At 40.7% G+C, this 62,678-nt stretch overlaps 5 protein-coding genes, 1 long non-coding RNA gene and 3 pseudogenes across 7 annotated transcripts; 5 read left to right on the top strand and 4 right to left on the bottom strand.

Annotated features, from left to right (window-relative positions):
- Positions 1-8,841: 8,841 nt before the first annotated feature.
- LOC145966913 (uncharacterized) lies at positions 8,842-9,190 on the bottom strand. Its single transcript, XR_014437234.1, has 2 exons — positions 9,034-9,190; positions 8,842-8,971 (listed from the first exon to the last, which is right to left on the bottom strand). It is a non-coding gene; the product is annotated as an uncharacterized LOC145966913 (long non-coding RNA).
- Positions 9,191-18,312: 9,122 nt separating this feature from the next.
- On the top strand, positions 18,313-19,931 carry LOC145967164 (zinc finger BED domain-containing protein 4-like). The gene has a single exon (XM_083091822.1). It carries the CDS (start codon positions 18,313-18,315, stop codon positions 19,516-19,518), a length of 1,206 nt encoding a protein of 401 aa, XP_082947948.1. The 3' UTR covers positions 19,519-19,931.
- Positions 19,932-23,433: 3,502 nt separating this feature from the next.
- Positions 23,434-25,139, top strand: LOC145967163 (uncharacterized; annotated as a pseudogene).
- A 6,947-nt stretch (positions 25,140-32,086) lies between these two features.
- Positions 32,087-38,008, top strand: LOC145966650 (uncharacterized; annotated as a pseudogene). Its single transcript, XR_014437108.1, has 7 exons — positions 32,087-32,288; positions 33,153-33,382; positions 33,455-33,532; positions 33,710-33,757; positions 33,876-34,106; positions 37,594-37,752; positions 37,824-38,008. The product of XR_014437108.1 is annotated as an uncharacterized LOC145966650 (transcript).
- LOC145966278 (uncharacterized) lies at positions 34,824-36,547 on the bottom strand (annotated as a pseudogene).
- A 2,998-nt stretch (positions 38,009-41,006) lies between the features above and the next one.
- Positions 41,007-41,939, bottom strand: LOC145967162 (uncharacterized). Its single transcript, XM_083091821.1, has one exon. It carries the CDS (start codon positions 41,937-41,939, stop codon positions 41,007-41,009), a length of 933 nt encoding a protein of 310 aa, XP_082947947.1.
- A 1,463-nt stretch (positions 41,940-43,402) lies between these two features.
- On the bottom strand, positions 43,403-45,956 carry LOC145967161 (uncharacterized). Its single transcript, XM_083091820.1, has 2 exons — positions 45,786-45,956; positions 43,403-44,074 (listed from the first exon to the last, which is right to left on the bottom strand). Exons 1-2 carry the CDS (start codon positions 45,954-45,956, stop codon positions 43,403-43,405), a joined length of 843 nt encoding a protein of 280 aa, XP_082947946.1.
- A 3,215-nt stretch (positions 45,957-49,171) lies between these two features.
- LOC145967160 (uncharacterized) lies at positions 49,172-49,528 on the top strand. Its single transcript, XM_083091819.1, has one exon. The coding sequence runs from the start codon at positions 49,172-49,174 to the stop codon at positions 49,526-49,528; it is 357 nt and encodes a 118-aa protein (XP_082947945.1).
- A 5,433-nt stretch (positions 49,529-54,961) lies between these two features.
- Positions 54,962-55,684, top strand: LOC145967159 (uncharacterized). Its single transcript, XM_083091818.1, has one exon. It carries the CDS (start codon positions 54,962-54,964, stop codon positions 55,682-55,684), a length of 723 nt encoding a protein of 240 aa, XP_082947944.1.
- The last annotated feature ends 6,994 nt before the right edge of the window (positions 55,685-62,678 follow it).

The following is a 62,678-nucleotide window of genomic DNA, read 5'->3' as shown; positions in this document are numbered from 1 at the left end:
CGCCCGTCGCTTTCGTTGCCTGCTTGGTAAGAAGGAGACAGATGTTACGTCCCCGCATAAATTTCAACCAAATTACCGACTAAATCTCGCGCTCTAGATAGAACAAAACTCTAATTACCGACTTCAGATAACACCGGCTCCGCCTAAAACGAATCTACCTTACCAACACCGGATAGAACTAACCCACGATAAAAACGAGTTATCTCCCTATCTGACTCCCGGCCACACCAATAGATGGCAACCGTCATCTCCCACCCCTAAGGAACACCCCCATCATCCCAACCTCCCCACTCTTCAACCCCGAATCAAGGGACCTCAGTGCAGTCCCAAAACTCGGCACTTCGATTCCGAGTCCCGAGCGAGCCACTTCTCTTCTAGAAGTGCTCCCTGGACACGCAATAATTCCATTTCTAAACGCGATCCTATTTCCAGTTGAGATTCTATTTCTAAACGCGATTCTATCTCCAGTTGTAACTCCATATCCGAATACAATTCTATTCCGACTGCGAATTCACTCCAAAACTTACGACGACTACCATTTCATACTGCCAGCGTCCGCGCCGATAGCTCTCGAACAATCTATATTATAACCTAACATTGTAAATAAACCAAATATACTTGAATATACTCTTAGTTATTATACACAGTGTTGAAATTTAGTACGCCTAATCCTGTACGCATCTCCTCCAACGAATCGGCACGAATTCCTTAGCCATATTATAAACCTGGTTTCGATCATCCGCGAGCAGTGTTAATACGGTGCCTATCACGCGGCACGGTTATCACGGGCTCTTAACTCCGCCGTTTAGTGCTAACACTCTGCACACTCGGCACTCTCACCCCCTAAAAGATCGGTACTCCGGTGCTAATAAGCTGCACGTTGTTCTCGATCATTCCTACCATCTCCCATGATCGAACCCAGCCGGCTTGCTAATTCCGTTTTTCTGTAGATGCCTAAAGCAAGGAGAGGCGGACATCAATTTTACGCGCGCAGTTTATATTATAAATTCAAATACGCTCCCGTGACCGAAACTGATAGCGAGTTCCTGGGGACTGAGCGTATATACCTCGATACTGAGTACGAAGCATTCTTCAACCCGCAAGTCCAACTAAAAGGGATCAAGCCTATAAGAAAGGATATCCGTATTAAATCAATCGAATATTCGCAGTGGCCGCGTAATCTGACAACCCTAGAAAATAAGCCGTCACTACCGCCCCTGAACTACGCGCCCGGGGATCCCCGGAAGACGCGCTACCTTCAGATCCGCGCTGGAGTCTTACACAAGGAATACGGGGCCAGTACACCCGAACACTGGGGCACCGCGGACCAGCCGATAATATTGGATTAATTCCCCACGCGCTAAATCCAGCAAGAACCCAGGACACAACGCAACGCGATTTTGAAACCGAAAGAACCACGCAAGTTTCACTTTTATTGCCCCAGACGAGGCAAGGATTCACCCTTGGGCCCCCTGACAGGGCAACCCTTTGCCTGAGTTTTATTGCCCTGACCCTTTTAGGAATTTTCACTTTTCCAACTCGTAAGAAACCCCGAAGTAATATATAGCAAGAAATATTATATATGTAAATGCTACAAGCGATTAAAAACTCTGAGGGTAAATAAATAAATAAATTATCAAATTATTGTAAATTCAGCCATTACCTTTTTTTTTTATTCCCCTAACTCAAATACACTACGCCCACATGAATCGCGAACACACGCACGGCGAAGTATTCGACCGACTCACGAATATTCGTTACACATACATTTCGGGGTTCGCCCATAGGATCCATCTAACTCCCTATTGCGTATATTGCTTCGCCAACTCGAATAATATTAACAAGGACCCATACGCGTATTTCAATGTCCATTTAGCCATAGATAGCGATACCTACGACGGGGTACGATGCACTGTATGCTCTCGAAATCTCGCAAATTTCTTCCCTTTTGACTGCAACCAATGTATCGCTGCATATGTTAGATTCGCCAGGGAGTTAAGGCAGCAAGGCATAAATTATTATTCACTTCCTGACCCGATTAAGGTTTTCGTGACCGGCACCATACCCGCTAGCTTTACTGTACGGGACTTCCCGTGACCACAAGAGCCACGGCACCCCTCGCCGGTAACCTTGTCGATAACTCCCCAGTGGCCGGTAACGTCGTTTCCGCCGTTAATGCCTTCGGGGTCTCTTGGTTCGCTTTCCCTTGGGAAAATCTGTCGCTCGGGTAGCCTAGTCGCAGGCACTCCCCAGGGCTTCTGCCCCTGAAATAAGCGACCCGTCCGGCGCAAGGTCCGAGTACTCGTAGGAGTCGCGACCCCGCCGAGACGTAACATAGAAAACTGTATTCTGTCTTCTTCTTCTATCCGAAGCTCGCCGAAGCGCCGACCCGACAAAAACAGTTCGTGAAATCCACATTATTACCACGTAGATTGATATCGTTGAATCCACGTGGATATTCGAGTGGATAATCCGCTCAAAAACGGTACTAGAATCTACGTGGAATCTATGTGAAAATTTCATGAACTTTCGAGACATATTACTTTTTTCATTTTTGATAAGTGAATATCTTGGACATTTATAAAAGTATATAAATACACTCGGCCATAAGAATAATTTTATTTTTATTTATATTTTATTTTTAATATACGCAATAAATAGGCTATCTCCCATTTATCCGTTTAATTTCAAATAATCTGTTCCATATTCTGAATCCCAACAAGCGATCCAGATTATTAAACAAATTATTTTAAATTAAATCAGTTTATTAAATTAAACTGACTAAAGGACCGTCTACAATGACAATAATATCGGTGGAGTGGACGGTGGAGTAAGGCGTAAGACTAGGAGTAATGCGAAATGGAAAAGAACCATTCGCTTACGCCTTACTTCACCGTCCACTCCACCAATATTACTTCCATCGTAGACGGTCCTTAAAAGAAAAAATAAACTTCGGACCGTGTTAGTATCAGTTCTTTATATACACTTTATGACGAAAAGTTGAATACGAGTTAGCTAATTTGATGCAGCGCCGCATAGCGGCAAAGCGAGGAAGCATATTCTATATACATATGTACTATTACATATTTAGAAACATACAAATATAATCTTTTTTTTAGCAAACCTTTTTATCTTTCTGAAAGATTTAAGAAATATTGCAAATACAATATTATATAAAATATAAATATAAATACATATAAATATTATAATATTATAATATAAATATTATAAATATTATAAAAAACATGATGCAGGTATATTTCTGAAATATTTCAGATACAAAATTACAATTGAAAAATTTTAATAAAATATCTTTTAACATTACAATATTACCGAGTCGTTGAATGATTAATCATAATTTCAATAGAAATATCCACATGAAATCTACATTGATATTTCGAGAATAAAGTACCTCGATGTAATAATGAAAAAAGAATGTTGTATCCACGTAGATAATTCGTGGATAAATCTGCATCCACGTAAGCCACGTAAAATACGTGGATTCGACGAGGATGTGACGTAACTGTTTTTGTCGGGGAGCTCACACGTACGCTTACGCTCACATCTCCGTTATCCTCTCCACTACGCGTGGCATGTTGCTTGCAGAGACAATCTTGCATCCCTGATAGCGGTGTCGGGCGTTCTCCATTTCTGGTGTACTGACCGTATCGGGTGACGGGTGTTCCCGTTGTAATGCCGAGCGTTCCCGGTTCCAATGTCCAGTCCGCTTGATTCACCGGGTGACAGCCGTTGTCGTGTTGGGTGTTCTCAGTTTCGATGTCCGTGACCAGCTTGTATGTACCACTCGTCAACAAAATTATCGCATAGATAATTCCATGTCAAATTTTCGCATAACTTCAAATAAGTATAACTCCGTCAAAAATAATCATATATGAAAAAATTTGTTTTCATTTTCAAGCTTAAAGCCTCTATTTTAAAAATCATTCGTCAGATTTAAAATTTATCCTCCCCCCCTCGTCATCTCCTTAAAAGTAAGGACGTGTTTCGTTTAAAAAAAATTGCATAATTTGATGCATTCCACGGGATGGAATAAATTTTTTTCGCAAATTTCATGATAATCGCAAAATATAGACTTTTATGTGTGAATTTAAAAAAAATGAAGTTTGTACGATTTTTTTCCCAGAGTTACGACACATCAAAGTTACCATTACCTGATGCGCATCACGAGGAGGTTGCTGGTCGGATTTGCGCACCGTGTGTGTGTGTGTGTGTGTGTGTGTGTGTGTATGTGTGTGTGTATTGGAGAATGGGAATGTGGAAATGATCACAGTGCTAAATCAAATATAGAATGAAATTCCTCAGACAATAATTAGAGCCTGCAACAATATGCATGAGCAGACGCAGAGAAATTATCCGAAGACGAGGCGGCAATACACATTTTTAAATGTGAACATTTCCACATTCCTGTCAGTAGTTAGTATAGGGCCGGTTCTAACCCAGTCCTGTCAGGGGGGGTGAGACGCAAGGAGATCTCAGCGGCGCGCCGCTACGCGGGGGAATGACGTCACGCGGGACGGAGGCGATTTCAGTGGCGCGGGGGACGTTTATGTTCAACGCACGTGTTGGATGTTTTATCGCAGGTATAAACAATATTGTATACATAAGCCGATGTTCAGTTGATAAACAATATAAACAGCGGTATTCCTTTGGAGAGGATTGGATCTTGAGGCTGACTAACGCGTCGGGACATGTTTTTGCAAGCAAAATAGCTCTGTGCTCTCGCGGTACACCCCCTCTCCCCCAATATAAGTAATTCTAGATTTTTTTCAAATTATGTGTCGCGCAAATTTAAATAAAATAAACAAATGGTGCCCCAGAATCATCTTCCATATTTTTTGGAAGAAATGCAGGAAGAATTGCAACGTATCAGCGCCGATGTTTGGCTGCTTTGTGCCCTTGCTTCCCCCGTTCATATAAGCGAAGATGATACGCGCGAATTCTTTCTGAGATGTAAATGTCGATGTGTAAGAAATAATATCGGACTGACACGTAATAGATAGTCACACAAAACTCGAAGAAGAAATACCACGAGATATTATTAACTGAATATAATTTAATAAACTCGTCAGCGCTCTCCTCGCTAACAATACAATACTCAGATTGAAATCGATCGTTGCTCTTCGCTGTCGGAATTATAATAATCTCAAATCGAAGGGCCACACCAGTGCATCGCTTGCGTGACGACATGTGTTTACTTCGTGATCCCTTCCGCTAGTCGATGTAAATAAATAGGTCGTCCGCACGTTAGCGAGCACGTAGCTCTTAAGCTCTTCGGTACTCGACATCGAGGCGCCGAGAATAATTTTTTACAAATGTTCGGCTGCTTTGTGCCCTTGCCCTGTTCATATAAGCGAAGATGATACGCGCGAATTCTTTCTAAGATGTAAATAAATTATTGATACACCATACTTAGGTATTAAACACAAAGATAAGAAAGGATTAAACGAAATATATAAGGGGGACTGAAACGCATCAAATCATAGTACGTGATTTGAACGCGCATCGATACGTCAGTTGTTAATTATATTGTGGACAATGATAAGTATTATAATATGTACAATTATAATTATAATTATATTGTGGACAATGATAAATATTATAATTCTTCATATTTTGATAATTATAAACTTGATATCGTCAATGCTCTGGAGGGTAAAAAAATTCACGAATGTGCAACGAATATCACCGGCATTTTCTCGCGATCGCAAACTCGGTTTACGCGTAAACACGTTCTCACACAGCACGAATGACTATTTGTCGACTGGTAGTCGACATTTTTTAGTCAACTTGAAGTCGTCTTTTTAAATCGACGTTTAGTCAACTATTTCTAGTATGGTTTATTGTCGACTTTAACTATCGACTATAAGTCGACTTAAGGTCGATTATTTTCAGAAAATTAAAAGTCGCCTTTCGGCAAAGCGAAAAGGCTTAAATTAGACATTTTCAACTAAATTAGGCATTTTCAAAGACTTTGTTGATTTAATTTCATTATTCTTTAATTGTATTATATGTAACAATATTATATAATTAAAGTATAATAAAACCTACACAGAAAAATGTATCCAATAGATATCTAATAAATGTCTAAATGTCTATATAAGGTCCATATCCTCTATAGATAGAACTAGTAAATGGAGTGATGAGTGTGTAGGCGCGCGATGAAGGCTCTTCCCCTCCCCAATCACCGCTTCGCCGCGCGCCGCCATTATGTTATAGTGAGACCGCCTTCACCGCCACGCACTTCTAGCCACGCGCATTGGCCGATCTTCTTTAATTAATTTTTCGTTAATTATTGCGAATATCGTAAAATAGTATAGAACCTTCCTTCTTAATTTGAGCCAATCTACCTTCACACTTCGGGACTGCGAAAAATTTCCTGACACCCTGTATATATCATCCACATATCTACATTTACATACAAAAAATACGGACCACTAAATTTTAGCACAATTTTTCACCATCTTTCAATAACAATAAATCAGCGAAAAATCATCGTATTAAAATGAAATAAAACTCAAATTAAAGCTTGAACATTTTTTTTAAAAAGCAAAAATAAAATATTTTACAAAAAATATTTTAAAATGACGGACGTTGAAGATAGACTTTGAGAAATGAGAAACAAATTTTTTTTAACTGGTACAAGAATTTTACAAAAATTTTTGTTTCCTGGTACAAAAATGTATGGGTTTTTAAAAAAGCTCATTTATTTCCTAATAAATTCATATTTTAATCAATTTTCTACGATTTTTTTGATAAAGTTATATCATTTTGAGGAAAGATTTAAATCTGACCGTCTATCTCTAAGTGAAGCATCTTGGATAGAGTTATACTTTAATTTCTTTTTTGAAAAAGTTTTCCATGATAGTTTGTTTTTGAATTACAGATTTTACAAGGAAAGTTTCATTTTATAACATTTTCTTCAAAACGGTATAACTTTATGAAAAGAGGTCATAGAAAAATATGGAAATTAAAATATGGATTTGTTAAGAAATAAATAAGCTTAAAAACATTTTTGCACCAGGGAGCCGATTTTCCTGAGCAATGCAGCAGTTTAAAAAAAATTTTGTTTTCTATATCTCAAAGTCTATCTTCAGCATTCGTCATTTTGTAAAACATTTTTTGTAACTCAAATTTGGTTTTTTTAGTTTTTAAGAGGACTGTTTAATTTGAGCTTTATTTCATATCAATACGGTGATTTTTTGCTGATTTGTTGCCATTAAAAGATGTTAAAATATTTTGCTAAAATTTAGTAGCTCGTTTTTTTTGCGTGTGAGTGTATATTCACCAAGTAGCTATCAAAGATATCCACTGGATAAATAGAAATATTCATATACTTCCACGAGCTTCACACCTCGCCGCTAGGTGGCGACAAGGAAAACACCTAACCCGAAAGTGGGATTCATCTCTAAGACAATAATATAAGGCCGCGACACAAGTCCCATGAATCACGGCTTATCGGTCAAAGAGCGCTATTATAGTCGCATCTCTTCTAGCTTTTGCAAGGAGCTCCATGTAATTAACCGCAGACGGTTATTTTTTTTAAAATTCATATATGCATCTATATACAGAACATTAAATCGATCAAGTTTTTGAGAAATGATATTAAAATAAAAATTTAGCAGTTAATGGACATGACATTAAATTGATTAAAAATTGATTGAAAATTAATTTATAATCGCCATAAAGTTGACTTATTAGCTGACTGACAGTTGACTATAGTCGAGTCATTTGTCGGCTGTTAGTCGACTTTAAGTTGACATTCAGTCTGACTTTAAAGTCGACTTTAGACTTTTTCTGCCGACTGACAGTCAACTAACATTCGACTTGGTGCTGTTTGGGTTATCAGACAAGGCGTCTGTGTCTACATTGAACCTCCTTATGACTGGCCTTACCCCGTAAGAGGGAAAATATACAGACGGATGTTCGATGAGTGCAAGAAAGAAGAAGAAGAATTTGGATATAATAAAAAGGACTGTTACGACTATGACGACTATACGACGAGAATTATGCGGAAGATCCAGTGTTTCGGCAAAGCTCTATGCATTAGTATTTATATAAATATTGGAAAGTGCGTAGAATTGGTGATGATGAACAATTTGCGTTCTTCGCAGTATAGGCATTGGAAAGATCCTAGACACGTAACGATGTTCTGAAAAAATTGTGACGATGATAATATGAAAGTTTGGCGATGTATTCATCGAAGTGTCTATGACCGATGCTTTCAACGTTATAACTGTATGATTATGCACTATCACGTTCAAGACAACGAACGGTATTGTTTATGTGTGTAAAAGTCACGTGCAAGTGCTCCGTAGAAAACTGTGACGTAGTGTTTTAAAAGTGTGAAAAAGACAGCAAAAAAATGGAAAACATCGAGCAGACTGAACGCGACCTGGTGAAGCGGTCCCACCAAATTGCCACCTTGGGCAAGTATTTTGCATGGCTGTAGTGTTGCGAGGAATTTATCAAATAGCTCGAAGAACGCAGTCGTGTCAAGCGTTCGCGACTCTCGATCGGAAATAGACAATTTCTGGTGGCTAAAATCGCGTGACTCGAAGGTGCAAAGACTCGATTGCAGAGACGGTTTATACTAGAGATGGGCGATGTTAAAAAAATAAATCGATTATATAATAATCGATTATGAAAATAATCGATATCAAGAAATCGATTATTAAGAAAAATAATCGTGTATAATCGATTTTTTCAACTGATTATTCAAAACATGGCATGTAAAGGATTTTTATTGTTTTCAATTGATTAATCTGTTTACTTTAGGCATATTCACACTTATCGTAATGTAATAATTGTAATAATTCACACTTTATGTAATGTATTTTATTATTTAAAAAAATTCATCATTTTATTTGGCTAACTGAAGTATTTATACCGATGACGTGTTATTTTTTTTCCTCGGCTTATCCATAGTCGTGAAAGGGGACAGTACTGGTATCTGTAATATAAATCAAAACATGTTTAATAAACAAACACAAATTTAAACAAACACAAAGTTACCTTTCGAGTTTCGAATGCTACACGTTGATATTTATGATAATTACAATCATTTATGATAAAATTTCACGTGCTCAGGACCACTTCAAACCAAACTCTGATTAACTTTAACTTAATCGTTGATTAAAGAAATTGGGTCTGTTCTTTTTAGCTGCACTGCTGTACTAGTACAATAAGTTGGAAAGAGACAAACATACTTTCTTTCACTCTAATGGCGTTTTCGAATAGTCGGGTCAAACCCGACTATTCGAAAACGCCATAACTAATTGCACTAGTGCAGCTGTGCAGCTAAAAAGAACAGGCCCATTGCCAACATGGCAAAATAATTCAATATTCAATGTGACCAATGTATTTCTGGTGATATATTAGGTTACGTAGCACGACGCCAGCCAGACGTTGCCGCGGCCGATGGGCAAAAAATAAAAATCGATTAATCGATTAATCGATGTCCAAAACAATCGGATAAAAATAATCGATTCTAACGAAAAAATAATCGATTACTGTTACAATCGATTATAATCGCCCATCTCTAGTTTATACCCAGTGGTGGTGATTACAGTGGCGACAATAACGCGGAAAGACTCGTTTGGCGAGAGATCGATACCGCCTTCGATAATCGTATTCTGACCGGTGCTGTGATTAACACAAACCATATTGAACCTCATCAATTTCTCTAGGATGTCAAAGACATCGTGCTCGAGTAAATGCAAGACGTTATAAAAAGACATAACTGTGTAAAAGTGAATACTGTGTTTAATGGTGAATTTGTGTCGAGTAATAAGAGTACAAATAAAAGTATCAATACGAGAAACTGTGAACTCTTTCGCACATCCGATTTACACGAGTAGTACGAGCGTCGCATTATCGAGCTCACTCTAGCATCGCTAGAAGAATTTCAAGAACGTGATAGTGGCTGGGCATTGTCGCGAATACTCGATTTAACTGTAAATATTAATAAGTATAATCCAATGTGCGCGAGATGTTATATTAAATTGCCGCGAGAAATTATGATGAAAAGAGCGGTGGTTAATGTGCAATCTAAAGATAATGCATGTTTTGCGTGAGCTATAGTCGCTGCTTCATACCCTGCCGAAAGACACATAGAACGAGAATCCTCCTATCTGCATTACACGATAGTGCTGAATCTCCAGGACATTGAGTTTCCAGTGACTATAAATCAAATTAAAAAGTTATTAAAAGTTTGAACTTGCAAACAATCTCAATCAACGTGTACATCGAGAAAGAGAACAGCATTGTCCCGATCTTATATCTTTCGGAGCAAAAGAAAGACAACCACGTCAACTTGCTGTACGTGCAAGACAGCAACAGCGTTAGACATTTTGCATGGATCAAGAATCTATCGCGACTTGTCAGTTCACAGTTGAGTAAAAAGGATCACAAGAAATGTATCTGCGATCGGCATGTAAATATATTTAATATAAAATAATTATATCAAATAATTTATATAAAATAAAAAATCTTATAAAATTGTAATTTACAGATGCTTGCACTATTTCGGCTCAGAAGACAAGTTGCATTTTAAATTTTGAAAAAACACGATTGCAGTTATACAGGGTTTAGCAAAAGTGTGGAAACCCCTTAATATTTCGAAAAATACGCATTTAAAAAAAAAATGTTTCATACAAAAGTTATAGGGTTTTATGTGGCGCATTACACAGCAACATTATTATGACCTCGAATAGCGTTGTCAAGGTTATGTGAAGGTCACCTCCAACTTTTTAAATGGGACACCCTATATGCTTTTGCATATTCTTGTAGCTTATCTCGAGAGCTTTCCAAAACACTATAATTAAGTTAGTTTTCATTAAGTACTTTCCGAGTTATAAGGCTTGAAATCATTTCTTAATTTTACATAAACCGTAAAATATCTTGTAAAATATTCATTTTTCGATTATCTTACCTTAATACTTTTATGTACAAAATAATGAGAGGAATCAATTCGTGTAAAGAAAACACACAGTTGTTTTTAAGAAAAAATATGTAATTGTTAATTGCAAATTACATATTTTTTCTTAAAAACAACTGTGTTTTCTTTACACTAATTGATTCCTCTCATTATTTTGTACATAAAAGTATTAAGGTAAGATAATCGAAAAATGAATATTTTACAAGATATTTTATGGTTTATGTAAAATTAAGAAATGATTTGAAGCCTCATAACTCGGAAAGTACTTAATGGAAACTCACTTAATTATAGTGTTTTGGAAAGCTCTCGAGATAAGCTACAAGAATATGCTAAAGCATATAGGGTGTCCCATTTAAAAAGTGGGAGGTGACCTTCACATAACCTTGACAACGCTATTCGAGGTCATAATAATGTTGCTGTGTAATGCGCCACATAAAACCCTATAACTTTTGTATGTGAAACATTTTTTTTTAAAATGCGTATTTTTCGAAATATTAAGGGGTTTCCACATTTTTGCTAAACCCTGTATATTGTAGACTGCGGGGAGATGAACGACTGCGCTATTCAGTTACCGAGCGATAAGGACAAGCGGCTATCGTTCAGCAACTATAACAGGAAAGAGCGGCTTCCATTTGTGGTGTATGCCGACTTGGAATGTGTTTTGGCCAAGATGGAGGAAGAAAAGAACGCGTACCAGCATCATCGGCACAATATACGTAAGAACAGTAGGTACACTCCCCTGAAAAGTTGGTAAATAAATATGGCTACTAACACAACCAAGAACATGGCGGTTGTCGTCTGGCGGTATTGATATGAGTAAGGTTAGGTTAGATCGTTACGCATTGTGTTTACAATTGCAAAATATTTAACAAAATATTTTTGAAAAAAATGAGCAGAAGTGGTTATCGATGTACATTTAAAGATTATAATAGTGTTAGTAGTGGAAAAATGGGTTTAAAGGAAACTTTCTTCCAATTTCCGAAGGATCCAGAAAAGTATGTATTTATTATATATTATAAATTACGATTAAATACTGTTTGTGTATTATCATATTGTAATTAGATACAAATGTTACAATATTTTATAGATGCAAATTATGGATAACAGCATGTAATAGAGAAGAAATACATTCTAAGGATCCTGTTACCTTATATAATGGTTATCGAATATGCAAGAAGTATTTTACTGACGCAATGTTTTTAAATTTTGAAAAAACACGATTACAGCCACATGCTATTTCACTTTATACTGGTATGTATATTAGAGTGGAGCGCATTTGCAAGAAAAAAAAATTTTTTCAAATTTTACAACGCTCGTAGGCGGAAAAGATGCGAATATGTTTAAAAATAATATTTGAAAAAATTGGACTCGATCGGAGCTCATTTTCTGCCTCCAACTTTTGTTTGAAAATTTGATTAGAAGCAAAATCATAACAATTTTAAAAAAGATGCAATTAAAAATTTCTTGAAATTTATAATTCCATTTTTGTCAATAATTTAAATTATTATAACATTTTAACATATTAAACTAATTAAAATATATAAGAGCAAATCATTTTGTACATGTGTGTGTACAATGCGCGTGAGTGCTTCGACATTGGCGGCGAGACAAGGCCGTAACAAACAGGCGACGGACATCTGCGATTTTCTTTTAGTAATATTCGTTTGTTTTCTGGTCGGCTACGAATCAAAGCCTTCCTACCGAGCTGGCAACGAAAGATGGGCGACACGCGACGGCCGTTGCTTTCGTTGGTAGGAAGAAGACAGAAGACTGTATTCTGTCCTCTTCTACTGTCCGAAGCTGGCCGAAGCATCGAGCTTACACGTATGCTTACGCTCACATCCTCGTTACCCCATCCACGACGTGTTACATGTTGCTTGCGGCGGAGATCTGGCAGCTTTGCTACGAATCACGCGCCTGGAAACATGTCAGTCGATCGACGACAGCGAATTTGAGCAAATATATACGTTTTATCCTACTCATATCCTAGATACATTCATTTTTCATTGCATACTTTTGTTATTTTTTATTGTAAATTTGCTTTGAAAAATGCCAAATACCCGTAATATTTTAAAGTGTCCTATTTTTGGACAGTCATCAGATTCCATTAAAAATCGACTACCAACTTACGTTGATGTGACAAAATGCTACGAATTTATTCGGGAAAGTTCCAAAATTTCGGCAAAAGAACCGACTTTTCAATCTATTTCCAAAATATTAGCAAATAAAATTAGGGTTATTTGGGAACAAGCATCTTTACCAATTACTTTTCAAAGAACTCTTGCAAAAATCAAGAAATTCCATTATCAAATGCAAAAACTAAAGAAATTCTCAGCAAAGCCAAATTTTTTATATTTTTCGAAAATTGAAGCTTTTAAAAAAGAATATAAGAACAAACTTTTTGATATATGCTGCTGTAAATGCATTAATTTTTCTAAGTGTAATTGCGTAAATAAAGTCCCAATATTAGAAAGATCTTTTTTACTAGACCAAAGAGGTCTGCGAAAAATGGTAATTGGAACAATTGATAAAGCCACTACAAAAAAATTACAAAAGACTCACAAAAGAAAAATTGCTGAGCAGGAACGTGTTTCTAGAGCTCGAACTGCAGCATCTGAATCGAATACAGTTGATATCGATTTTTAGATGCAGAATCAGAATCAAATTCTGTAAATGATGACGAATCCAATACAGTATCATCTTCTTTTACACTGAATAACAATAAAAAATCAAAGGCATCTAAACAAAATAGAATTGGTTTTCCTAATGTAGCAAGAGCTTGTGACAGAATGGGAATTTCTGATCGAGCAGCAGCAATAATTCTAAGTTCCACTTTTACAAGATTTAGAAATTGTATCTCCGAACCATTCTTCGTTGGTGGTCGATCGAAGCAAAATTCGTAGAGCAGGTAAAGTTGCTCGAACTGAAATTCAAATTTCACAGTCATCTCAACATCTGGAATTGCTTGGAATTTATTTTGATGGTCGAAAAGATCAAACTATTTCTCAAGTAAAAATTGGAGAAAAGTTTGTAAGAAAAACTGTATTGGAAGAACATATTGTGCTTCTTTCGGAACCAGGTTCAAAATACATCGGTCACTTTACAGCAACATCAAGTACAGCCCTTGCAATTAAAACTGATTTATTTGAATTTCTTGTAAAAAAAGAATTTGATATCAGAAACCTAAATGTTATCGGCTGTGATGGAACTGTTGTGAATACGGGCCCCAATGGCGGAGTTATACGATTACTAGAATTGGAACTGAAAAGACCTTTACAATGGTTTATATGCATGTTACACTGTAATGAGTTACCATTACGCCATTTATTTTTAAAACTAGATGGGAGAACAGTTGGCCCAAAGGCATTTTCAGGACGAATAGGAAGACAACTTCAAATTTGTGAAACGCTTCCGGTGGTTTTATTTGAACCAATTTTATCAGAATTACCGCTTGGATGGACTTCGTTGATTTTAGCACAGACCAAAAATATTTATATGAAATTGTTACCGCGATTTCCAATAATAATTTATCTGCCGACCTAGCAAATAGAAATCCAGGAAAACTTAATCATTCCAGATGGTTAACACTAGCTAATCGAATTCTATGATTATATGTCTCAAGTGTGAATCCTAATAAAAATCTACGAACTTTGGCACAGTTTGTTGTCAAAGTGTATGCTCCAGTTTGGTTTGAGATTAAAAACAAACCAACTTGTAGACATGATACTTTGCATTTGTGGAATATGATTTATAAGTCAAGAATCTTCGATTCTACAATTAAAAACATAATTGATCCTGTTATTCAGAGAAATGGCTACTTCGCACACCCAGAAAATATATTGCTTGCAATGATTGCAGATGAGAGGCAACATATAAGAGAACTTGCTATGGAACGAGTGCTGAAATTTAAAGTTAATTCAACCCCTGCTCTTAACAAAATTCGTATATTTAAAGTACCAACAATAAATTTTGACGCTAAAGACTACACTGAATTGAATGACTGGCAACTTCCGAACTTAACTGCCCCTCCGCTTTTAAAAAATCTTTCTTGCGAAAACTTGAAAAATATGATTGGAAACGTTCCAGAGATAGTCAATATATTGAATTTTCTCTGCCACTCACAAGCAGTTCAACGGTGCGTTAAATTCGTTACCGAAGCTGCGTCTTCTGTATGTATGGAAACAATGCTAGAGATGGTTTTATATGAACTAGGATTATTACTAGAGCTACTCTTCCTAAATTTGATACAGTCAGATTTTCAACGCAGTTTGAATTAAAAATTTAAAGAAGTACAAAAATATATTTGCTTAAAAATAAAAGGTTTGTTTAAAATTTTTAAAAATAGAAAAATTTTTTAATGATAAATACGAGAAAAAATATTAAATAATATATTTAAAGGAATACAAAATAAGAAAAATAAGAAAAATTAAAAAAATTAAAAAATTTTAAATAAAAAAAAATAAAAAACGAAAGAATTAAAAAAATTAAAAAACTTAAAAAATAAAAAAAAATAAAAAAATTAAAAATTAAAAAAAAATGGACTTCGATTTACAGCTACCTCCTCGTGGTGAAGTCTGGGTAATCACAAAAATTTTGTTTAACTAAAAGCTGTAAAAGATATAAATGCCACATGCAGTTTCGCAAATGGATATTTTTCTTTAAGATCTAATAAAAGTTGGAGGCAGAAGATAAACTCCGATCAAGATGAAACTTTCCAAATATTGTTTTTACATCAAATCGCATCTTTTTCACCCTCGAGCATATAAGAATTCAAAAATTTTTTTGAACGCTCCACCCTAATGTATATGTATATGTAGATATTTATTTATTTGTTATTCTAAATTTTTTTAGTATAAATTTTACATATTAACATGAATTTTATATAATAACAGAATTATATTAACATGAATATTTTATAGTATGTTATTGTATAATTTTTATTATAATAACAATTATTTGAATTATTATAGATGTACCTAATGATACAATACATATGGAAGCATCAACAAGTACAAATACGAATAATATTATTTCCTTGGGAGAGCAATTACTAGATAAAGAAAAAGATAATTTTTCAGGTATGTTAATATATCAAAACATTTTATATTTTACTAAAAAATAAGTTTTGCTACTTATAAAATGTTAACTGCAAAATACATTAAATTATATCAATGTTTAGAAGAAAAAAGGAATGCTAACGTACAAACACCGTTGACATTGTAACAACGTCACCTAGGAAATGTCAACTTCGAACGAAATTAAGACAGGCTAAACGAAAAATAAGAAAATTAGAATTCATGTTGAAGAAAAAAGATAATGCGGAAATAAATATGGATTTATTAGATATAACAGTAGATAAATTTTTTCCACCAGCAACAGCCAATTTTATAAAAGCACAAGCACGTCTGTTTCAAGTCAACGTTAAAGGCAGAAGGTACAGTTCTCTTTTCAAACAAAATTGTTTATTTTTATATTTGTAACGATGCACCTCCGTGGCACGTTACTTTTTCCCGGCCGAATATCAGCCGGAAGCTGCCGCCCGGAAAACAACCGCCGGGTAGGGGCAGGGGCGCGCCGCGTCGCGCCGATTAACCGATAATTCAAACCGATCAACGGCCGAAGCCGTCGGCAAGCCGCGCCGACGACAGCCGAGGCCGCCCGAAGAGCTCTGGGTGAGAACCTCCGCGCCCGGCTCCGCCGCGCCCCACCGAGTGGATCCGTACCGCACCGTTTTTCCGCCGCTCGGTGGGGGCATCCCGTTTTTACGCCGGCGCGGGATTAATTACCCGAGGTACAAAAAAGCCCTCAGCGTTATCACGGCACCCAGATTCCGATTCCACTTGCGATAGCGAGTACGATCCGAACCTACCGATCCTAGAAAACGCCTCGAGCCTCGAACAGAAGGTGAAGCGAACTCCTCCTCAGCCGAGCACTCTCAGTTTTGGGCCTACGGCTAGATCCAGATTTCATTGATTTCCGCCTAAGAGAATATTGGAGCGAACTCCGATATTGTCGAGAGATCTCGACCACGGCAAAAGATCCCGCCGCCGCATCGCCGTTGCAATAAGTTACCGGGGTAGAGAGGAGAGCTACCTCCAACGAGCTGCTCTCGTCGGCACGGCGTACTTTCCATCTACGCGATTTAATTAAATAAGAAACGAACAGCGTTAAAGAGTGCGTTCGATATATCGAAAACGACGCTAAGACCGCGCGTCAAAACACGGCACAAAAACACTGGCACGCGACGCGTAACGTCACGCGGTCATTGACCGCGTGCTTATAATAGCCCGGTGAAACAGCTGACAGGGTTTTTGCATCGCGTAAAGCCCTTTAATACATTCCGATTTCCGCGGCGATTAAACTAACGGCGCGAGCATTAACAAGTGTAACGATTATTTATATCGAACATTTATACCACACACTCACACCGTACACCGTACATTTATACTGCACATTCGCACCGTATATTTATACCGCACAATCACACCGTACACCGTACATTTATACTGCACATTCGCACCGTACATTTATACCACACAATCACACCGTACACCGTACATTTATACCACACAATCACACCGTACACCGTACATTTATACTGCACATTCACACCGTACCTTCATACCGCACAATCACACCGTACACCGTACATTTATACCATACACAGTAGTGATGTAACGAATGTGCGATTTTGGATATTCGCGAATGCGAATGCGGATGCGAATATTTGTTGCCGACATTCGCGAATGCGGATGCGAATGCGAATATTGACTTGCACGAACCTGTCGGTGACGGTTAGCCCTCGCGTAAGATTCGCGTGACGCGCGGGCGATGTGATTTTGTTTACCGGTGTCATTTCGCGTTCATTCTTATTTAGTTTATTTAGAATGCCCGTGAGTGGCACAGGTTTTTAGTTTTACGAGTAGTGTGTGTATTTGTGTACACTGTGTACTATTATTTATTTACATAATACGTATTACGTATAGTGCCTAAAGTGCTAATAGTTAAGTTCTTATAATTGTTTACCCGCGTTAACGAGCGTTCGTTTAATACTGGACCCTGTGACCTATATATATGTAAGTATTAAGTATATATTATATGTTATAATAATATATTTATAATTATAATTTTATATTTATTTCAAAGTAATTTATATATATATATATATATATATATATATATATATAAATAATATATATTTCATGTATTTATTTAACTTTCAGGATATATCATCGAAAATGAGCAAATGTAATTCGAGTCCAATTTGGACTTATTTTTTACTCTCTGATACTGATCACGCAAAATGTAAAATTTGCAACAAATTAATCTCGCGCAAAGGACGTACAACTAGCGCAATGCGAAACCATATAAAATCAATACACAAAGAAGAGTTTAGGAATCTAGAAAACATCGAAAATCAAAAACGAGAAGAACTTACTACTTTGTCTAATCTATCACCCCATCAGACGTCGGAAAAGAATAAACTTAAACAAAGTTCTATTGTCGAGTGCATAGAAAGGACCAAAAAATGGGATAACAAAAATTCGAAATCTCTTCAAATTGATCAATTGGTCAGCGAAATGATCGCATTGGAAGATTTACCTTTCAATTTCGTCGAAAGTTTAGGTTTTGGCAGATTGATACAGCATCTTTGTCCTCCGTATAACCTCAAGACACGTCAATATTTTACAACATTTTTGTGTGATAAAATATATTCGAGAGTAGAAGAGAAGGTGAAAGAACTACTAACACAATTCGAGAAGATGTCATTTACAACAGACATATGGACGGATTCTTCTTCTGGTGTGTCCTTATTAAGTTTGACCTGTCACGGAATTACACGCGATTATGAAAGAAAATTGATAATTTTAAAAGCAGAGATATTCAATGATGGTCGCCACACGGGCGAAAATATAGCCGCAAAAATTGAGAAAATGTTATCTTTCTGGGGTATACCTATGGAGAAAGTTCTTTGCATAATTAGAGATTCGGGTTCGAATATGAAAAAGAGTATGTCTTTATTACATGTAAAAGATATAGATTGCACAGCCCACCAAATACAACTTATAGTTAAAGATGGAATAAACGCACAAGAGATGATAGTCGACTTAATAAAAAAATGTAAAAAGATAGCGATGCATTTTCATCATTCAAACACCGCTCAGGATGAATTAAAAGCATTGGAAGAAAAACTTGACCAGCCAAAGCTGCATGTATTACAGGATTGTCCTACAAGATGGAATAGCACATTCTATATGATAGAGAGAATTTTGCAAATTAAAGATTCATTATGTCTTTACGCATCTTCTAACCATAAGATCCCTCAGCTTACATCTCATGATTGGGTTGTTCTAGAAAAACTGATTAATTTATTAAAACCATTCGAGGAGATAACAAGGGAGCTCAGTAGTGCTAATGTTTCGATTTCGTCTGTGATTCCATTAATATCTTCTTTGAAAAAAATAATTGATAGTCTACATTCACAACAGCAACTTTATTGGATCCGCGATATAAATCAAAATTTTTTGGAAATCACACTTACGTTAAAGAACATGTTATAAAAAATATTCTTGACATGTTCAAAGAAAGAGAGTTTTACATGAATTCAGTTCAGGAGCCTATCATTAAACGTAAGAAAGTAAGTAACGAAGAACCCCAACCATCTACAAGTACGGAAAATGTAAGAAAATGCACATCTTTAAAAGAGTCAATGGCTTTACTAATGGATTCAAGCGATAGCGAAGACGAACAAATTACCAACGAAAGCAATCATTCTGAAGAAGTTTTCTTAAAAAAAAATATCGCGGATTACTTATCAGAAAAACGCATAGACAGTGATGTAGATCCATTATTGTGGTGGAAGACTAATAAAAAAAAATATGAAATTTTATCCGATATAGCAAGACAATTATTATGTATTCCACCCACTAGCGTACCTAATGAGCGATTTTTTAGTGGAGCCAGTCTACTTTACACGCCCCACCGTAATAGATTGGATGGAGAAAAAGCGTCAAAACTTCTTTTTTTAAAATTTAATATGCCTTTACTTGAATTTAATTATTAATTTTTTTGTTACAGTTTATTAGAATGTCAGTAAAAGTCAATTCCAAAAATTAGCCTATATAAACGTGCTTGTGACTTGAGTATCAGTATAAAAATTATTATTTTTGTGTGTTAATTTTATTACAAAGTTATCTTTTAGTTATTTATCAAGAGCTAAATATTTAAACAGTTATTCATAAACGACTTACTAGTTTTCTGCTGACTTAAATATTAGTAGAAAAATATAAGTATCTCATTTATTTCATTATTTTAATCAGAGAGTAGGAGAAATAAGATAATTTTGTTTTTGTTTATTTTATTACGGAGTTTCATGAAAATTGTTTAAAAACTTTGTTTATTTGTTATTCAGAGATAAATATGCAATACTGTGAGTATAAAAAACAATATTGAATAATTTAAACTCAAGAAGACTGCTGAATTGTTTAGTTCCTATCTTAGCCAAATAAGATCTAGTCAATTTGTGTAGTTGTAAGTAAAATACTTATGTTTTTGGTTTTCGGTCAACAAAATTATTAATACATTGTAAAATTTACAATGTAAATCTTTAAGGCTGGTCAACTTAATAAAGAAAAATTATTGTCTAGTTTTTTTTACAACATTTTATATATCTCTTCCTTTAAAGAAACCAACTTTTACTAAAGTAATATTCGAAAAACATTCGCATATTTTCTGCGAATACGAATGCGAATGCGAATACTTTGAAATCAGCGAATATTCGCGAATGCGAATGCGAATGCGAATATTCGTTACGTCACTAATACACAGTACACGTTTGTACTTACACACATACACACTTACAATCTTTTTTTTTGTACTTATTCGACACGAAATAAATTCTGTTTTAATTACCGACGTAATCATCGAGTAATTCATACGCTTGCCTAGAAAATCGAATCCTGATCTCGACTGCGATTATCCGCTGGCAATTCGCGGAAGTTGTCCGTGACATATTTCTCTAGACCTAAAGCTTATAAAGATTTAGCGGTTTCAAAATTATTTTGCTTGCCTAATCCTATAACGTGTTAAAACGATTTATACATACCTTTTATCTAACTCCAGGCATTCAAAACGTGACATTTCAAATATTAAAAATTAAAACTGAAAAATTGAAAGAAATCGATAAATATTGCATTTCATGTTTTGACGAAATGTCTTTAAAAGCACATTTATTTTACAATTCTACCAGAGATAAAGTGATAGGTTTTGAAGACATGGGGTTCGATAATATGTGTACTGAACAATGTTTGCTTGCTTGCAATGTGGCTGTATTACTAGTCAGAGACATATGCCGATCTTGGAAACAATCATTGGCATATTTCTTTTTAAATTCTACTATTGACAGTTCTCATTTATTAAATATTTCGCATGAAGCTATAATGGATTTAAGAAATATTGGTTTGAAAGTGTTATGTGTTACCTCAGATATGGGTTCTAATTTTGTAAAGTTGTCTGAATTATTACATATCAGTATTGAAAAACAGTACTTTAAAAATAATCAAAAAATATTTTATATGTTTGATGTACCACATTTAATAAAAGCAACGAGAAACAATTTATTACGGCACAGTTATGTAGATGGCGACAAAATTATATCGTGGCAATACATAAATGATTTGTATAACGCTGACAAAAATAAGCAATATCGTATTATACCTAAATTAACAGATGCACATATTAATCCTAACAATTTTCACAGAATGAAAGTAAAATACGCTACTCAGGTTTCAAGCGCTACTGTTTCAGTTGCTCTTAATACATACATAAGTTTATGTGTATTACCTGCCAAAGCTGCGTTTACAGCAGAATTTATAGATCGGTTCAACAAATTATTTGATATTCTAAATAGTTCTACGCTTTATAATAATAATCCTAACAAAAAAGCATTTACAAATTCAAATGAACAAAACCTTTTTTTAAATGATACATTAGCTTTTCTTCAACGTATAAAAGTAATAAGTAAAACTAAAAAAGATATTACACGTTCAATAACATCTATCAAATGTTGGATTATTACCATTAAATCGCTACTTCAATTGTGGAAAGAGTTAGAACAATCTCAGAGTCCTATAAAATTTTTATTTACCCGACGATTAAATCAAGATGCGTTAGAAAATGTTTTGACGCTGTGCGTACTCAACATGGTAGCGCTTTTAATCCTACTCCAATACAATTTTATTACTCATTTAAAAAGTTATTTTGTATAAATTACTGTGAAGTTAATACAGGAAATTGTGAAATGGATAAAGATGAAATATTAGTACAAAGTACGAACTTTCACAAAACAGATATGTTGGAAATTTAGACAGCCAGTAATAACAAGATATCTGTTAATATGGAAATAGATAATTATGAATATCGCAATATGCCAATAACTAAAGAAAATGCATTTACGTATATTTGTGGATATTTATTAAAACGCTGCTTTGTAAAGCATACATGTGAAACATGTAAACGTGTACTTTTAGAAGAAAGTAGTAATTTAAATACTTTAAAATTATATAGCTACTTCAGAGCATATGATAATACAGAAAATACATTTAGCCATTTGCATATTCCAAGTTCTCTATTTCTACAATATATTAAAGAAATGCATGTAAAATTTTTTGAAAATTTTTTTATTATTAAGCAATCTAATGTAGTTCAAAATTTTGCAACAATTCTTTCTAAAGTAGAATTTTCTCATTCATGTTCCGATTTTCCGAGAGTTTACTTAATTAAACTTTATATTAGGGTCCGTTTATTCTATACTTTAAAATTTATCAACCGAGATTTCAAAGAACAAAGAAAACATAATAAAAAAATAACGATTCTACAAAACAAATAAAAATTTATTATTATTAAAATAAAATAAAATTCGACAAGACAAATAAAAATTTATTATTTATTTATATTTAAATTTGTTTTGTAGAATCATTATTTTTATATTTTTTAATATTTTTATTTTTTATAAATTAAATATTTTTTATAACTTATTAAATATGTATTAAGGGGGGGGAACCTACTTTACAAGGTCAAAAAAATCGATTTTTTTTTCATAAATCAATAGTAATATTCTTTAAAAATATGTTTTCAAAATTTTAAAGCAAAATTCGAAGTCCTTCGATAAATTCTGCGCGTGCAACGAGAGCACGGCGTGCAGGCATGCTCAGGTTTAAACACGCAGCATCGGTTCGCAGTACCCCCTCTCAGGTCCCTCGCTCTTCTATTCATTGTTTATTAACAGTTGTTATCAAAATCAGTATGAAAGTCAGCGCTTGTATATATTTGGTCTGGGTACATGTTTTTATGCATAGGCCTAGTCCAGAAAGTCGAGACAGCTGTATCACAAAGGGATAAAACGAGAAAATATTTCGTTACTGTATTTCGAAGTGCTTGTTTCGGTCAATCGAGTTCGAGTCAGTACAGAAAGTAAAATGTATCCAAAATCGGAGCACGGAAAGTCTCAACGCGCATCTAGACCGGCGAAGAGACGTTTTCAAGGCAATCAATATTCAAAAACTGATAATGAAACTGAGCAAAGTGCCACGGCGAAAAAGCTGAGTACTTCGAGCAGTGATGATATTATTTATAATCCACAACATACTTATAGAATAGTTGAATTTTTTACTGTTTTTAGTGCGCTTGCACAGATTCTTATTTGTAAGCAGTGCAAGCAAAAAATACAGTTTGAAGAAAGTGGAATACGCGGCTTCGGTTTTAAACTTATTGTGAAATGTGCTTGTGGTCGTACAGAAATAAATTCAGGGCCGTTAATCCATACTGGATATGAAATAAATCGACGAATTGTGTTATGAGATTATTAGGCATTGACCGAGAAGGAATAAATATATTCAGTGGTCTCATGGATATTGGTCAAGGTATAGCGACAGGTACATATGATCAAATTGTGCGGCATATACATGAAGCTTCGAAATCTGTTTTTGATACTTTGAGTAAAAAAGCCGTTGCAGAAGAAAAAGCAGAAAATGTAAAGAATGGAAAACCGCCAAATGAATTAAAAATATCTGGAGATGGATCTTGGAAGAAACGAGGATTTACTTCTCTGTTTGGTATCACGACGATCATTGGATATTACAGCGGTAAAGTAATAGATTTCGTTGTAAAAGTGGCTATTGCCAGGCTTGTGTATATTGGCGCCAAAAAGAAGATACTGATGAGTATATTGAGTGGTACGAACAGTATCAAAATGAGTGTTTTGCAAACCATTCTGGCTCAGCAGGTAAAATGGAGGTCGATGCCATAAAAGAAATGTTTTCAAGATCTGAAGAGAAATTCGAAGTAAAGTACACAAATTATATCGGAGACGGAGATTCTAAAACGTATAAAGCAATTTTAGATTTGAATCCATACGGTGATAATGTTACTGTACTAAAAAGTGAATGTGTTGGACACGTCGAAAAGAGAATGGGCACGCGACTCCGAAAAAACGCACAAGCTTGGCGGTAAAGGCAAATTGACTGACGTCCTTATAAAAAAACTAACAAAATATTACAGGCTCGCAATAAGGAGAAATGTCAATTCTGTGTCTGACATGAGAAAAGCAATATGGGCAACATTAGAGCATTTATACTCGACTAATGAAAATCCGTGTCACGATAATTGTCCGGCCGGAACTGACAGCTGGTGCCAGTGGCGGAAGTATGAGGCGGCGGGTAAATTAGAAGAGTATGACCATCCCCCTCCACTTCACTCAAATATCAAAAAGTATTTGATTCCAATTTATACAGATTTGTCAAACGAAGATCTTTTAAAGCGATGTTTGGGTGGACACACACAGAATGCAAACGAAAGTTTTAATTCGACTGTCCGGCGATTAGCACCGAAGCACCTAAACTCCGGCATAAAAATTATTGAGATCGCTGCCTCTATTGCTGCCGGCATTTTTAATGAAGGATATTCAGCAATCTTGAAAGTAATGAATAAATTAGATATTAATATTGGACCAGAATGTCGACATTTTACCAATACATACGACCAACAACGCATCTCAAGGCAAGAACGTCGCAGACTCAGTAGCACAAAAGAAGCTCGAGCAGCTCGTCGATTAGCTCAAATTGCTGAAAACGAATTTCATGAAGAAGCTGAAGGACTACTGTATGGTCCTGGTATAGCAGATTAGTCTGTAAGTACTCAATAACTTAGTTTTTTAAATCCAAAACTTTAAACGCGTTTTTCTCGAAACTTTATTTTTTACAGTTTTTGAATTTTGTGTACACGATAACAAAAAAACTATTTGACCTATCGACTTCAGTCAAACTTTTTTAATTAAATAATAGTCAACCATCCTCGATGAACCTAAAAAATTAATAAAAAATCAATTTAAACAATTTGTTTCTTTGCATAAACAAATGGACATTGTTTTGCAAAAATTGTAACTTTGTTTCAAAATTACACAGAAATTTAATTTTTATACTTATTTAAAATTTTTTTTGGTTCATTTAGGATAAAATTGTATAAAAATTAAAAATATACTTGGTTTCTTTGTTTTAGACAAGAATTGAGGACGCTATGCTGTACACAGTGGCGCAACTCCGATGACGAAGCACGAAAATCAACATTAAATTATTTAACGAAAACTTAACTTTTTTTTATTGAAAAAATATGTATATAATGTTCAAATATTGTATAAAACGTACTAAAAGTTTCAAAAAGGTAACTCTTATTTTTTCTTTAGAAAAAATTTCTTAAAAATCATCTTTTTTCGGGCTTCTAAAGTAGGTTCCCCCCTTAAATACAATTTTTTAAGTACTGGGACTTTACGTCCAAGGGACTTCACGATTATTTTCTCTCCCATAACTGGCGCACACGTGCATGACTTCCAAAAAATCGTTAATGTCAGTCAAATTGGAATAGGATTCTCAGTAAGTGCTCCAAAAACGATAGCCAGATATTAACGGGCTATAAAATCATAAATTTTTCCAATATAAATAACATGACAATTTTTACAAGAAATTTTGTGAATGATATTGGATTGATACAAAATATGAATCTTTTCTAGTAAGAAGAAAAAATTTCAAATTATGATTGTTTTTTGTAAATGATATTCTCTTTTGAAAAATTTAATTTATAATCCAAATTTATAATAAAATTTATATAGCTTATGTTGTTAAGTAATTTAAATAAAATAATATAAATAATAAATTTAATATAATATAATTATATGTATAATGTAATATAATATAATAATATAATTATTAAATTTAAATAAAGTATATTAAATAAAATATTTTTTTTAATATACAGTAATCTTAATAATTTTTTAATTATATTGTTGCGTCCCCGTGTTCCTTCTCTGCGGATTACTTGGTCACCCGTGACGTTCGGCAGAAGATCGTCTTCGAGCGCGTTGCCAAGAAGAATGTTGACAAGATGAATGACAGTCGAGTCGAATCCCAGCTGTCAAGCTGCGCGGACGCGTCTTGATTTCCCGAGCTAATATTATTGTTTATCCCGTTGCATTCTGGTGTTATTAAAGTTCCTGTGTTCTCTTTTAAATACGAGTTCTTATTTACGAGTGCGCGAGCGTGTGCGCGAGCGAGTACGCGGGTGTCGATCTTTGTATCGCGCGTGATCGATAGATATCGTTCCGCGGACGCAACATTTTGGGGGCTCGTCCGGGATCAACCGGACTGTGATTCTGTGTTTGGACGTGAATTTTTACGAGTGGAAAAAATGTCGACAAATAACGACCAACGAGATTTGGCAACGGGCGTCTCAACTCGGAAGAGGATTCGAACGGCGACTCCGCTTCCGGCTGCGGCTTCGGAACCGACGTTGGAGTCGATCACGTTCCAGGCGGCGATGAGAGAAATCCAACAATTGCGCGGAGAGCGGCTCCACGAACGGAACGAGTTCGAAGCTCAGCTTCGCCAGCGCGACGAGATGCTCCGTGCTATGGAGAAAAGGATGTTGTGGCTGAATGAACAGCTAAGTCGCCCTAATTTTAGAGAATTTGAGAGTAGAGTTGCTAGTGTGTCTAGTTGTTTAGATAACGGTGCGCGTGACTCAATAAATAGGGAGTTGGGCTATAAATTGAAGTCAGATATTTTTGACGGGTCGGTTCCGCTCAGAGAGTTTTTCTCTCAATTCGAATTAATTGCGCGGGCCAATCATTGGAGTGATGCCACAAAAACGGTGGCACTTGTCTCGTGTTTGAGGGAGAAAGCGCGTGCGATCTTGGAATGCGTGTACGACATCGAAAGTTTGAATTTCAACGAATTAAAATCAAAACTAGAGTTGCGTTTCGGGGAAAGTTATCTGTCTCAATCCTATTATTCTCAATTTACGAACCGGAAGCAAAAATCAAATGAAGACGAGGCAGCTTTGGGATCCGATATCGAACGTTTGTCTCAATTGGCGTATCCCGAATGTACGCATCAAGTTAGGGACAAAGTTGCCTGCGCGCAGTTTATTACTGCATTGTCCAATAGGTTCGTGAGAAGGACTCTGCAGCTTGAGGGAATCACTTCCCTGAAAATGGCCGTGCAAAGAGCGATGGCGGTTAAGACTATTCAAGAGAATAATTTCGAAAAACGTAGCGATTTTGAGGGACACAATAGAAATTTTGGAAATTTTAAAGGGACAGACAAGGAGAGAAAATTTAAAAACTTTAACGAGAAAAATTTTAATAAATCAGACAACAAGAATAATAAGAACTTTAATAGCAAAGGGAATAATCAGGGGTTTCAGTCTGCACAGGAGTTGGCAGTGTGGTAACACAGGCCATTTTCGGGCGGAGTGTCCGTCACTTAAAAAGGGAGCTGGGGAAAACTAAGTTTAGTCGAACTTACTGGGGCAAGTTCGACGAGCGTATAGAGAGCCTCAGACGAAAAATATGTTAATTAATGTAATAATTTGTCTAGACGTAGAAAATTATTTTATTTTGAGGGTTTCGTTGATGGGCAGAATTGTGTTTTTAAGATCGATTCGGGCTCGGATGTCTCGTTAGTAAGACGTGATTTGATTAGAATGCCGAAAAGGCAAATCCCTCCTGATCATTCTGATCGACTGAAGTATCCGACCGGAGAGGAAGCCTCCGATGAATGTAAAATGGTCGTGTTAATAGAGATAGGAAAATATTTAGTAGAACATCCTGTTTTCGTAACTGATATGGTTGAGGATTGTTTGTTGGGAGCTGATTTCTTTTCAGCAATAAATAAGGAAGATGTTTTCGAGTCAATCTTTGGAAAAGTTGATTTCTGCGAGCAGGAGCAATTTGTATGTTCGCGAATAAGGAGTTGCTTCGATGAAGTTCCTCAGTTTTTAAGAGAGATTTTCAAAAGGGAATCTGAAGATTTAACGGAGGAGCAGAAAGATCTTTTCGCCCAGTTCTTAGTTGAATTCCAGGATATCTTCTCTGAAGGAATAGTAGCTGGGAATTGTAATGTAGTCGAGCACACCATTAATGTGAGTAATTCTAATTCTATTAAACAGGCTCCCCGTCGTATCCCTCTGAAGATGGGAAGGGAAGTCGAACAGATTCTTGAGGATATGAAGCGTCAAAAGGTTATCGAGGAGTCTCAAAGTCCATGGGTTTCTCCTGTGGTTATGATTAAGAAGAAGGACGGCTCCATTAGGTTTTGCGTGGTCGAAAGTTAAATTCGGTGACTTCAAAGGATTCATATCCAATACCACGGATAGACGATATGCTTGATCAATTATCCATAAACTCTTGGTTCTCTTCCCTGGATTTAAAGAGTGGATATTGGCAAGTTAAGATTCGTCCAGAAGATAAAGAAAAAACGGCATTTTCTATTGGAAACGGGTTGTGGCAATTTACCGTTATGCCTTTCGGCTTATGTAACGCTCCTGCCACTTTTGAACGTTTAATGGAGAAGGTATTACAGCAGTTGTTATTTAAAATACGTCTAGTATATCTAGACGATGTTATCATTTTCAGTGGCAGTTTTGAAGAAATGTTGGGTCGTCTTAGACAAGTCTTCTTGCGATTACGCATGGCTAATTTGAAATTGAATCCGAAGAAGTGTTTTTTCTTCAGGAGAGAGATAAAATATTTAGGTCATGTGATTTCCGAAAGGGGGATTACAACGGATCCTGAAAAGATTTCTTCCATTAAGGATTGGCCAATTCCCCGCACCAAAAAGCAAGTTCGTAGCTTCCTGGGATTCTGTTCTTATTATAGGAAATTTGTCAAAGGATTTTCTCTGACAGCAAAATCGTTATTCTCATTAACTGAGAATGTTAGGAAGTTTGTTTGGACGGAGCAATGTGACGCCGCTTTTAGGGAATTGAAAAAACGTTTGATGTCTTCTCCAATTTTATCTTTTCCCAAGGATGAGGGGTGATTTATCCTCGACACCGATGCTTCAAATCATGGGATCGGTGCTGTATTATCTCAAGTTCAAGATGGTATGGAGAAAGTCATTGCTTATTTTAGTCGTATTCTCAGCAAGACGGAAAGAAATTATTGTGTTACGCGTCGGGAGTTGCTTGCTGTGGTGGAATCTTTGAGAAGTTTCCATCATTACTTTTACGGAAATAAGTTTACGATCAGGACTGATCATATTTCCTTGCGTTGGTTATTATCGTTTAAGAATCTGGAAGGTCAATTAGCCTGATGGATGGAGCGTATTCAACAGTACGATTTTGAAATAATTCATCGGAAAGGGAAGTTGCATGGAAATTCTGACGGGTTATCTAGGCGACCTTGTGAGGAGAGTGGTTGTAGATATTGCAGCAAGATAGATTCTAGGGAAGAGGAGTTAGTCGGAAGAATAATCCTAGGAGCGGGCAGTTGGGAAAATTGGAGAGAAGATCAGTTGGAAGATCCGACGATAGGTAAGATTCTTCGCGGAAAGGAGGAGGACCGACGTCCTCTTTGGCAAGAGATTGTTTCCGAAGGGGCACCTAGTAAACTCTATTGGTCACAATGAGATTCTCTGGTGCTTAGGGACGGTGTTCTTCATAGAAGGTGGGAATCTCCAAATTTGAAGACTTGCATTTTCCAAACAATAGTCCCGCAGAAAAGAGTTTCACAGATCTTGAAGGAGGCTCACGATTCTCCTTCTGGAGGGCACTTTGGGGTAAATAAAACCCTCGGAAAAATTCGAAAACGATTTTATTGGGCAACTTGTAAACAAGACGTTGAGGATTGGTGTAGGTCGTGTAGAATTTGTATAGCTAAAAAGGGTCCCTCTAATAAGGGAAAGTCTAGTATATAAATTTACAATGTCGGAGCTCCATTTGAAAGGGTGCAGATGGATATCCTAGGTCCGTTTCCTACGTCTTCAGCTGGGAACAAATACTTATTGGTAGTATGCGACTGCTTTACTAAATGGGTGGAAGCATTTCCATTGAAGAATATAAGAGCAAGCACTGTCGCAGAGATCTTTGTGAACCAAGTGATTTCAAGATTTGGTGTACCCTCGGAGTTGCATACAGATCAGGGGAGAAATTTTGATTCGCGAATTTTCCATTTGTCTCATTTACTAGGAATTAAAAAAACTCGAACTACTTCGTTTCATCCGCAATCTAACGGGGTGGTGGAGCGACAACATCGGACATTAACAGAATATTTGGCTAAATTTGTTTCCGATAACCAACGTGATTAGGATCGTTAGATAGGAATGAGTCTTCTGGCGTATAGGTCTGCCAAACATGAGACCACGGGAATAACTCCAGCTGAGTTGTGTTTAGGTAGAGATTTAAAACTACCTCTAGATCTTCTTCGTGGTAATCCTCCTGGGAATGGGGTAAATTCTTCAGAAGAAAGCTATGTTTCGAGATTGAAACAAAAATTAAATGAAATCCATAGCGAGGTCAGGCAACGGTTGAACATGAAATCTTCAAGAGCGAAGGCTTTGTATGACCGCAAAGCCCGTCGAATGTTTCGAGCCCGGACAGAAGGTATGGTTGTTCAATCCTCGAAGAACTAAAGGAAAAACTCCTAAATTACAAAGCAATTGGGAAGGACCCTACGAGGTCGTAAAAAAATTAAACGATGTTGTATATTGTATTAGGAAATCAAATAGACATAGAAATAAAATTGTTCATTTGGACAGGTTAGCTTCTCATTTTGAAAGACGAGAGTAGACTTCTTTTAGGGAAATATTGTTACACATCCGGGACCCGATTAGTACACAATGGAATTCGAAACCCAATTAATGGATAAGTTTTGTTACTGGTTACTTGTTTGGTGTTTTTTTTTTATTTTAAGGGAGAGAAATGCTGAGTTGCAGTCAGAGTTGCGTCGGAGCGATCTGGCCAGATTAAAAACGGAAATTAGAAGTCAACAATTGAAGACTACCTTGCCCGCGGTTTTTGAGCCGTGGTTTTCCCGCGGGACGAAGGGCAAATGCCGAGGCGGGGATTTGAAGAGTCCTTGTTGGACGATGGGTCCACGGTGACTACCCCCCTCATATCCGAAGAATACGGGGCACCAGCCGAGGGAATTGGAAGTTGTAAATTTGAAACGTCGATGGAGATTAGAGCGTGTCGCTCGGTATCCTGCAGCAGCTCAGGCTAGGGCAAGAAGGCACAGCTAATTCTCCGGAAATCGACATACTGGCCATGGTTCTACAGAGTCGTTCGGTACTTTTGGCAGCAGTCGAATTAGAACAAGAAGACTCGAGATCCTGCAATGGTATTTTAGGATTGTCGGGACGACAATCTTAGAAGACGGGGGGTAGTTGCGTCCCCTGCGGATTACTTGGTCACCCGTGACGTTCGGCAGAAGATCGTCTTCGAGCGCGTTGCCAAGAAGAATGTTGACAAGACGAATGACAGTCGAGTCGAATCCCAACTGTCAAGCTGCACGGACGCGTCTTGATTTCCCGAGCTAATATTATTGTTTATCCCGTTGCATTCTGGTGTTATTAAAGTTCCTGTGTTCTCTTTTAAATACGAGTTCTTATTTACGAGTGCGCGAGCGTGTGCGCGAGCGAGTACGCGGGTGTCGATCTTTGTGTCGTGCGCGATCGATAGATATCGTTCTGCGGACGTAACAATATTCTTTTATTTATTTTTAAGAGGATAGAGAATGAGAATTAATTTGTAAAAAACAAAAGTCAAAGTATTAATGAAAAAAATATAACAAAATACATTAAGATGTCCTGGCTCGTGGTTAAATTTGATTTAGAAAATAGTGTTGAAGCTGTATCAAAAAATTGGTATTATGAGAAAACTTCGACTTGTTACTGGCCACCAGATGCCTGCAATAGCTTTACCATTGAAGAAAAGATAATAAACCAACACATTCCGGATCGTTCATTATGGAAATCATATCCTGCTGTAATCTTGGGGCAATATGGTATATTTTGTTTGTTAATAATGGAAATACACAACAAATCTTTATACAGTTTTAAACACTCTTGTTGTCTTGTTTTTCCTTTTCTTATCTTTTCTTCATATTTTATAGCTCTTTTTCTCAACTTTTTCCATTTCTTAAATTTATTTTTTCAATATATATTTTCTGATGTGCAGACTACGAGCCTTAGTATCCATTTAATATATATACTATACAGGGTGACCCATTTTAACTTAGGCAGCCAAATAACTCGAAAAATAAGCAAGATAGAGAAAAATGTTTTCGAAGAAAAAATATGTAATTTGCAATTAACAATTCCATATTTTTTCTTAAAAACAACTATGTGTTTTCTTTACACCAATTGATTCCTCTCATTATTTTGTACATAAAAGTATTAAGGTAAGATAATCGAAAAATGAATATTTTACAAGATATTTTACGGTTTATGTAAAATTAAGAAATTATTTCAAGCATCATAACTCAAAAAGTACTTAACGGAAAGGTACTTAATTATAGTGTTTTGGAAAGCTCTCGAGATGAGCTACAAGAATGTACAAAAATATATAGGGTATTCCATTTAAAAAAATTGAAGTGACCTTCACGTGACCTTCAAATGACTCTTCAAGGTCAAACCAATGATACCATCTTATGGCCCCCTCGAAACCATACAACTTTTGTCTAAAACATTTTTCTCTATCTTGCTTATTTTTCGAGTTATTTGGCTGCCTAAGTTAAAATGGGTCACCCTGTATATGTTATATATAGCTAAATTTTATAAACATTTATTAATACATTAGAATGCAGAATTCTATTAATATATGTGATTTTATATGCATAATTCATTACATAAAATGTTTTTTTGTTTAGATGATTTAAAAATTGCCAAAAAAAGGCTAATAAAGCTAAAACTACTAATGAACTTTCTTCAAATAATGAAAATATTAAAAGAAAACAGATACGAAAAAAGCAAAGAGATACTAAAAATCAAAATAAAGTATTCTCAGATACTGATGATACGTCATTAGATGACAACTCGAATGATGGAAATATTTATCCCATCACACCATCTATTCTGAATTCAGGAAAATCAGTGAATGGTAAATATTATTATCTATGAGTAGAGCTCACAACTGAACTGTTTATGCATATATATTTCTTTAATTTGGCAGACATTCACTAGGTGATTGTTGTGCATGAAAGTACAAAAAAAATGAAAATAGTGAGTATAATAATTGTGACAAATAGTAGTTTTAAAAAGTTGTTGGCTAATATGTGGCAACAAATTGTTAGAAATTATGTTTAATATGCTAATTATACCAAACATGTACCGTAATATGTAATATAATATATATATCCTATTATTTTATTTTTTTTAATTATGATGAATTCTACATCAACGAATACATCAACTAATACAAATTTAGTTGTTATGAACGAGGATGCTTTTTCAAAATATCAGTCGTTAAATTCAAGTGAGTAAATTATGTTTGTATAGTAATGTTATTCCTTTATATTTTATAAATATTTCTATTTGCATATATATATATTTGTATGAAATGTTAGCAATTATTGCTGAATTTTAAATTTCAGAATATCATGAGGAAGTATTGAAGGAAATAAACTTACTACATTTAAAAATTAATGATATGTTGGATAGCATCAACATTATCATTAGAAGTACGAAAGTAAACACCGAAACTCTCGTAAATAATGATAGATCAGAAGTTTTAAAAATTATACATTTGTTTCCGATGACCGAAAAATCGTTAATTGAGGTGGAAGATTGGATTAACGAATCAATGGATAATAAAATATCATTGATATGAATAGATTTTCTATTTTAATTTTTATATTTATGTTTTATGTTTTATAATAACGACTAAATATGTATTAAAATTAATTGTTGATCTCTCTATAAGTTCATTTAAAAAACTTTTTATATTTTAGACTGAAGAACTGATAAGGGAAGTGTCACAACTGTCCGGAACCTATTTGATTCTCCTTCAAATATGTTGTTAAATACACAAATCTAAAAGACACGTATTTTTTTATATGTGCGGATTTTGAGTTTTAAGGGGTGAAACACCCCTTTGAAGAAAAACGGTATTTTTCTTTAGGATCGAATATCTGCTAAACTATAAGAGGTAAAGAAAAAAAACGTGCAACAAATTTTAATGGCTTGAAGAGTACTTTAAAGTTATATGAACAAAAATTTTTTATTTTTATTTTTATTTTTTTAAACCCCCCACCACTTAATTTTTTTTCAAAATTAAAATTTTTTTACCTAATTTAAAGCTTATTTTTTTCCAAATTCAACCATGTGTAATAAAGTTATGTTACGAAATATCATTTTCGAAAATTAGTTATAAACGCTCCCGTATATACGCTCATCCGTGCTATGTGCGTAAGTAATTACCGTCGAACAATAAGATATATAAAAAATGTTGATGTATAATTTTTATTTATGTTTTCTATGTATTTATAACTGCGTATTGTACATATTTAGATTTAAAAAAATATATTTGCATTTTATATTATTCACTCATTATACACATTACAATAATGATATTCGACAAAAAAATGTTTCAAGCATAATGACTTCTTGCACCAAGAACATCTTACTACTGCTATATTATTGCAACCTTCGATATGACATTTTGTTGAAGTTTCGTCAAAACTAAAGTATACTGGATTTTCAAATTCGTCTGGTCTTTCATTCGTATAACCACTTTTAAACCACGAATATTTAAATAAGTTTTGATATCGTGGGGATGACAATTAATTATATGTATCAAAGATTGTAATTTTATTATATTATTTCGTTCATGTAAATTTATATTACTTTCCAACAGTAAAACCGTATCTGAAAATCTTTTAGCAAAATTTTTCCAAATTCTGAATCCATAAACATCTAATGGTTGTATTTTTCCTGTAGTTCCTTTCGGCATTATCATAGTAATAATATGTGTTCCTGGAGGTGTTAAATCCGAAATAGTATTGGGGCAATGTCCAGTCCATGAATCGATAAGAAGAACGCTATTAGGACCAATGTTTGCAAAATAAGCTTCTTCTAACCACATTCTAAAATGATCTGTAAAAAATATAAATGTTAATTTAATAGTTTTTTATGACTCTTATTAAATTATTAAATGAAATAAGTTTGTTAAAGAAAGTAATTATAAAAGGGAAATACCTGATGTCATTTTACCAGATTTCGATGCTTTTACAATAACATTTTCTGGTTTAAATAAATTTTCTTCTACTCTTGGTCCAAATTTACCATTAGGTTCTTTTAATACAATAAATAAAGGTGACAACAAATTGCCATTACAGGTTATTATTGGTTGTATCATATATAAATGGGTTGTTGATAATATGGATTGCACGACACGTTCTATTTTCTTTTCTCCCTGGTTAGACAATGATCTTCCAGAATGAATTTCCAATTGGAAACCACTTTGATCTGAATTGTAAATATTTTCAGATCCAAACTGTTCAATAAGAAGTTTTACTGTTTCCAGAAAATCCTCAGCTGATTGTTGCAAATCAGCAGAATCTTCTAATGTTCTTCTAGTGACAAACTTCGTAACTTTTCTTGAAACAATTCGGTGAGACTCCTTGAATCTTGCTATCCAACTGTGAGATGTCTTAAATATAGGATTTAAATTTCCTATTTCTTCTTGAGCTTGTAAAGCCCATCTTTTTAGATCAATATCATGAACCATGAATCCTGATTCAACAGCTGCAGTAAATTTATCATGTGTAAATTTGGAGATGTAAGATAATTTTTTTATACGACTTCCACCTGATTGTATTTGTTCTCCCCATCGCCTTAACTGACGTTCAGATGAAACTCTTCTAAATTTACTTTGTCCTTTTAGAGGACAATTCCTTTTTTTGTCATTACTGTTTTCATCAGTGTCCCGATGTCACCAATACTCAACAGCTCGTCTTTTATAAGAACTATCAAAATTTGTATCATCATTTGAACAATGAGGATGAGAATTTAAATTATCTTCATTCCATGCTTCTTCGTCATCTTCAATTATTTCAAAACTATGTAATTTATAAGGTTCTTCATAATCGAGATATATTTCTTCCGTTACTTCCAACCCATTATAATGAAAAACACCATCCAGTAATATTTTTTTTATGTTTTCCTTTAATTCCACTTCTGCTTCAGTTACTGGGGTTTCTGTTAGATATATTGAATTTATTGATACCAATAAAAGTCTAACAACGTTAAGCGGATTGATAATCATATTCAAAGATGTTAAATTGTGCTTTCTATTGCAATAGAAAAACAGTTTACACAGATATTATTACAACGAGAAGACTACATTGACTGTGAGAATTATGCTGCTACATGAACAATTTATATTAACTTATCAGAAACACGTAAACACATAATCTTATGATTCATTTTAATGTAAGATATAAATTTGTTTATGCCAAATATTGCGACATGTATTTATTCGCAGATTCAATTGTAAAAATTATAACTTATCTGGAACACGTACATATAATCTTATCTGGAACACGTACATATAATCTTATCTTATTCATTTAACGTAAGATATAAAATTTGTTTATTGCAACATATATTCGCAAGATTCAATTGTAAAATAATTTTATTATAGGTAGATAAATTTAGAAAAAAATTGTTTTTAATTTTTATAGAAGAAATTAAATATTAAAGAAATAATAAGAGAGCTGGGGGTATATTTAAAAAAATTCTTATTAATAATATTTAAAAATTTTTTTAAAAATTTAAATATACACAATACGCAGTTATAAATACATAGAAAACATAAATAAAAATTATACATCAACATTTTTTATATATCTTATTGTTTGACGGTAATTACTTACGCACATAGCACGGATGAGCGTATATACGGGAGCGTTTATAACTAATTTTCGAAAATGATATTTCGTAACATAACTTTATTACACATGGTTGAATTTGGAAAAAAATAAGCTTTAAATTAGGTAAAAAAATTTTAATTTTGAAAAAAAAAATTAAGTGGTGGGGGGTTTAAAAAAATAAAAATAAAAATAAAAAATTTTTGTTCATATAACTTTAAAGTACTCTTCAAGCCATTAAAATTTGTTGCACGTTTTTTTTCTTTACCTCTTATAGTTTAGCAGATATTCGATCCTAAAGAAAAATACCGTTTTTCTTCAAAGGGGTGTTTCACCCCTTAAAACTCAAAATCCGCACATATAAAAAAATACGTGTCTTTTAGATTTGTGTATTTAACAACATATTTGAAGGAGAATCAAATCGGTTCCGGACAGTTGTGACACTTCCCTTTGAGTTGTATAGGAGGATCCAACTTAAAGGAGTTGATTAAAAGAATAATGTATAGAATACTATCAAATGAAGTCGGAATGTTATACTCTTGGGAAGGTGCAAAAAAGAAAAAAGCATTCAAAAACTTAAGCATTGTAATTATAATTTTAGGTAAAGGTCATTAGTTAGATAGAAATAGTGAATAATTCCATAATTCCATAATTTAATAATTTGATTTTCAGATGTCGTTCGTAGGAACCCTAAATTTCAAGACAGCACTGAATTCGAGGCAATAAACCACATAAAATCTTGGCTTGTCAGAAGTAAGGACCGATACATTAATGCACAGAAAGAGACTAATCAAGTTCAACCCAACACTCATGACAACGATATGTAGTTATTTGCACTGGAAAAATGTATGCTTATATTGAACGTATGTGTAAATTTTATTCTCTTTTGGGTAATTATTTGCTTATACGGACCACCTCCCCATTTCAATAATTCTCACATATGTTATCAAGATCATCACTCTGAGTAATATTGTGAAGGTTTTAGTCGGCGGTCATTGTTTATTAAAAAGATATAAACAAAAAATTTCTAATGAATAATATGTAATTTTATGACACCGTATATAAACTATGTTGTCGTTTGACATTGGGGTCTATGCCCCCACCGTGCCCCCCCTTCCGCGAGGATCATATAAATAGGATGAGATGATCGGTACTGGAATCAATAATCCTTCGATTATTAGAAGCATCAAGACAACATGGCAAGATACACAAATGAAGAATATTACGACATGCTAATGGTACTCGATGAATGCCATGGGAACATTACATCGCTGCAAGACGATACGCCGAATTATACTCAAATCGGCCAAGACATCCAACGGCTGCTGTCATACTTGGAGAAGCTCAAAGATTGTATGAAACGGGCAACGTTCTCCCGAACAAACATGACGTTGGACGAAATCGTAACGCAAGAAATTTGCGGAATACGGAAATAGTTATTCGTGCTCTCGAGCAGGAACCTGAAACAAGTATTCGGAGTATTGCTCGAGAGCATAACTTATCGTATTCGACAATACAGACGATATTGCGAGAAGAAAAATTGCACGCATTTCATTATACCCGCGTGCAACACTTACGACCAGAAGATTATCCTCTGAGAAGAGTATTTTGCGAAAATTTTCTGAGGAGCGTGGATAGAGATCCCAGATTTCCTTCTCGTATAATATTTAGCGATGAATCGCTATTTACACGAGAAGGATTATTTAATTTACGTAACATGCATTTGTGGAGTGATGAAAATCCCAGAGTTTCACGAGTTAGGAATTTCCAGACTCGTTGGAAGCTGAATATCTGGGCTGGAATCATGGGAATTGAAATAGTAAGCCCAGTTGTTCTTCCGGATATTTTGACCAGCGCAACATATGTAGACTTATTAAAAAATAATCTACCAGATTTCCTAGAAGAAGTGCCATTATTGGAAAGAAACAAAATTATATTTCAACAAGACGGTGCTGGAGCTCACAATGCCAGAATTGTGACGAATTTCTTAAACAACGAGTTTCCTGGACGCTGAATGGGCCGATATGGTCCGATACGTTGGTCTGCAAGATCTTCGGATCTCAATCCATTGGATTTTTTTCTTTGGGGATATTGCAAAGAAAAAAATTTATAAAACGCTCCCTGAAGACATTGAAGATTTAGAAACAAGATTGCAATATGCCATATGGTCTATCAAAGAAGACGTAATGGAGAATGTCCAAGGAAATTTATTGAAACGCATGAGAGCTTGCGTTAGGATGGAGGGGGCCATTTCGAGCACCTACTGTAATTTCTAAATTAACTCGCCCTTTTTAATGCGATCAGAAACAATCCGCTCTTTTCAGAGCGACCAATATTTTTGAACATTTGGAACATCTTCTTGCGTTTTTAAAACCATAAGGAAAAAACCAAGAGAGATTGAAACACTACAATTTAATGATATTTTTTCATATTGTTTTCATATTATTATTGATCGATTTTCAATCAGATAATAGTTTAATGAATATTTAATAATAATAAATAAATATATTTAACATTAATAATAATATTAATAATAATAAATAAATATTTAATATTAATAATAATATTTAATAATAATAAATAAATATTTAATATTAATAATAATATTTAATAATAATTAATAAATATTTAATATTAATAATGCTATTTAATAATAATAAATAAATATTTAATATTGTTACGTCCAGGCCCTGGAATGGATGGGCCATATGGAAGAACGTAACTTACTTACCCCATGACACATTTTATTCGGGCGTGTGTATGGATCGGGTCGAACGAATGTGAAGGGCCTGACACAGGTCAGCGACCGAAGGTCTCTTTAATGCTGCGTTTTTAAGCCTATTCGCTCGGGAGCGGGATCCGTTAGCGCACGGTGCGATAACGCACCAACCCGATAGCACACGAAAAATTGAACACAATTCCCGATAGCCCACGTCCCGATAGCACACAAAGTAAATCGCGCACAATCCCGATAGCACACCAATGAGAAAGTACACGCACAGACTGCACCCCGCCCTACCGCCCCCCCACCCGTTGCAAATCCATGTGGAACCTGTGTGCTATCGGGACGTGGGCTATCGGGACGTGGGCTATCGGGAATTGTGTTCAATTTTTCGTGTGCTATCGGGTTGGTGCGCTATCGCACCGTGCGCTAACGGGACCCTCCCTTCGCTCGGTAGTCCCTTTTCGGTAAAGGAATTTAATCCTTGTTACGCGGGATGGGACTTTTTTTTTTTTGGTAACCCTGGGGAAATGCTTTATGCATACCCCCGCACCCTCGGGGGAGGGGCGGGGGTTATGCGGGACTCCCGGCCATAAACGCCGGTTTACCCGCTAAAACCCCAGGGATAGCCTTCCGCGTGTCTGGAGGGACAGGCGGGGACCCGGGACTGGCTGATGCAATTCATCGGCATCCCCGACTGGTCTCCCCTCCGCGCTTAGGACCTGGCGGCATTTTTGGTGCTGACCGCCGGGTCTCCATCCCGGGGGAGGGCGTAGCCCTCCCCCCTCCTTCCTAACTGTGGGGGGATGGGGCCATACCATCCTTCCACCTTCCTCGTGGACCCGCCTGGTCGCCTCGGGCCCCCGCCCTCGGCGACCGGGTCCAGAGGGAATCGCACAGCGGGGCGTCCGCGGACGCCCCCCGTGCATTCCAGGGGGGTACTCGGTCCCCCCTTCAACTGCTAACTCCGCCCCTTGTTCGGGCTCGAGGGAGCCGTAGCTCTTTCTCCTCTTCCAACGCCGCTCCTCTGACGTTGTGAGGAGGGAGAAGGGACTGGTCCTCTTCTCACCTCCTCGCCATCCCGCTTGGGTGCAGATCGGCGCTCGCGTGGGGAGTAGGCTACGCGGGAGGCGTTACGCTGCTCCCCCGCGTCTCATCTCCCCTGTGTTGGGAGAGACATAGCCCGCCTCAACGCGAGTCTCTGGCTCCTCCTGACTGCTGGGGCCGGAGGGGATGGAGGGGGTGTTCATACAACCTCCTCGTCTCCCTCGGACTCCCCCTCCTCTTCGTCGCTGCTGTCCGCGACCGCTGCCGCCACCCCCCGCCGGTGTTGGTGGCGCTGCCAATTCCCGACGGCGGATACGCTCCGCCGTCTCCTTTTGCAGCACCACCTCCTCGCAGAAGGCGACGACAGCCCTCCACACCTCCTCGCTGCCGACCATCTTGGCTACCAAGACCGGCAGCGAGAGGTCCTCCCCGGCCACCACCCTGAGTGCACGGCGCTGCTCGCACCACGCCTCGCAGTGTTCGAGGGTGTGCTGCGCCGTGTTACACAGGATGGGGCAGTGGTGGCACGCCGTGGTGGGTTCCCGGTTGATTTGACGCAGGTACTTGCCGAAGCAACCATGCCCCGTCAGCACCTGCGTCAACCGGAATGTAACCTCCCCCTGAGCCCTGTCGATCCACTCGGAAAGACAGGGCCCGACGGTCCTCTGACCCGCTGTACGCGGGTCGGAGAGGAGAGTGTTCCACCTCTCCAACATTGACCGCCGGGCATGGATCCGGATGATCTTCTTGGCCTTGGGCGGCAGCCTTCCACCTATGGCCCCTAGAGCCTCCCGCTCGCACCGATATACTTCGGCATACATCGAAGCGAGAAGCTCCAGGGGGGGCCATCCTGCCAGGACGGTTGCCGCAGCGTGCGACACCGTCCTGTACGACCTCATCACTCTGGCGGCCATGCATCTTTGCATACGGCGAAGGCGATCCTTCGCCTGCCGTCTGGCCGCCAGGTCTGCCGCCCATATGGGTGCGCCGTACAGGGCCACTGAATTAATAGTGGCCATGTACATTCGGCGCACCCGAACATCCGGACCCCCAAGGTTTGGGAGGAGTCAGGCAAGTGCCGCCGCGACCTTCTCCACCCTGGGGGTAAGGGCATCGAAGTGATGCCCAAACGTCCATGTACCGTCCAGCAGGAGACCGAGATACTTTAATCGGTCTCCCACCAGGATGGAGGTTTTAGCGACACTGATATGGGTCGGCGGCGATGCTCCGGAGGCTTTGTTATGGAAGAACATCGCCTCCGTTTTCGGCACCGCCACTTGGAGACCCATATCAGTGATCTCCCTCACCACGCGTGCCACCGCAATTTCGGCCCTGGCCGCTGCGTCCCCCAGCTATCCCCCACGGCCACAACGAGCGTGTCATTCGCATAGCAGATGGCGCTGCAGCCGCGGGGGAGCGGCAGGCAGAGTAGCTTGTCGTATGCGAGGTCCCAGAGTAGGGGTCCCAGAACGGACCCCTGCGGGATCCCGCAGCGGATACCCCTGGTATGTCGGCCATCCCGGCCGACATACTCCAGACTCCTGTCCCGGAAATACTCCCTTATGACCTCCACGAGGTAGCAGGGGACTCCGCGCTCGCGCAAGGCGTCCCCCACTCGGTCCCAGGGCAGGGTGTTAAACGCATTTTTGATATCCAGCGATATCGCCATGCACACCCTGCCTTCCGACGTCGCGGCCTCCGCGAGGGATCTCACGCGCTTGATGGCGTCGATCGTGGATCTCCCCTCGCGGAAGCCGTACTGCTCCTCGTGGAGGTCTCCTTCCCGGGACAGGTGCTGGATGAGGCGGGTCGCGAGAATCCTCTCAAAAATCCTACCCATCTCATCCAGCAGGCATATCGGCCTGTATGCCGATGAGGTACCCGCTTCTCTGCCCGCCTTAGGAAGAAGGACCAGTTTGGCCTTCTTCCACTGCTGGGGGAACTGCCCGCGTCTGAGGCACTTGTTGAAGATGTGCCTCAGACGTGCGCTCAGAAAGTCTAGGGCACGGACCCATATCTTTCCCGGTATGCCGTCCGGACCTGGGGCCTTACGAGACCCGATCCTCCGGACGGCCCGGGAAAGTTCAACCCCGGAGACCAGTTGCTCCTCGGTCAGTTCGTGAGGTCCGTCTAGATCTGGACCTCACTCTAGCGTGAACCCTTCCACCAAACGTGGGAAGAGGGTATCCACGATGTCGCCGAGGAGCTGCGGCTCCAGGGTCTCCGTCACCGGGGGCGTCCAAGCTCTGTGCCTTTTGAGTACAATCTTGTACGGACGCCCCCATGGGTCCGTGTTTAGGGACGAGAGTAACTCGTCCTAACATTTTTCCCTAGACCTCCTAATAGCGCTACTAAGGGCGCATCGGCCTCTCCTGAACGTCAGGGCCTCCTCCCTCTCGTCTTCGTCCCCGTTTCTCGGGAACCTCGAGAGGGCCCTGCGAGCCTGGACCGACGAGCGACGGAGCTCCGCCAGCTCGTCGGTCTACCAATAGGTGGCCCGCTTGGGGGGGTGGGACTTGGCGTGGGGCATCGCATCATCGCAGATGCGATGCATTGTGTCCCGCAGCCAGTCCACCTCTCGGTGGATGTCCCACTCCCCCTCCTTCTCGTCCTTCAATCCCCATGTGGTGGCCATGAGGGCGATCTCCAATTTCTCGTCATCGAGCTTGGTGAGGGCCCAACGTTTCTCGCCCCCGGAGGGTGGGCGTCGCACCGGCTGACGCGCGGTCCCGAGGACTACCTCGATGTACTGATGATCTGAGAGGGTTTCCCCCCTCAGATTCTCGATCACGCGCCAGCTGCTGACTCTGTGCGCGACACTTGGGGAGGCCATCGTAATGTCAATGACTGACTCCCCCTGCGGCCGCACACATGTGCTGACACGGCCCGTGTTTAATAAGCCGAAGCCGTGCCCGCTCATCCAATCCTCCAGGGGCTGCCCCCTGGGATTCCGGCGGGTATCGCCCCAGGCCGGGTACCTCGCGTTGAAGTCCCCGGCCACTATGATAAGGGCATCGGGGGTGTCGCGACGAATGTCATCAGCGATCACCCCCACCCGCTCAAGGAGCGCGTTGTACCCATTGGAATCCCATCTCGGGGGGACGTAACACGATATTACCACAGTATATACAGTAGCGCAACTCCCTGTCGGCACCTTTGAAGTTTGTGTAGCATAAAATGAAATGCGCATGCGCGAAGTCAGCGAGTATACTAGTACTGCCATCTGTACTTTCCTCTCATTCTCTCCTTTGGTTTTCGTTCTCTTTCTAACACATTATAATATGTAATATAAATTAAATTCGATAAAACTTGAATATATGTACATAAAGAAATTGTAAAAAATATAATACAAAATATATTATGCAAATATATATAAAAAATAGTATATATGACATGATGTGAATATTAATTAACCATTTTATATGTCATATATAACTGATAGCAGAAAAGATATATACTCATAATACTCATATATAATTTATAATATATTTACATATTAATACTTATATATATAATTTTTAATATATTTATATATTAATTGTACATACGTATATTTTATATATATATTCAAAAACTTAAAATTAAAAAAAAAACATTTAGATTGAGACTACAATCACTTAAATTTTATTATATAAAATATATATATTTACGAGCAAAATGAATAAAAAAACAAGAAATATATATTTGTTAATAATATATATTTATTTATAAACAGTTGTATTTCGTTAAAAATATTTATTTCACAAACAGACATAATCTTGAAACTAAACCTTTTCTCTCTCAAATCATCTGACCATACCTCAGCTACTCGGTCCACCTCAGCATGAATCAGAAAAAGAGAATGAGAGAGTAGAAGAAGAGAAACAAGAAAGTGTTTTACATTCAATTAAAATACAAATGTGTGAAATACGTTATAACATATATGTCATATAAACGTTTGATGTTTACATCATATAAACATCAAACGTTTATATGACATATATGTTATAACGTATTTCACATTTGTATTTTAATTGAATGTAAAACACTTTCTTGTTTCTATTCTTCTACTCTCTCATTTTCTCTTTCTGATTCATGCTGAGGTGGATCGAGTAGCTGAGGTATGGTCAGATGATTTGAGAGAGAAAAAGTTTAATTTCAAGATTATGCCTGTTTGTGAAATAAATATTTTTAACGAAATACAACTGTTTATAAATAAATATATATTATTAACAAATATATATTTCTTGTTTTTTTATTCATTTTGCTCATAAATATGTATATTTTATATAATAAAATTTAAGTGATTGTAGTCTTAATCTAAATGTTTTTTTTTTAATTTTAAGTTTTTGAATATATATATAGAATATACGTATGTACAATTAATATATAAATATATTAAAAATTATATATATAAGTATTAATATGTAAATATATTATAAATTATATGTGAGTATTATGAGTATATATCTTTTCTGCTATCAGTTATATATGACATATAAAATGGTTAATTAATATTCACATCATGTCATATGTACTATTTTTTATATATATTTGCATTATATATTTTGTATTATATTTTTCACAATTTCTTTATGTACATATATTCAAGTTTTATTGAATTTAATTTATATTACATATTATAATGTGTTAGAAAGAGAACGAAAACCAAAGGAGAGAATGAGAGGAAAGTACAGATGGCAGTACTAGTATACTCGCTGACTTCGCGCATGCGCATTCCATTTTATGCTACACAAAATCGGGAGAGTTGCTCTACTGTATATACTGTGATATTACGTGATAGGGCCCCCACTTCGCTGGGATGTATCCCTCCCCTCTCCCAATGGTCTGGAGAGGGGGGGGGAGAGATAGACCGCCGCCCTCACGATCGCCGCCGTGCCGCTGGTGTCTCCGACCCAATTTGGGTTATCCTCGGGGATCCGATACGGCTCGGCGACGATCGCCAATCCCAAACCACGCTCTGCCAGGCATTGCATCATGAGATGTTGCGCCTGACGGGCGTGATTGAGATTGGCCTGGAGGATCCGTGTGGCCATATCTAGGCGCGATTACACGGCTCCTCCATTGCCACCTCCATGGGGGTGCCCTCCACGTCGATACGTGGAGAGCATTCCTCGGGCGCGTTCTTCGCGCCCCTTTCCTTCTCCTCCCTGCGCGGGAGTGGCTCCGTCTCCATCTTCTCCTCCACTGTGGAGGAGGTGGAGGCTACCGCCATATCCTTCTCGGGGGCTGGGGGATTATGGTCCTTCCCCCTGCGGGAGGTGGCGGGCTTACTCGTTTGAGTTTTACCCGCCCTCCCCTTATTCCCTTTGGGGGCGTTGCACGTCCTCGATCCAGCTCGGTGTCCGGCCGGTTGCCCTAGGTCTAAACCAGCTATGTCCAACCCAAAATCGTTACCGGGCCAATAAAATACTAGGAATGTGAAGTGAGCCGCAATACAATAAGTAAATTTAAATTCAATAATAGTAATAATAATAATAATAATAATAATAATAGCTGGAACTCTCCGAAAAATATTAGGTTTAATAAAATTTTAACTCAAATATTTTTACATACAACTATATTTAAATGTCTTTATTATTTTATGCAAAGTGATACATATTCATAAAATTAAATATTAATGATAGCAATATCTTCTTATATAACCGTTAATTAAATTGTAATTCTTATCTAATCAATGCGAGATTTGTTTTTCAATTTTATCCGCTATTTTTTTATATTAACTGGTAATTTGGAGAAGGCACAACGAAGTTGATTTGTTAAATTCTCATCTGTAACTTTGTTGCGATTTTTGGACTTCACAATTTTCAATTTCGAAAAAAAAGATTCGCAAAGATACGTGGTTCCCATAGCAGCTATAATACGGAGTGCTAGTTGTTTCAGATTAGGAAACTTATCTTCTTGAATATATTTTTGATAAAATTCAAGTTTATTATGTGACTCAAACATGTATTTCAAATCAATATTTGATTGGAGGTCTATCAATTCTAATTGTAAGTTTTCTGGAGCAGATTCTACCTCAATACTAAAAGGACATATGAAAATATTGAAAATCATTTCATGCTTCTGAAGATAGGCAAATCTGTGTTCAAAGGCGTTGTGCAATTTTTTTACTTCGACGGTGTATTTCGAAAAGTTTTGTGGGTGGGGATGAAGACTCTTGAGGCGACGCCGTCGGTAAGACTGACTTTTAATGCATAAAAAAAAGGATCTATGTAAAATCTATAAGGGCCACACAAAAGAAACAACTGGGCCGCATGCGGCCCGCGAACCGCGGGTTGGACATAGCTGGTTTAAACAGACCGGGCATTGTTGCGGCCGCGCGCAGTCCCTTGCGACGTGACCGGGCCGTCCGCACCTATATACAACACTGCGCGCTTCGGTCCACGTCGCTCGGGCACTGGGCTCTCACATGGCCCTTGCCAAGGCATCGGAAGCACTGGAGGGGCCTGGCCTCCAGTGCCTCGACGCAAGCGTTCGTCCACCCGATCTTGAGCCTCCCAGCGGCAGACAAGATGTTTGCCACCGCCAGGGGGCATCTCGTCCAGGCTGTTCCCAACCCTCTGCCGGTTGCCCTGATGGGTCCAACTTGGACTTGCTCAGGGGCGCATTTGCCGACAGAGGTTATGGCCTTGATCAGGTCCCCCTCCTCCACGGCATCGCAGAGATCCCTAATACGGATCTCCGCCGTGGGAGAGAGGCGGGTCACCCTAACTCCCTCGATCCCGGCAAGGGCCTCGCTGACGCGCTTGGCGAGTGCGTCGGCCTTTTCCTGGTGTTGGGGGCCCCCGACCTCAAAGAGCTGGGCCCCCGTGACGGCTCTATGTGCCGACATTCCTTTTATCCCCAGGCTGGCCGGATCGACCTGATCCATAGCCAGCCTGAGGACTTCCTTGTACTTCCAGTCCGGGCACGTGATAACGATCGCGGCCGTGCGCGGTGCCCTTCGTTCCCTTCCCTTTCTTCCCCCCTTCTTCGCAGGGGGGCAAGGGGCTGAGCCTGTGCTTGGAGAGGCTTCCCAGCCTCTTTAGGCTTGGTCTGAACGGGGGCGTCACCGGCGCGTACCGCCTCGGCCCGAGCTTTCCCCTTACCGGCTCCCTTCCTTACCACCGTCGTCCACTCTTTGTCCCCCTTAATGGGGGGCGGTGGGTCCAGTTTGACGACGGTAGCCGTCTTGCCACCCTTCTGAGAGAGGGCTTCTCCTGCCTTCTTCCCGGGTCCCTGGTCGCCTTTGGAGGGTTGAGGGGGCTTTGATTCCCTCCCCTCCTCTGGCCGGACCGGGTTGAGGGGCAGCTGGCTTACCCCTCTTCTTCCTTTTCTTTTTCTTCTTACCGCCACCCACCGGTACCTCCGCCAACGTGACGGTAGGCACCGGGGGCCCCGCCTCCCTCTGCATCTGTGCATTCCCCCTCTGAGACCTGAAGGCTTTGGCCTCCCGGTCGATGACCGAGGGGGACACATTGCTCTAGTGTCAAGGAGACGGGTTTGGCTGGAGCGGACTCGGTTGGTGGCCCGGCTGGGAGTGAACCCCGGCCGAAGCCATACGATGCCGTGTCTGAGGGCATCGGGGGAGAGTATAATCCTCCCCCCTCAGTGCGCACAGCTGACTCTTCAGAGAGTTCAACTGCGCCCACAACACCCTATACTCCAACCCCTCCTTGTTGCCTTGGAGACTCGTCTTCTCCAAGACAGGGGTCAGAGCCGACATCAGCGCGTCGTGTTCGGCCCTCTTCCCTTCTTCGAGGCCAGGTGCATATGGGTCCACCTGCCTCTCTACCCCTCTCAGGGTCAGACCCGTTCGCATCATTTTAATGCCCTTGCCCCCTGGGTGGAGAGGGTCGCGGCAGCACTTGCCCGACTCCTCCCAAACCTTGGGGGCCCGGATGGTCGGGTGTGCCGAATGTACATGGCCATTATCAATTCAGTGGCTCTATACGGCGCACCCATTTGGGCGGCAGACCTGGCGGCCAGGCGGCAGGCGGAAAATCGCCTTCGCCGCATGCAGAGATGCATGGCCGTCAGGGTGGTGAGGGCGTACAAGACGGTGTCGCACGCTGCGGCAACCGTCCTGGCAGGATGGCCCCCCCTGGAGCTTCTCGCTTTGATGTATGCCGAAATATATCGGTGCGAGCGGGAGGCTCTAGGGGCCACAGGTGGAAGGCTGCCGCCCAGGGCTAAGAAGATCATCCGGGTCCATGCCCAACGGTTAATGTTGCAGAGGTAGAACACTCACCTCTCCGACCCGCGCACGATGGGTCAGAGAACCGTCGAGGCCGTCCGGCCCTGTCTTTCCGAGTGGATCGACAGGGCTCAGGGGGAGGTTACATTCCGATTGACGCAGGTGCTGACCGGGCATGGCTGCTTCGGGAAGTACCTGCGTCAAATCAATCGGGAACCCACCACGGCGTGCCACCACTGCCCCATCCTGTGTGACACGGCGCAGCACACCCTCGAACACTGCGAGGCGTGGAGCGAACAGCGCCGTGCACTTAAGATGGTGGCCGGGGAGGACCTTTCACTGCCGGTCTTAGTAGCCAAGATGGTCGGCAGTGAGGAGGTGTGGAGGGCTGTCGTCACCTTCTGCGAAGGGGTGGTGCTCCAAAAATAGACGGCGGAACGCATCCGCCGTCGGGAATTGGCAGCCCGCCAGCACCAGTGAGGTGGCGGCAGCGGTCGCGAATAGCAGCGACGACGAGGAGGGGGAGCCCGAGGAGGACGAGCGGGATGTACCAACACCCCCCTCCATCCCCTCCAGCCCCAGCAGTCAGGAGGAGCCAGAGGCTCGCGTCAAGGGGGGCAACAACCTCCCATTCAACACAGGGGAGATGAGACGTGGGGGGGGGGGGGCAATGTAATGCCTCCCCCGTAGACTCCTCCCCCGCGCGAGCACAGACTGCACCCAAGAGGGATGGCGAGGAGGCGGGAAGAGGACTAGTCCCTTCCCCCTCCTCACAGCGTCATAAGAACGGCGTTGGCAGATGTGAGGGAGCTACGGCTCCCTCTAGCCCGAAAACAAAGGGTGAAGTTAGCAATTGATGAGGACCGAGAATCCCCCCCCCCCGGAATGCATGGAGGGGCGCGCGTGAGCGCCCCTCCGTGCAATTCCCTCTGGACCCGACCGCCGAGGGCGGGGGCCCGAGGCGACCAGGCAGGTCCACGAGGAAGGTGGGCCTGGTGGCGTGGCCCCACCCGCCCACAGTCAGGAAGGAGGGGGAGGGGCAATGCCCTCCCCCCGGGATGGAGAGCCGGCGGTCAACACTGAAAGACCGCTGGGTCCCAAGCGCGGAGGGGAGACCAGTCGGGGATGCCGATGAATTGCATCAGCTAGTTCCGGGTCCCCGCCTGCCCCTCCAGACGCGCGGAATGCCACCTCTGGGGTTTAAGCGGGTAAACTGGCGATCATGGCCGGGAGTCCCGCATAACCCCCGTCCCTGCCCGCCCGAGGGCGGGGGTATGCATAAAGCATTTCCCCAGGGTTACCAAAAAAAAAGGGTCAGACCCGTTCTGATGAGCGGCCTTTTCTTTTGGGGAGCCCCCTTCCTGTATCCTCCCTCCTCCTCTCCCCTCTCTGCAGTAGAGGAGGGAAGGCCACCATATTCTCCAGGGGTGGGGGGGTTTTACACTTTCCCTCCCCCTCCGAGTCCGTCAACTCGGCAACCCTTCTCCTCTTTGCAGCGGAGGAGCGCTTCTGCCGAGCCATTGTCGGAGCGGGGGGGGGCAATCGGAGGAGCGAGACGAGTCTTTATATACTCCATCTCTCCTCTGAGCCGGGTGTTTTCGGCCCTGAGCTCCCCAATTATCTTGGGGAGCTCATCAGTGTCCCCCTCCCTACGGACTTCTCTGGCCCTGGCGGCCAAAACACTGGTGGCTGCCCGAACCAGTGCTACAGCCCCCCGCAGCTCCCTAACCAGGCTGCCTTTCATACTATTGGAGCAGTCGGCAATCTTAAAGATTTTGACCGACTGCTCCACCATCCTGGAGGCGATATCCTGGGTAGGAGTTTCGGCTAGCTCGTACTCGAGCTCCTCCTCCCTCTTCTGCACCATGGCCCATTTCTTCTTCCCCTTCGGAGGGGAGGACCTAAGGGCCTCTGCCGCCCTCCTCGTCTTCTCCATCTCCTTGAACCTAAGGGCCCTCTGCGCGTCCCTCAACGTCTTCCTCTGAAACTCGCCCGTGGTTTCGGGACGTCCCGGGCCTCTCTTTTCTTTTTGCCCGGTGATCTCGTCTAGGACCTCTTCGATTCCGACATCGACCTCGCTATCACTAGGGGAGTCACCGCTTACTCCAGCGGGCTCCCCCTGGGAGCTCAAAGAGTCCATGATGACAATCGGTGCGGGGGGCATGTCCCTGTCCGCACCAACATCCTGGACCACCTCATCCTGGGCCACCTCATCCATGGCGGGGGTATCAGGGGTCCCCAACCCGCTAGTTCCGGGTTGTGGGTCTGGCGTCTCCTTATTAGGAGACTCCCACTCCGTCTTCGCCGTCAACACAAACGTGGAGTCGGTCTTCTCCACGTCAAAGTGGACCACCTCCATCCTATTCAGAAGGACGCATGGTCTTCGGTCCACGACAGCGGCAACGGGCTTCGGCTTCTCGTAAGGAGCCTCCCTGCTCCTGCCACGGCTTCTGGCCGCAGTTGCCTTCCCGGTCGATCTTGTTGACCGTAGGCTTGAGATGAGGCTGACTTGGAGTCCAAGCCCGTCTCCCTCAAAAGTCTCCTCCCCGCACACTTGATTTTTATTTTTAAGGTTTTGATTTTTAGGTGTAGTCATCGTGAATTAATCCCACGATCCCCTATCGGCTCCCTCGTCCGGGTATACCCTCACCCCCGCCGAGATAAATCTCGACGGGGGGCCCTGAGTTCCCCCAGGGGGACGAGATACACCACGGGCCGGCGGCCAAAGGCAGCACCGGCGCAGGGTCCCAGCCCCTTACTGACCCATGGGGGTTTGACTCCCCATGGGCTTTCGGGGGTCCGTGCCTCCGATTTCACGGATACCGATGGGGGTGGCGCCATCCGGGGGGCCCCACGGACGGTTGGGACGGGGCAGCCGCTCCCCTACCCCGCCTTACCCGCCGTGGCGACCAGCTCATTGCCCGCCCCAGATCCTCGAGATCTGGGGCCTAGCGCCGTCCCGGTGGTTGCCGCTTCGGAAAGGGAAACGGTCGCGGCAACCACCGGGTACACCTACTCGCCGCCAGACCCCGACCTCGGAATATGTCCGAGCGGCTCTGGCGGCTGGCAGCGGCGGGGGACCGGTTGGGGGGAAAACTTCCCCCCAGGGACACCCAGCCGCTGCTTCCTCCGTCGCACCGACCCGAGCTCGGAAACGTCCGAGTGGCCCGGTGCGACCCAGGCCGGCAGCCCGGGCAAGCCCGGTTGTCCGGATATCTCCGGTCCGTCGCCTCTCCTACCTGGCGCGTATCCCGGAGTCACACTCCGGGCCGTTTGCCAGGCGGTGGAGGCCCTCCCCCTTGTGGGACGCCGCTTCCCCCCCATGCCGGGGGATGCCCAACTATGGACGCCACCCGTACACAGGGAGGACCGGCACCCACATCCCCCTTGGACAGAGGGCCCATCCGACTGGGCAAGCCCAGCCGGCCCCCCTCCGTCCACTGTGGGACGCTGAAGAGACGCACCGCGCCGGGTCGACATCCAAGGATGCCCCCCCGGACGCGGGAGCGCCCCCCAGCCACCACATCCCCCCAACTGGGGATCCAGGAGACCCCATGCCGGAGTGCACGCCCTGAAAAGGACGTCACCCCCAGACACAAGGTCCCCCTTCACCCCATACGCGGGATGGGACCTAGTGCGATCTCAGGATTTAGGGAAGAGAACGGGTTAAATAATTAAATTATATATTAAATTAAAAATACAATATAATATTTAAAAAGATAAAGAAAGAATGAAAAATACATGTTAGCGCTTATAACTAAGTGTGTGTGGGTATCTGTGTGTATGTGTATATTCTCGCGGGTGTTACAATCGTTCGGGTCATCAGTCAGAATATACAGGGAGGAATTTACGTTAAGAATCAAGTTCTGACTGGTTATTACAATATACAGAGTGGCCCACGTAAAGTGTTACAAATTTATATCTCGGAAACGAAGCAATGTAGAGAAAAATGTTTCAGACAAAAGTTGTATGGTTTTAAGAGGGACATAAGATGGTGCCATTAGTTTGACCTTAAAGAGTCACCTGAAGGTCACGTGAAGGTCACCTCCAACTTTTTAAACGGGACACCCTATATGCTTTTGCATGTTCTTGTAGGTCATCTCGAGAGCTTTCCAAAACATTATAATTAAGTTAGTTTTCATTAAGTACTTTTCGAGTTATGAAGCTTGAAATCATTTCTTAATTTTACATAAACCGTAAAATATCTTGTAAAATATTCATTTTTCGATTATCTTACTTTAATACTTTTATGTACAAAATAATGAGAAGAATCAATTGGTGTAAAGAAAACACAGTTATTTTTAAGAAAAAATATGTAATTTGCAATTTACATATTTTTTCTTCGAAACAACTGTGTTTTCTTTACACCAATTGATTCCTCTCATTATTTTGTACATAATAGTATTAAGGTAAGATAATCGAAAAATGAATATTTTACAAGATATTTTACGGTTTATGTAAAATTAAGAAATGATTTCAAGCTTCATAACTCGAAAAGTACTTAATGAAAATGAACTTAATTACAGTGTTTTGGGAAGCTCTCGAGATAATCTACAAGAATATGTAAAAGCATATAAGGTGTCCCATTTAAGAAGTTAGAAGTGACATTCAGGTGACTCATCAAGGTCAAACTAATGGCACCATCTTATGTTCCCCTCGAAACCATACAATTTTTGTCTGAAACATTTTTTGAAAAAATCTCCTTTTCGAGATATTCGTGTGTATTGATTAAAATAGTCTACCCTGTAAATACACACACACACACACACACATATACATATATACATATGTAGCGTTTTACCATACGCCACAAAAGCGTTACGAACGCACTGGGCGCCTACGCACGGCAGCCCGCGCGCACGATACGCGCACGGTAGCGCGAAGGTTAAGGGGATTCCCCCGAGCAGAATCGCAGGCCGGCCGACAGATGGCAACGAAGGCGAACCTTTTCGCATAAGTGAAGCCCGGCAGACTGGGTATATAAGACCGGGCGCCGCAAAGGAAAATCGAGTCACGGCTCAGCGAGGCTAGAGAATACTCGAACTGCAGCTACGCCAAAACTCTTTTGATAGAGCCTCAGTGCTCCGTAAAGCGAAGCATTGCGCTACGCATTTTTCCTGCAGGACCTTTTGGGTCCACAGGATTCACCGTCGGCAGAGTCGAATTCCACGGCCGCTCATCTCACCCCGATCACCCGGGTTAGTGAGGCAGCCGTGTGAACCAGCAGAGGCACCAACAAGACGAGTAGCCTTCCAGCTACTGCCGTGGAAGCTAACGCCGTTGGACCTGGAGCCGCTTAGATTCACCAGGCCTACCAGGGATCTCCTTGGCCCGTGGGATATCCGAGTACGCCGATACACCTCTCCGACTGGCCCTTGGAATTGTCCAGGGCTCCTATCTCCATTGCCAGCATCACCGGTCAGAACGAGAGATCACAGCACGCAGACCCGCTCAGCCAAGGTGCATAGGGGAATTCAGGCGCAGCCAATCGTCATCGACCGAGCTGTCCAGTCGGACAGTGACTGGGAGACACCTTCCGCTTCCATTGCACTGCAGACGGAGACACCAACGGTCGACGAGAACAACAACACTCGCCTGGGGTCTTTGCGGGTTACGAAAACGCTTCCGCCGATCACCTACCGGGAGCGATTAACCTAGAGAGCGACCGGCCTCAGGCCTTGTACATAAACTAGATATTAAGCATGTACATTTTGTAAATACACACCTTTAATAGCCATCAGTCTATGAAACCTGAATCTCTCTCACTAATCATCCTCTGCGAGAAACACACTTAAAACGAACACGACCACATTGGTGACCCCGACTCGAGGATGAGTAAGAGAGACAGCACAATTCTCCTCGATGGAGAAGAGGCCAATGTTAGCAGAGTTGCGGTACGGATTCCCGCCTTTTGGCCAGAGGACGCAACTAGAAGGACAATTCGCACTCGCACAAATCACGGAGGACGACAGCAAGTACGGATATGTACTATCAAAATTAGAACCGAAGCAAGCGAGAGAAATTAAAGACATTCTCACACGTCCCCCCTCCACGAACAAGTACGCCGCTATAAAGAGCGCACTCATCCAGCGATTGACAGACACACAGGAGCAACGTATCCGGCAACTGCTCGAAAGAGAAGAGCTTAAAGATCGCAAACCATCGCAATTCCTGCGGCATCTAAGCACCTTAGCCGGGACAGCAGTGTCAACTGAATTATTGAAGACATTATGGCTAGGACGTCTGCCGCCAACAATGCAGGCTATCTTGGCGACGCGAAAAGATGATGACCTACAAGACATCGCGGAACAAGCTGACCGAATACACGAGGTGAATAGCCGAGCCCTCGTGTTAGCCACAGAACAACCAGTTGCAACCAGAAGTATGACAAATCCCTGGGAAACACAGATGGAGACACTCTCAAAGCAGGTAGCTGCCCTCACGGAACAGATGGCAAAAATGGCAAAAGGGTTCCGGAAGGAGCGAGGAAGAGAGCGAGCACGAAGTCGGTCAGGAGGAAGAGCAAGAAGCAGAACACCCGGCAAAGAAGGTATTTGCTTCTACCACCGACGTTTAGGAGCATAAGCAAGGAAATGCACACAACCCTGCGCATACAAGGGAAACGAGTCGGGCAATCATTGATGGCGGCCAGTGATAACAGCCCAGGACCATGCTGTCTGTATATCGCCGACCGCCACACACGAATTAAGTATCTCGTGGATACAGGCTCGGACGTCAGTGTATTCCCGTACATGATGATAAAGAACAAGCGGCGACCGGAGTCATATGAGCTGTATGCAGCCAACGGCTCCAGGATTATAACATATGGTTCCGTGCTACTACAACCAGACCTAGGGCTGAGACGAGGATTTCCGTGAAGATTCGTGGTAGCCGACGTAGGACAACCAATCATCGGTTCAGATTTCCTAGCACATTACGACCTACTGCCAGATATGAGAAGAGCAAAAATAAGAGACGTAGAAACTGGACACACAACCGCTGGCAGGAGATGTTACAAGCAGGCAATCTCAGTCAAGTCGGTGCTAGAAGCTACGGTGAACTACAGAATAATAGCGGAATTCCCGGACATAGTTAAGCCTGGAAAAGCAACAGACGATGCAAAACATGAGACACGGCATCACATACAGACAACGCCAGGACAACCAGAAGCTAGCAAACCGCGTAGGTTAGCACCGGACAGATGGAAAGCAGCACGGGCGGAATTCGATCTGCTCCTTCAAAAAGGCATCATCCGTCCATCAAAAAGCCCCTGGTCATCACCTTTGCACATGGTGCCTAAAAAGGAGATGGCATGGCGACCTTGCGGCGACTACAGAAGACTCAACGCACGGACAGTACCTGATCGTTATCCGATTCCACACATTGAGGACTTCTCACAGGCACTCCACCAGAAGATTTTTTCCACAATCGATCTGGTGCGAGCATACAACCAAATACCAGTAAACGAAGAAGACGTCCCGAAGACGGCAATCACGACGCCGTTTGGACTCTTTGAGTTCCTTTACATGCCATTCGGTCTACGAAATGCGGCGCAAACTTTTCAGAGGTTCATAAACGAAGTACTTCACGAGCTGGATTTCTGCTACGCATATATAGACGATATACTGGTGGCATCAACCTCGGAAGAACAATACAAAACACACTTGAGACAGTTATTCACAAGACTGGACAAGTATGGAATTAAAATTAACCCAACAAAATGTACTCTGGGACAAAAAGAGGTACAATTCCTAGGCTACCTGGTATCAACGGAAGGAACTCGGCCACTACCGCACAAAGTGGAGGCTATAAAAAAATTCCCAAAACCAACCACCGCTAAACAATTAAGACAGTTCCTGGATACCATTAATTTTTACAGACGATTCATACCAGGAGCAGCAAAAGACCAAGCAGCCCTGAATGACGCATTGAAAGGCCCAAAAACAAAAGGAAAGACACCCATCACATGGACCGAGACGATGGACGAAGCCTTCGAGAGAAGCAAGGGAGGGTTAGCGAGAGCAACACTCCTGGCACACCCCGATCCTGCAGCACAATTGGCCTTAACCACCGATGCATCAGCAACGGCGGTAGGAGCAGTCATCCAGCAGCTTACACAAGAGGGATGGCAACCGTTAGCCTTCCTGAGTAAAAAACTCAACAACGCGCAAATGAAATACAGCCCGTACGACCGAGAGCTCCTAGCAGTGTATATGGCAATCAAACAATACAGACACATGCTGGAGGGGCGAGTGTTCACAGTATACACAGATCATAAGCCACTCGTATACGCATTCAGGCAGGACCCAACGCACAGTTCGCCACGGCAAGCCAGGCACCTAGAGTACATCGGCCAGTTTACCACTGACATCCAACACATAGAAGGAAAAAGCAACATCGTGGCCGACGCATTATCAAGAGTAGAGACCGTGCAACAAGCAATAGATCTGGAAACATTAGCACAACAACAACAAACAGATCAGGAACTACAAGAGCTACAACGAGATCCAGGGAAGCTAAAGTTTACACACATGCAGATCCCGGGATCAACACAGAAAATACTATGCGACACAAGCACTCCGATACCACGACCCTATGTGCCAGCAAGCATGAGGAAGCAGGCTTTCCAGTCCTTACACGGACTAGCGCATCCCGGCACCAAAGCAAGCGCTAAGCTCGTCGGACAACGCTTCGTGTGGCCAGGTATGCAGCGAGACTGCATGCAATGGGCCCGAGCGTGCATTCCGTGCCAGAAGGCTAAGGTGACACGGCACAACACCACACCTACAGGAAGCTTCATACATCCCACGCAACGATTTCAGCACATTCACGCAGACATCGTAGGACCACTACCAGTATCAGAGGACTACCGATACTGTCTCACGATGGTAGACAGATTCACACGCTGGGCAGAGGCCATCCCTATTCTAGACATTACAGCAGAGATAGTTGCCAAAACTATATTCTCCGGATGGATAGCCCGTTTTGGAACCCCGGTACGAATCACGACGGATCAAGGCCGACAATTCGAGGCCGAACTCTTCCAGAACCTCACCAAGTTCACGGGGACCCAACGCATCCGAACCAACGCTTATCACCCAGAAGCCAATGGCATGGTGGAGCGATTTCACCGACAACTAAAAACAGCAATTAAAGCGCATCAAACCGAGGCATGGACCAAAGTCCTACCAATCATCTTGCTTGGAATAAGGGCAGTATGGAAAGAGGACATCAGATCCACACCAGCAGAAATGATCTAGGGGAATCAATCCGACTACCCGGACAGTTTCTCAGCGACCAGAAACCACAAGGGAAGGAATCCGAATACGAGTTCCTCGTACAATTAAGGAAAGCAATGGAACATCTCCGACCAACAGTCAAACGCCACGGACATAAGACGACCTTCGTATTCAAAGATATGAGTACCACATCTCACGTATTTATGAGACACGACGCGCCCACAGGAGCAGTCCATCCACCATACGATGGGCCGTACGAAGTAATCAGTAGAGGAGACAAAACCTTCAGGCTGAAAATCAAAGGAAAAGCAGTCAATATCTCAGTGGACCGATTAAAGCCCGCATACGTAATCAACGAAGAGCTGACAAACCAAACAGAGCCATCCGCGAAAAACAACAAGGAGACAACTACAAGATCCGGACGAGCGGTGCGACAACCAGTCCGATTCGCACCAATATAATGAGGACCTTAATACAACCAGGGGGGTCCTGTGGCGTTTTACCATACGCCACAAAAGCGTTACGGCCGAACGCACTGGGCGCCTACGTACGGCAGCCCGCGCGCACGATACGCGCACGGTAGCGCGAACGTTAAGGGGATTCCCCCGAGCAGAATCGCAGGCCGGCCGACAGATGGCAACGAAGGCGAACCTTTTCACATAAGTGAAGCCCGGCAGACTGGGTATATAAGACCGGGCGCCGCAAAGGAAAATCGAGTCACGGCTCAGCGAGGCTAGAGAATACTCGAACTGCAGCTACGCCAAAACTCTTTTGATAGAGCCTCAGTGCTCCGTAATGCGAAGCATTGCGCTACGCATTTTTCCTGCAGGACATTTTGGGTCCACAGGATTCACCGTCGGCAGAGTCGAATTCCACGGCCGCTCATCTCACCCCGATCACCCGGGTTAGTGAGGCAGCCGTGTGAACCAGCGGAGGCACCAACAAGACGAGTAGCCTTCCAGCTACTGCCGTGGAAGCTAACGCCGTTGGACCTGGAGCCGCTTAGATTCACCAGGCCTACCAGGGATCTCCTTGGCCCGTGGGATATCCGAGTAGGCCGATACACCTCTCCGACTGGCCCTTGGAATTGTCCAGGGCTCCTATCTCCATTGCCAGCATCGCCGGTCAGAACGAGAGACCACAGCACGCAGACCCGCTCAGCCAAGGTGCATAGGGGAATTCAGGCGCAGCCAATCGTCATCGACCGAGCTGTCCAGTCGAACAGTGACTGGGAGACACCTTCCGCTTCCATTGCACTGCAGACGGAGACACCAACGGTCGACGAGAACAACAACACTCGCCTGGGGTCTTTGCGGGTTACGAAAACGCTTCCGCCGATCACCTACCGGGAGCGATTAACCTAGAGAGCGACCGGCCTCAGGCCTTGTACATAAACTAGATATTAAGCATGTACATTTTGTAAATACACACCTTTAATAGTCATCAGTCTATGAAACCTGAATCTCTCTCACTAATCATCCTCTGCGAGAAACACACTTAAATCGAACACGACCACACATATATTATATACAGGGTATCCGATTCCTGAGTGACCAAACGAAAAGTAGTAGTAGATTGGGTTGAACTGAGAAGAAAAGTCCTCTACCATTTTGCAAAATTCGCAATAATTATTAAAAAATAAGCAAAAATGTCTCGGTACATGAGAAGCGATAAACCGTTTGTACGGTGTGATTATCAAGTGATCAAACGAAAAGTGGTGATAGATTGGGTCAAACTGAAAAGAAAATTCCTCTACCGTATTGCAAAATTCGCAATAATTATTAAGTTATAGACAAAAATGTCTCAGAGTATAAGAAGCGGTAGACAGATCGCTTCTCATGCGCCGAAATATTTTTGCCTATAACTTAATAATTATTGCGAATTTTGCAAAATAGTAGAGAACTTTTCTTCTCAATTTGATCCAATCTACCACTACTTTTCGTTTGGTCACTCAGGAATCGGACACCCTGTATATATAAGTAGTATAGCTAGGCGGGTTTTAACCCAGGTCCTCTCAGGGGGGGGTAAAGTGCGAGGAAAAACGCTGCGCGGGTGAGTGACGTCACGCGCGGGAAGGAGGAATTGCGACGCGCGGAGAGTGACGTCACGCGCGGGGAAGGGGGAACCGCGGCGCGACCGGTGGACGAGGGGGTTCGCGAGGAGAAGGGGAATCCGCGGAAAGAGAACGGTGCTAAGGTGTGAGAAGGATAGCGCTACGTGTGGGAAAAGGATAGCGCTAAGTGTGTGAAGAAGACAGTGCGACAAGGATGGCATTAACGTGCGACAAGGACGACGCATTGTAAGATGACGCATAAGTGGAAGAAGGACGACGCAAAGGTAAGTAAGTGAGTGAGTGACGAGCATATGAAAGAGAGAGAACGATAACGCTTACGAAAGAGAGAACGATAATATCGCGAGAACAACGCGTACGAAAGAGAGAACGATAATAGCGCGAGAGCAACGCGTGCGAGAGAGAACAATATTGCGAGAACAACACGTGCGAAAGAGAGAACGGTAGCGCGTACGAAAGAGAGAACGATAATATCGCGAGAACAATGCGCGAGAGAGAGCGCAACGAAGATATCGCGAGACTTACAACTAGCGCGCGAGAGAGAGATAGCGCAAGGGATGGGAGCGCAAAGGAAAGGCGTATAAATAATTACAATTTTTATACAATTAAAATATATAAAATTTATTAAAATGTGTCTATGTAATAATACATTTGTGTGTGTCTAATAATAATAACACTAATAATAATAATATAATATAAAAATATAAAATTTATTGTAGAAAATATTTATAGGAGAGGGGGGTGACGCGCCGCTCATGGAAAGCTAAGGGGGCGGTGCGCCGGGCTGAGGGGGGCCGCTCCTGGAACAGAAAAAGACATACATTTGAATAGTTTTTAATAATTTATTTTAGGACTTTTGATGTATTATAAATTGAAAGTTACTTACAATATTTTCCATGGTTCATCTTTATACAATACGCTCAATTTATATTTTAATACAGATTTGTATTCATATTTCTTTTTATCATCGCGTAAACTCTAAAATTAAACATAATAATTTTAAGTGTTTTAAATTTATTATACATCGACAAAAATATTTTACCTTCAACGTTTCCAAGTTCCGCCGTAGTTTCTCATGCTCATCTTCTCCCAGTTTTTCAAAATCTTCTATTAATTCGAGATTTTCACGCAGTTTGTTTCCAATACATTTTACTTTAGAATGATTAGGTTCTATATTGCAACATTTACATCCATGATATTTTACAAAATCTCGCGCACATATTTCTCGAGCTAGGAGAAATGTCCTCAACGAATTTGTGCGAGGTTTATTCAAGCCGAGCTCTTGATGTCTTATAAATTGAACGATTGAAGTTTCCAGATTCTTCTTTGAAAGTTATTCCCGCTCTATTCGAAGTAATTCTTCATCTTGACTAATCCGAAAACGGAAATCAGGTTCCTCATCGGATGATTCCTCCTCCATTTCTCTCCTCTCTCTCTCCATCTCATCCATTTCTCTCTCCTCTTTCTCTCTCCATTTATCTCTCCTCTCTCTCTCTCTCTATCCAATAATCATCATCATCCGTATCGTCATCGATGATGACGTCTTCATCAGCCATTATACGTGACCAACGAAACACAAAACCAACGAAACACAGAAGAACAACGTAAGAAATAATATTCTAATGTCGCAGACTCCTCTTCATTATATATCTTTTAATATCTTTTGTCTCATTCTAACTAGAGCATCACGTCTCATCTACCTCAGCATTTCTCTACATCTTTGGCGGAGCGTGTTGAGAAAATTATCAACTGTTCTCATTCGTATGGAAGGAAAGAATTAAAATCACAGATGGAATAAAAATAATTATTTATTACACGCATCGTAAAGAATATCATTTACAGCGTGTTAGTAATTCGCAATCAATTAATGATTCGCTGTTAAAGACATCACTCTCGCGTATCGTTTTTACAGCATCACATACAGTAGTAATATTGTTACGTTGTAATACAGTTTCAAATTGTTTAAATTTTTCATTGACGAGATAAATATTCTCGCATAACCAATTGTGCATATGACCGATACAATTTTCAAAATTAAATAAATGTAATAATGTTTGTGGTTTCATATACAAAGAATTTTCGCATAATGCGAGTTCTACAATTTTCGATTCATGCATTTCGATCGTTAAATCCTCAATCCTCAATGGGGGAGCAGTCGATTGTAGAAAACAGTCAATGTCTGCTTGCTTCTGCATCAACAAATTCCACGTTGAAAAAGGCAACTATTTGATTGCCTCGATTATCGCCGAGAATCAGCTCCACGTACGAT

This window comes from Camponotus vicinus, unplaced genomic scaffold, assembly GCF_025532165.1.
Source record: "Camponotus vicinus isolate PSW18456_S1 unplaced genomic scaffold, iyCamVici1.0 SCAF_2, whole genome shotgun sequence".
NCBI lineage: Eukaryota > Metazoa > Arthropoda > Insecta > Hymenoptera > Formicidae > Camponotus > Camponotus vicinus.
Note: the sequence above shows the minus strand (reverse complement) of the source record. Positions and strands in the feature narration are given on the sequence as shown.

Bases quoted from the DNA above. Each gene is read 5' to 3' on its own strand.
- LOC145967164 (XM_083091822.1), top strand. From the start codon at position 18,313: ATGCGAAACCATATAAAATCAATACACAAAGAAGAGTTTAGGAATCTA.
- LOC145967162 (XM_083091821.1), bottom strand. From the start codon at position 41,939: ATGGCCACTATTAATTCAGTGGCCCTGTACGGCGCACCCATATGGGCG.
- LOC145967161 (XM_083091820.1), bottom strand. From the start codon at position 45,956: ATGGCCACACGGATCCTCCAGGCCAATCTCAATCACGCCCGTCAGGCG. The intron at 44,075-45,785 runs GTGAGGGCGGCG...CAAACTTCAAAG, and splicing joins CCAGCGGCACGGCGGCGATC to GTGCCGACAGGGAGTTGCGC.
- LOC145967160 (XM_083091819.1), top strand. From the start codon at position 49,172: ATGGGTCAGAGAACCGTCGAGGCCGTCCGGCCCTGTCTTTCCGAGTGG.
- LOC145967159 (XM_083091818.1), top strand. From the start codon at position 54,962: ATGGAGAAGAGGCCAATGTTAGCAGAGTTGCGGTACGGATTCCCGCCT.